Source organism: Mesocricetus auratus, unplaced genomic scaffold, assembly GCF_017639785.1.
Source record: "Mesocricetus auratus isolate SY011 unplaced genomic scaffold, BCM_Maur_2.0 Super-Scaffold_4256, whole genome shotgun sequence".
Lineage (NCBI taxonomy): Eukaryota > Metazoa > Chordata > Mammalia > Rodentia > Cricetidae > Mesocricetus > Mesocricetus auratus.
Window position 1 is genome coordinate 67,828,649 of NW_024429182.1, and position 62,441 is coordinate 67,891,089.

Consider the following 62,441-nt stretch of genomic DNA (forward strand, 5'->3'; position numbering starts at 1 on the left):
CTCTCTCTCAAAAAAAGATTAATAACCATAAAGAGAATTCAAACAAACAGATAAAAGTAGTAAAAATATCAATTCAGGCCAAATGTAGTATCACACACTCACAATATCAGTTCTTTGGAGGCTAAGACAAGAAAGTGTGTAAGTGTGTGTTATGGGGGGACAATATGAGTGGGAGAGGAGAAAGGAAAAGGAATTCAAATTGTGGACCAGTAAGCCAATAACATGGATGAAAAATTGACCAAGGAAGTGGAGATTCTGAAGAAAAAAAATCACACAAATAATACAAATAATTTTAATCAGTCAAACACAAAACACAGTAGAAAGCATCGCCAGTAGACTATCAAAGGGGAGCAAGAATAACAGAAGCTGAAGACAAGGTCAAGAAATACAGAAGAAAACAAAAACTGTCAGGACCATAACTTTCAAGAACACTGGGATGGGGGCAGGAGAGATGACTCAGAGGTTAGAGCACTAATTACTCTTCCAGAAGACCTATAATTCCCAGCACCCACATGGTGATTCACAACAGCCTTACACAGGCAAAACACCAATGCACATAAAAATAAATAATGAATAAATATTTTTAAAAAGAACCCTGGGACATGGCCAAGAGACATAATTAAGAATTTTCTGGGTTACTGATGGCTGGGAATCCAGCATGGGACTGATCAAGACACCCTGAATGTGGGTGTCAGTGAGGAGGCCTAGGCAATCTATGGGGCCTTGGGTAGTAGATCAGTATTTATCCCTGGCATACAAATGGACTTTGGGTGCCCATCCCACAATGAGAGATGCACTCTCACCTTGGACTCTTGGGGGAGAATCTAGGTCCTGCCCTGGATGAAATGACAGACTCTGGATACCCCCATGGAGGGCCTCACCCTTCCTGGGGAAAGGAGGGGGTATAGGAGGAGTTCGTGGGAGGGTGTGGAAGGAGGGAAGGGAAAGGGAGAGGGACCTGGGATTGACATGTGGAGCAACCTTGTTTCTAATTTAAATTTATATTTAAAAATTAAAATAAAGAAAAAAGAATTTGCTGGGTAGAAACTGAGATACAAACTGATGCCACAGAAAAACCTGTCCAATGATGTGGAAGAAATTCCCCATCTCAAAGGAAAGTACAAGGAGGCATGTAAGTCCTAAACATACATGGCCCTCAAAGAACTTAACCATGACCATTACAGTTAAAATGATGAAATTATAGAACAAAGAATACATATTGAAAACCACAAGAGAAAAACTCTAACTTACTTTCAAAGGCAAACTCATATCAGAAACCCTAAAAATTCAGAAAAGCCTGGAATTGGTCTATTTCAAGTCCTGAAAGTAAATGACTGCTAACCAAGCTTGTTATAGCCAGCAACATTATCCTTAAAATTGATGGAGAAACAAAGACCTTCCAAGATTAGTGCACCAAAGCAATTTCTGACTGCTAAGCTGACACGGAAGAGGAAGGCTGTCACAGACACGAGCTCTCAGGGAAGAAGATATTTCATGAGCAGAGCAGGTAAACAGATGAGGTCAGAGAAGCAACTGAATGTCAGTAAAACCGCAAACTCCCAAAACACGCATGGGGAAAAGGACAGTGCTCTAAACAACCAGGAAAAATCCTTTCTGGGAATCAGCAAATGTATGTTGATAGTAACCCTAAATGTAAATTATTTTAACTCTCCAGCCATAAGACCCAGGCTGCAGTATCAAACTAATAACAATTTGACTTCCATGTGTTTGGTGGGGCACCTTCCATCCGCTAGTTGGCAGTATCTATGTTTCTTTGCCATTGAGGTGTGGTTCTAGCGGATGGAAGGTGCCCCACCAAACACATGGAAGTCAAAGCAAAACAGTGGTGGCTACACCCATATCTGACAAAGAAGACTTCAAGCCCAAATTAGAAGATATAAAGTCCCTGCATGTTAATAAAGGGGACAATCCATCAAGAAGTGTAACAATTGTAAAGAAATGTACAATAAATATCGGTAGATCCAGTGTATAGAACAAACTACTGGACATGAAGAGATAAATGAGTCCAAATGCAATAAGAGTGGGTGACATAAATATCTTGCTTTTATCAACAGCAAGGCTATTCTCAACAACAACAAAAGGAAATAAACCAAGAAATTTCAGAGGCCAGCCTGGGATGTGTGAGAACCTGTCTCCAAAAATTAAGTAAGTAGTAATAACAATCAAACGAACTTTAAACAGTCTTTAAATAAATAACTTTTCGCCCCAAGACATGGTTTCTCTGGGTAGCCCTGGGTGTCCTGGAACTCAATCTGTAGACCAGGCTAGCCTTGAACTGAAATCCACCTGCCTCTGCCTCCCAAGTGCTGGGATTAAAGTTAAGCGCCACCACCACCTGGCCTAAATAAATAACTTAATGATGTATTTCAAAGTCTTGGGCAAAAACAAACAAAATTCAAAAATTAACACGTGGAAATAATTTTAAAAATCATCAGGCACAGCCAGGCGTTGGTGGCGCATGCCTTTAATCCCAGCACTGGGGAGGCAGAGGCAGGCGGATCTCTGTAAGTTCGAGACCAGCCTGGACTACCAAGCGAGTTCCAGGACAGCCTCCAAAGCAGAGAAACCCTGTCTCGAAAAACCAAAAAAAAAAATCATCAGGCAAGCCGGGCAGTGGTGGCGAATGCCTTTAATCCCAGCACTCAGGAGGCAGAGGCAGGTGGATGTCTGTGAGTTCAAGGCTAGCCTGTCCAGGACAGCCTACAAAACAATACAGAGAAACCCTGTCTTGAAAAAAAAATAATCAGGCAAGAAATTAATTAAATGGACATGAAATGAACAAAATAAAAACAATCAATGAAACAAAGAGCTGATTTCAAAAGACAAACAAAATTGACAAAAGGTTGACTAAAGTAATCAACAGAAATTAAAAAAGAAGAAAGTAAGGAATTAAAGAAGACCTGAATCAATAAACTAAATATGAAAACAATATTAAACAATTATCAATAAAACATAGATCATTTGAAATTTTGTATCATGAGTAATCAAGAAGAAATAGTTAAATTTATAAATGTATATGATCTCCCAAAACTGAACCAAAACTAGAACTGTCCAAGTCAGACTAGAAGTCAAAATTAATGGGGCACAAGACAGCTAATTTAGAACATATTACAACAATGAAGAATATGGAACATTGCGTAGGCATACCCCAACCCAGACCTGAGAGTTCAGAGCTGTCCAGCAGTACCCTGATACTTGGGGATGACAAGAGTTAGGAGGTTAGAAGACAGATGGTAGAATTGGAGGTACATTTGGGACAGACAAAAAATGTGGGCAAAGGTCAGAGAGAGGAGAGTTGTTATCTTCGAGGAGCAGCAGGAAGCTAGATGTGATTGGAGTATAGAATACTAACCAAGACCTTCACTGAATGGCAGAGATGAGTTGGAGATCTTGGCATACCTCTAGAAACCTTGTCCATGCAGTCTTTGATCCACGTCTCCAAAGGCAGGGTCACAATGAATATGTGGCATCTCCATCTTGTCTCAGGATTACAAGGGAGGCTTATCTGATACCTCACTTTGCAACAGCTGATGACATTCAAGTCTCTGTGATTGCAACCTTCTGGAGTTTAAGGGTTGTTATTTATCTGTTCATTGCTATATAGACACCTAGTATGGAACCCTGTGCTTGGCACACAGTTGGCTCAATAACTGCAAAATTAATAAAAGCAACAAGCATGCAGGATAACATTGGACTTCCTATGTATTCCACCTTCGTGGTCACCCAGGATCTTCTTAGACCAAGACCATAGGACTCCTAAAAGCTCTTAGATTACACTTGAAACCATCCCTTGGAGAAGCAATATCAGAACTTTGGGAGACTCCTTCATCCTGTTGACAGCATGATTTCATTGGCCTGTCTTCACTCACAATAAAGCCACAGAGAAGGCAGATAATGGGGAGGGGAACCCCAGATCTGATTCCAACTATGCTCCCACATTTATTTTCCTACCTCAAAGATGCATTACATACGGGCATGAAACCGGTCGGGATCTTTCCACCTTCCATTTCAATGAGGCTGTAGTTTAATTAAAAGTAGAATAACATTTACATACATAATCATTCCACCTCCACAAGAGGCAGCTAAGAGCTTCTTATGAATGCACACCCTTGCCTCAGCCTTGGCTCAGGTTTCACAGAGTGCTCTTGAAGATTTTTGCCTTCCTTTGGAGGCAATGTTGACAGACTGTATCAACAAGAAATTTTGTTGAATAAAATCTTGGAGGCTTAAATGAAATACCTTTCAAGTCAGCTTCGCATATCTGGAACAAAATAGACAGATGCTCCACATGGAGAGTGTTTGATACAAACAAATGTTTGGGGACTCTTTCAAACAGCACTGTCTTGCTTGATCCTTGCGTAGCTCTGCTAGGTGTGTTAGAGGAAGCACCCATCAATTTTCATTTGTCAGTAAGAATGGTGGAGGCCCTGGGGAGAGGACATGACCTGCCCAAAGTTAATCAGGAGACCGGGTCTCTCTGCTCTTGGTCTTTTCCACTAGTTCACACCTGTGGTTTTCTGGAATTGGTGTTTTGCCAAAAGTTACTGTCACTAAGGTCAGAGTGACGTTTTCAGTGAAGAAACTATAGAGATGGGTCTAAGAGTAAGGAGGTCTAGAAGGCCAGGGGTTCAGAGGAAAAGCCCTTGAAGGAGGCTACCTAGGTTCAATATAAGTTCTGCCAGTAATTATCTTCATGAACCATGCACAGGCAGATTCTTGTGACTCACTGGCCAGCTGGAGTCCCCCACACTGAGAAGCCCTGTCTCACATATACAAGGCAGGTCTCTCCTAAAGAGCCGTACCTGAAGCTTTCCTCTGGCTTCCACTGCACATTCACACATGTGCACGAGTCGCCCACTTACAAATGCACATGCACTCACACAAAGCTGTATAGACATGTACTCCCCACCACCATCTGAAGCTTCTCTGGACTCCCATTTGAGGTCCTCATGTATCCAGGAACTATGACTGTAACATCAGTTACATCCAGGGTCAGGACCAGCAATCTAAACTAAGTCCATGGGCCTATTAGTCCATTCAGCTATAACCACACAACCAAAAATAGTCCAGTCAGAAAGAACACCAGGACTCTCAAAGTGGATGCTAAGATGAAAATATCTTACAGTTGTGATCTCCTGGGAGCTACTGGCAGCCATCTTGGGAACAGGAAGGAAACCTATCTGAGGAGGAAGTGGACACCCAAGAAGGCCCAACATAAAGGAAACTGAGACCATTACTACAGTAGTGAGTCTCTGACTTGAAAATTCCATTAACAACATTTCATTCAGTTACTTGAAATAGTAAATTAACACTGATGCCATTTTGAATCAGGTTTCCTGTTAACTACCCCAAAACACTATGATTCAGTGTCCCCTCAACTGCAAAATAATAATAATAATAATAATAATAATAATAATAATAATAATAATAATAATACCAACCTTCATTTGTGTGCTGGGAGACTCAGATACATACAAGTATAAAAGATCCACAGCAGGCAATTAAGAAGTCTTCCAATCACACCAGGTGGTGGTGATGAACACCTTTAATTCCAGCACTTGGAAGTCAGAGGCAGGCAGATCTCTGTGAGTTTGAGGCTAGACTGGTCTACAGAGTGAGTTCCAGGACAGCCAAGACTACATAGAGAAACCCTGTCCCAAAAAGAAAGAAAGAAAGAAAGAGAGAGAGAAAGAGAAAGAAAGTAAAAGAAAAACAAACAAACAAAAAAAGCCTTCCATTCCACTTGTGGGTAGTTGGAGTCTTTGCATTGTCCATATTCTTCTTGCAGTATCTAATTCCCTGTGACCAAAAAAAAAAAAAAAAAAAAAAAGCAAAGCACTTTAAAGATAAATATCACATTTAACCTGAGGGCCTAAGACGAACCTCACTGCTCCACACACTTATGCACGGGCTCGTTTGGGGCGTTAGTCTTAAATTGTGTCTTGTTAGAAACAGCTGTTGCAGGAGAGCATCACTATTCTGTCATAATCGTACCGGGCATCATTTTTCAGGTGATTTTACTATCATTTTCCCAGTATCCTCTGGGTTAGTGTCTTTAACCTATTATGTAATGATATTTCAGAGCCTGGAAGATGAATTGCTCCCTGTATAAAATATGGCAGCAGATCTATACCCCTAAGCTCTGATAATTAGTTTTTAATGTAACTACAATTTTTCTGAGGAGATGTTTTTGAGCTCTAAAATCTTCTTAAAAGCATCCCTTAGGCTGAAATTAAGTTGGAAGGAGTGTCATGGAGGTCTGTGATGAGGAGCGAGACGGGCTCAGATTACCAACACTCCTGACATGATTCATGCTCCTCTGGCAGTTCAAGGCTGGACCTCCCTCTCACCTCTGTGGCCAGGCCTGTCCCTGCATACAGCCACCAAGGCAAAGGGCTTCATCAATAGACCTGACACCGAGTAACGATTACAAATGGGTTACAAGCTGGGGGAGGTTGAAAAGAGTGGGGCTCAAAATGGAACTTGGAGGGAACTGGGCAGGGGCGCCTACCAGGGCCTCCCCTATGGCTCCATCAGAGGCCCTTTCTCTATTCAAACCATTCAAGAGGTAGGCATTTTCTACTGCATCAACAAATACTTGTTTTACAAACTAGAGCTGACCCATTACTCACGAAGACGTATCTGATACCTCCTGGGATTTTGCGAGCCACAGGCCCCAGCTGTGGGTTCCCAGAATTACTCACTTCTCTGTGCAAAAAGCATCCTCTCCCTTCATTTGGGTATTCTCCTCAGAGAAAGGGTTGTTTGTTCTCTGAAAAACCAAACAAGACAACTTGTTCATCGGTGAGACACCATATGGACTGAAGGGCACTGTGGCCTGGCAGTGTTGTTATAAGTATCTAGGCCAGTGGTTCTCCACCTTCCCAATGCTTCAAGCCTGTAATACAGTTCCTCATGTTGTGGTGACCCCCAACCATAAAATTATTTTTGTTCCTACTTCATAACTGTAATTTTGCTACTATTATGAATTGTAATGTAAATATCTGATGGTCTTAGGCAATCCTTGTGAAAGGGCCACTTGGCTCAAAACCCACAGGTTGAGAACCACCAATCTAGGCAGTTAGCCCAGGATAAGCTTAACTAGCTGCCCGGAGCAAGGGGGACAATTAACATGAAGAACCATAGAAGACAAGGTGCCTCAGAATGCTAGGTTCCCTGTGAATTCCAAACCCTAAGTGTCCGGATATGTAAAAACATTCCCCTTCCCTTTGCCTGAAGCTACCCACATAAAACCTTGGAAGTGTTCTGAAGCCAACACACACTAAAGAACTTCATTTTGATCATCAGGCACGCTTAGAGGCCCCTCCCAACAACCCTGCTGGCCTGGGCTCCATCAAGTGAATGTGCCTAATCGGTGCTTAGTCTCTCCTAGTGATGTGAGGTCCTGTGGTCATGGACCATTTATAGAGGAACTGCAGGGACAAAGGAAAAAGATCTGGTGGAAAGAATGCTACCAAAATTTGATCTTCCTGCTTCCATGGGTTGGCGAAATGAGTAATGGACCTTCAACCTTCTACAGAAAAGAAATTTATAAGAGTATATGTGTGATTTGGGGATGTCACTTTCTGATGATCCAAACTGATACAGAAAGTACCATGTGGGAGTCACAGTGTGTCCTTTACTGTGGATACTTCCTTTTGGGGGGAGGTTGGGAAAGCCTTTGGTGTGCTGATGTGTTCTGTTGGTAGCAGAAGACAAATCTCTAAGGTCTGAATCCCAAGGAACTAAGCATGGTGAGAAGGACTCCCTGATCAATATTCTGCCCAGCCCAGGCTGTCAAAGCCATCTATCTTTGCAATGATGGCAGATACAGAGAGCAGCAAGACCTGGAGAGGAGGCTATGTGGACATAATGACTACCTGTCTCAGTCCACTGGGGCTGCCACAACACAGGAACTATACACCAGGCAGCTATAAATAACCCATGTTTATTTCTCATAGCTCTGAAGGATGCAAAGTCCAAGATAAAGATGCTGGCACATTCCTTGCCAAGCAGAGCTCCATTCTTTGAAGGTGATGTCTTCTGCCACATAAGGTGAAATCATATGAACATATGCCCTTGACATCAGTCCTGTTCATGACATAATACCTCCCAAAGGCCTTTTTCTCACTGCTATGGTAGAACACCTGACAGAAGCAACTCTCTCTTCATGGCAGGGAAGGCATGGCCATAGGCATGTGAGGTGGCTGATCTCATTACATCCACAGCCAGGAAGCAGAGACCCATAAATGCTGGTACTCTCCTCAGTTTCTCCTTTTTATTCCATCCAGGACCCCAGTCAATGGGAAATGAGATGTTACCAGCCATATTTAGGTTGGGCCTTCCTATCTCAATTGCCCAGAACTTTCTTTTCTAAGTGACTCGAGATCCTGTCAAGACATTCACTGATATTAACCAACAGAGGTCCTATGTCTTGATCAAAATGGGCATTGGGAATCAACATGAATTTTAGGGAGACTCAGATATTCAGACCAAAACATTTTACAGAAGAAAGTTTGTCCTAATTTTCATGTGATTTTGGAGGACAGAACAGGATTGATAGTTTATAGATATAAGCAATAGACACCAACCCACAAAGGAAGCACATTTGAAGACTGTGGGTCACCAGAGTGAGGAATGAACTCGGAGTCCCACACACTAAGAGGGGGATGGTAATGAGGTGAAAATGAGTGTGGCTTGCATCCCCCCCAAAATCTTTGCCATTTGTTTGGCAAGTATCAACTGAGACGCTGGTGACCTGGGGTGGCTGAGAGAGGGAAGGAACCTGGAGATCCTGGGAGGAAAGGCCAATGTAAGTGCAACTGAGAGAGGAGGGACAGTCTCACCCGGCTAAGGGACCAGAGAGAGCAGAACAACACACAGAACAAGATGGAAGGCCAGACCGGCACCTGAGCAATGGGTGAAGACTTTGGGATGGTTGACTGGGACAAGGCTGAGAAAAAGCATTGAACATCAGGGTAAGACTTTAGAGTTTATTGGTGAATAAAAGAAAATCACTAGATAGTTTAAGGCCAGAGTGTGATACAACAGAAGCACTAGTTTAGAAAGATTAGCCTGGCAGCAGAGAGAGGGTAGGTGTCACAAACACAATAAAGGCAGGCTGTGTGGGAAGTGATGGTGCCAGTATTCACAAGGCTTGGTGGTCCAGGCAGGATGTGGGAGGAGTCAGTGCCAAGCAACTCTTCATCTACCTCTGAGTAGGATTGACCTTCTTGGTCCAGGTCACAGCTGCAGATTGGAAATGATCTCTATGCTCCATGAGTTTAGTTAGCTTTGTTGTATTTCTTTCAAATATATCTTCTGCAAGCAGCTAGCTCAATAAACAAAAGAGACCTGGTTGTTTTCTGGAGTACACCATCTTAGTTTATCCTGGTCCTCTCTGTGTCATGCTGGTCCCCAGAGAACCACACCTGGCATCCACACCTTCAGACAACTCCCTGATCTGGAATCTGGAATAAGCCTGCAACCTCTTCTAACTGCAACAGAAACAACATTATATCGGAGCCCAGGCTTCTGGAAGCTTCCGCTTTAACCTCTTAAAAATCCACTTCTGGCATGTGAAAAGTACAGGCACCACACTGAAGACTCTAGAGAGACACTGTAAAAAGAGATGCCCTGAAACAAAGACAGACAGAGAGAGAGAGAGAGAGAGAGAGAGAGAGAGAGAGAGAGAGAGAGAGAGAGAGAGAGAGAGAGAGAGAGAGAGTTGGACTACTATACCCTAAGCATGTGAAGATACCTTACCTGTTCCAGTCTCAGGGGATGTCATGTAGGAAAAGCATGACGGCAGGCAGCTCCATGACAGTGACCATGCCCTATTCAAATCCTTACCTCACAGAATTATGGGAAACAACAAAATTTGTTGTCATTGTAAGCTACTATGTCTTTAAGTAGCTTCTAGAACAATAATAGATCATGGAAAAATGTTTCTCCCAATTCAATAAAACTCATTTCCATGAGAACTGTTTCTCTCAAATCAGGAGAGGGAGGGTCCCAACAGCCATGTTGGAGTGGAGGTTAGAATTGAAGCTCGTCTTCCCTGAGATCATCTAGATAGAGTCATACAGATTTTCCCAATAATTTGAGAGCCATCTTCAGTCATGACATATATATAGTAGGAAGAGTAAATAGAGCAGTCTCACTTCAGTACACACCCCTGCCCAATCCCTGCTTCCTCTCAATCTTGAGTATTTGCAGTGATTTAAGTCATCATGAATTATTTATAATTTCCATTTGTAATTAGAGTGACCTCCTCTTATAAGCAAGTGAAAAACAGTACACGAGCATGCACACACACACACATACACACACACACACACACACACACGACTAACAAGTTCTCCACTTGTGACAGTTTGCATGTAAAATGTCCTCATAGGCTCATGTGTTTGAGCACCTGGTACCCCTGAGGTGGTGTCCCCCTGGAGACCTTGGAGGGTTGCCTTCCTGTCAAGGCTTTGCTTTCTGCTCCATTGGAGCCACTGGCTGTCATAACTTCCCAACCATAATGGACTGTATCTCCTCAAACTGTGAGACAAAACCAATTCTCCCAAGTTACTTTTGTCAGGGATCCTGGTAGAGCAATGAAAAGAGCAATGTCCACTCAATTATGTAACTTACATACTATCTCTCTTATCCGATCCCCACCACCACCATCTCTCTCTCTTCTGATGCCCCCTCCCCTCAAAAAAACAAAACAAAAGTCATATTCTGGGTGAATATGGTGAGACTGTGTTGAGAGAATGAGTACTAACCTAAAAGAAGGATCCATCCGCAGGTCAGGAGTTAAAGATCATCCCACCCAGATCAGTAGTCGGTGTCTGGGAATGGCCGGCACTGGTCCACCCTCCAAAGATGAAGGGACTTTAAGAACACGGACTCTTCTCCTTGACAGTGCAGCAGCTGGAGCAGAAAACTGTCATGATGGATGTGACCGTGGGGCTCCCGCCAAGTGGGACTTTCAAGCAAATTGAACTTACCCCATTCATCACCAAGGATGGGAGGCTAGGACCCATTCTTCTGTGTCAAGGGCCATCGACAGCAGGGGAAGCAAGCCACGACTTTCAGCTTGCAGTTCCGTCCCCTATGTTCTCAGGTAGCTAAGGTGAGGCTGAAGGTCTGGGGACTTGAGTCAACCTGGAAACATGTCCCTGAGAAGCAAGTCCTGAAGTGTAATAAGCCTGGAAGAAAAGGAACCTGATTCAAGGCAATGTTTCCTATCTTCATGATTACTATCTATCCTTTCTGCATGCCTCACCCTCTGAAGAAATGAGGAGAGACGCTTTTAAACCATGGTCTTTACTTTCCCTTCAGCCCATCCTCTTAGGAAAGTACCTTGGTAGCAAAGCAGGTGACATTAACATCACTTTCTCTATCCTATGCCTAGCTAGTCCTAGAAGAGAGGGTGGTCACACGGCTGCTCCTAAGCCTGGGAACATGCATGTGATCAGTCATTAAATGGCACATGTCACATTAAGGCAACCTAGAGTCTTCAACACAACACCTCTTTTCCAACTACCACATGCATAGTGCCCCACAACCTACCATGTGCTATCACAGATAGCTGTTCTGTATGCTGATGGTGGTTATGGTTGTTGTGGTAGCTAAGTGTGTATGTTGCAGAAATCCTCATGAATACTTTACCTCTGCCAGGATACCTCAGACTTTCACCAGCCTTATGAGGTGAGGATGCCATCAACCCCTCATACAGGATACAGATGAGGAAATAAAGACCCAGAGAGGAAGCTGTTAACCTTGAGCTCACACCACCAAGAAACATCAGTAGCCCAAATCCCTGTGGTTTGGCCTGGCTCAAGAGCCACTCTTGGACCTGATCTTTGTTGATAGACAATTGCTGCAGTGAAGGGATGGCAGAAAGGCCCTGCCTTCTCTAATAATGACTCTGGACCTTGGGGGTCTTATCTGCAGCTTCATCCCATAACACCAGCCTTATGTTGGTCTAAAGTGTGACCCGCAGGACTCTAGGTTAGATGCCCAGCATTGCATAAACCTAGGGCACATACCTGTAATCCCAGCCTGGGGAATCTGAGTCAGGAAGTTCTTGAGTTCAAGGTCAGCCTGGACTACATAGTAAGTTCAACACCAGCCTAGGCTATATAAGTTCTTGTCTCAAGAAAACTGAAATAAATTAATTAATTAATTAATAAATAAATAGACAATGCCCTTGTTTCAGGGGATACACACAAATACAACCATACTAATATGACTTAGTTGTAGAGAGAGTAAAGGGTAGGGCAAATATGTTCTAACAACATCAGTTGGCAGCGCTGAGAGACGGGTAGCATAGGCGCTTCCCCCACTCCATAAATTTAAAATGATTTCAAAATGAAGTTTTAAGGTTCACAAGTACACGTCTGTACACTAAGGGTTTTAGGATACACTTCCAGCTGTAGAACTGGAGCTGACAGAATAAGGATGGAAATAGATGGAAGGAGGGACAGAAGGAAGGAGGGAGGGAAGGAAGGAGGAAGGGAGGACAATGGAAGGAGGGAGGAAGGGATGAGGGGAGAAGGGGCCTCCCTTAGATTCCCTGAAGTTTCCCAGGGTAGCCACTGCTCTTTGCCGGCCCCAGAATGCTAATCCTGTGTTCTGCCAGCCTGTGGGGAAAGAGGCCCCTCCTCTTTGCAGCTGAGTTCACCAGACCCAAGTGAAATGGAGGAGGAGGACCAGGCAAGTGCAGGAGGCCTTGAAACACCTGAGACAATAAGATAACCAGCCCCTGCCTGAACTGAGGCAATTTGGTCAAAATGGTCTGGGAGCTGCTCTCTCTCACCTCCTCTCACAATGACACGAGAGCCCTATTTGGCTAAAGTCAACTCGTGGCTTTAGCTCATTATTTTTCCTGTTGATCTCTTGGACCACAGTGAAGATCATTTGCAAATAGAACCTGGGGTTTCAAAAGGGTTTAGGAGACAATCGACCAGGCAGGGATATAGTCTCCCCTGTCAAATCATTCTGACCAGCCATTAGGATTCTTTTTCTTTCCTTTTCTTTTTTTTAATATCACTCATTTTTTCTCTCTGTTAAAGTTGTTTCTATTCATCTCACTTTACCATTGCCCAGACCAATCTTCCTAAATTAGCAGAGGCCTGCAGGTCCCTGTGTGGAGGAGAAGAGGCGGTGGGGGGAGGGGAGACAGACAGACTGTCTGCAGCAAAACTATTTAATTTGAGCTGGTTACCCCTTCTGAAAAATGATGTCCACATCTGATAAGGAGACGAGCAGCTTAAATTGTTCCATCAGAAGCGAGCAGCCTGTTTCTGAAGCTCATTCCAGACAATTGGAAACTGTTCTTGTCTCTTTTTTTTTTTATAAGGCAATTGCCCAACTTGAAGGCTGTTTGTGATTGAAGTAGAGGCCACAATAATTTATACGGTAAAAGCCTCTATCTAGATCAAATTGTATATTTTCTAGGTAACTATGCTGGGTAAATAATCCCTCTGTTTCATCTTTAATGCGGCGTCTTTATGCAGTCTGTCCCGAGAACTCTCCTCTGAGAACGTATTTCCATGCTGGTGCATACGTAACTTGCTACTTAATACAGTTAATATGGTTTTGTTTTTTTTTTGGTCTTTGCAGATGAGAATATTAAGTGTTCTGCCTTCCTTTTTTGAGAACCAGTTTGCCCTAGGAATGTGCATTTGTTGCCCTAATGGGCCTTTTCCTGTTCTAATTAATATGACACCATGGTATTGTCATCAGCCAGTATTTATGGAGCAGCCCTCCAAGGCTTGGGGCCTGTGTGGGGGCTTTAATTAAAAGGTCCTATCTTATTCTAGGGATCTCTGCACAGAGACATTCACACAGCTGTGCAAGGGTAGCTAGATAAGTTCTGGCCATAGCCTCTGTGCTCTGGGAAACAATGGGTTGGGTAAATAGATTATCAGAGCGCCCAGATCGCTGAATAGTAACTGAAATATAAAGATACCCATGATACATTGCAAAGGCAAAAAATGGACAGAAAAAAAAAAAACAAACCATAAAACATTCAAACAGTACAGGTTAAATGGTCTCATTTTCAGAGGGAGAAAAAAGTCTTCTCAGTATATGGTTTATGTTTGTATCTTTAAAGCAGCTTTTGCATTTTATTCACTTAACCTGTGTGGGCATGCACATGTGGAAGCCCAGAGGGCAACTTGCAGGAGTCAGTTCTCTCCTTCCTCAATGTGGGTCCTGGGAATTGAACTCAGGTCACCAGGCTTAGCCTAAAGTGCCTTCACAAACTGAGTCCCATTAGCAGCCCACATGCATTTCTGTTTTAAATAAATGTGCACGAAGCTTATGTCTGGATTTGTAAAACCTGGAATAACATGCAACAAATTGTTAATAAAATTACCCAGAGGATTAGACAAAAGCAGAAGGAAAGGAACCATTTAAAGTTTATTTCAGACATTTGCATATTATTTGAAGTTGTGAGGCTTTTGTGTGTGTGCGCACACGTGTGAGTGTGCAGGTGTGTATGGATGTTTGCACACACATATGGAAGTCAGACAGAGGACAGCCACCAGTGTTGCTGCTCCTTTTTGAAGCAGGACCTCTCACTGGCTTGGATCTTGCCTAGTAGGCTAGCCTGGCCAGAGGCCGGTGAGGCTCAAGGTCTAGCTATTTCTTCTTCCCCAAAACAGTGAGTCCAAGGGTGCACCAGAGTCCGTTGGTATGACTTCTGAGGATCAAACTCAAGTCCTTGTGCAGGAACAATGCATATCTTAGTTGTCTGCTGTGATACAATACTCTAACAAAAATGACTTGGGATTTATTTCAGCTTACCATTCACGGCAAAGTTCATCATGGCAAGAAAGCCAAGGTGACACTGCTTGAAGCAGGACACAGGGAAGGGTAAAAGTACGCTACTCAGCCACCTTTCTCCATGTCCAGGTTAAGACCCCAGCCAAAGAATGGTGCCACCCACAATGTGCAGGTCTCCCTGCCTCAAGATAACATCCCACAGGTGTGCCCAGAGCCTCACGTATCACAAAAGTCTATATTCTGTCACATTAACAATTTAACACTACTGTAGTTCACTTGGGGAGTTAGAATGTAATGTTCTGTTGTTACTATCTGAAAACTGTCTCACTAATATATAAAACAAAAATTCCCAAGATTTCTAGAAATCAGCCACAGTGAAAAGGAGTCGAAGAGAGGAAGGCGAAGTGCCCGTGCCAAACCTGCACCTGTGCTGGGATTTTATCCAATTATGCGGTGGACATAGTAAGTCTGCTATATTGGAAACACAAGAGGTCCCCAGAAGCACCTCCCAACATCTTCCCAACCTACCCTTCTCAGATGTCACTTTCCTCCCAGGCCACTGCAAAACCATGTCTCTCAAATGTTACTCGTGACCGTCAGTCGTAACATGCTCTAAACCATCTTGTGGTATCAACCAACACACATGGTGCCTTAAAAGTATATCCTGTCTTTAGGATTACTCATGACAAGATCTGCTAGAGCCATTGATCCCCTGCTCCGTGGGTGGATAGGTGCTGTCATTAACCTGTGGTTAACTGTTCTTTGGCTACCTAGAGGAGACAACAGCATCAAAAGATTAGTTTCTCCGATGCTAACATCACTTTGGTGAAAGACAGGGACAAGGGAAGCCATTACAGAATCAAAAAACCTGGACCCAAATACAAGGGTACTGTACAAAGGTACTGTGCAAAGTCCAAGGTCCAACAGCTTAAGGTAGAAAAAGCTCTAAAATCCAGTTCTCCCAGACCCCACTTCTTATCCAGTGCTACCCAATGCTAAGAGAGCCACAGACATACAAATCCCTAGCTTTAAAGTGTCGTCTTTGTCTGTAAGCTGTGTATATGCTCATGTACTATAAGGGATCTACAAATTGCTTACATAAAATCCTGGACAATGTAAATAGTTGTCATAATACTATTTAGAAGATAATGACAAGAAAAAGTCTGTATGTGTCCAGTGCAGAAACAATTATACATATATATAATTGCTTATATATTTGAAACTATGTATTTATATAATTTGAAATATATATATATATGTATATATATAGGCAACAATGACTTTGAACTCTTGATTCTCCATCTCTATCTTCCAAGTGCTGGGACTGCCAGCATGTAGCACTATGGCCAGTTTATACAGTGCTGAGAATCAAAGCCAGGGCTTCAAGCATGCTAACCAAGTATTCTGTCAACTGAGCCATATCTCCGGCCCTAAACCCAGGAATTTTTAAAATTAGTTTCAGTCCATAATTGGTTGAACCGAAGACTGTAGAATTCCCCCAGTACTGGATTTGCCTAACAAAACTGCACCCAGGTGTGTATACCTTGGGCAGAAAGCTGTTCAAAAGCATAAGTCAGGCTTCCCTCTGACCATCAAATAATACAAAGGGAGCACCAAGTGCCAGTGGAGATGTCCCACTCTGAAGGCAGTTTCTATCTGCTGATCAGAAATCAGGGTACTCTCCAACACCCTCGGTGGATCTTACCAGGGGAATAGCATCTCTGTCCACCTGATGGACACACGTTCATTGCTGACCCTGTTGTAACCATTGCAGTTGCGCTTGCTCCTGGGACCACATACCAAGAACACAGCGTGGACGTGCAGCCACAGAGGAACCGGGCGCCGCTGGCTTCCGCTCCCCCCCCAACACCCCACCCCCACACACACTAGCTGCTCGCTTTCGATTCTTAGTCTGGGCACTTGAGTTTCAGATAAAGTGCTCCTCTCCCACGGCCATGAAGAGAGCAAATTAAGAATGGTGCTCTCTTGAGCAACTACAAAAAGTTCTCATTTGCTCATCAAGTCAAGTTGCCTAATGGCCGGCATATGAGCCCAATTTCTAACCAGTCCTCAATTGGGCCATTTCCCTCTCAGTGGCGCAGGCTCCCTGTAGGGCAGATTGCCACGGGCTCTGCAGGTACCTGGAGGAACCACGGGAGTCATCATCTCTGATGTTTTAATTCTGTTCCAAGTCCTGCTCCTTCTGAGAGGAACGAGAGGTCCCAGCAGACCTTAGACCCTTTGAATCAGCCACAGCACCCGGTATTTATTTGAAAAGAATCAGTACTTACTTTCCAGGCCAGCCCAGAGAAGGCCAGGGGATAAAACTGGAGGTGATCAGGCAATGTATCATCACCGGAAAAATATTTTAAAAAATCACTGTCCATGGGGTTCTATAGCCTCTATATTGGTAGCTTTTAAGAGAATTCAGAGGGCTGAGAGATGTAGCATTTGATAAAGTGCTTGCCTAGCATGCACAAAACTCTGGGTTCGATCCCCAGTAGTACATAAATTAGGTACTACATAAAATAGTGCTCATTCATGAGGTTCTAGACTTCCCACGTGGCCCTATGCCTGCCCTACCCGGCTGGACCTTTTTCCAGGCTAAGCCAGAGGCATGAAGTGCACACCCAAGCCAAGAGCATCCCTTCTCCATGCACCAGCTCAGCTCAGATGTAACCAAGAAGTACCTGGAGTAAGAAAGACTCTAAAGCAAGGCTTTGTTAGAGCACTTGTCTAGCATGTGCAAGGCCCCAACACTAGCAAAAAATAAAAAAAAGGTAGAGAAGCCTTAGTGTAACTTTAATTCAAGGCAGTGGAAAGCTGCAGTGACTCTCTTTCCTGGCTTCTAAGTTGGAGCCTGATGACTCTCTGGAAGAAGCCAATGCTGTCAACATTGTCAGGCTTCTCCTGACCCCTGCTCAATCCACCACGTCTGGTGGGGAATGCTTTCAGCTTTAGGGTTGATGTTTGCTCCCCTTCTTCATTCATTTTGTCCACACTGGGGGCCACTGTTCAGTCAGTGGAAAAGGCCGCCCGTGCCTTACCTCAGCCATTCACATCTGGAGTGGCTTCACTAAGGGGACAGGTACTTGGTGCTCAAGTCAGGGTGGATGACTCTTGTTGCTGCTCTTCCAGCTGCTCTACCTCAGATACCCAAAGGGGGTGAGCATTCCGCAGTCCCCACCCTTCCTCCTGAGGCATTGAGACAGACATCCACACACACCCAAGCCCTTTCTGACCCCCATGCCTGAGCTCATATTGTGCAGGAAATACCCTCCCTCCATACCTCCAGCCTCAATCTTTTCCCTTCAGTGTTCAACTGCTACAGGGCTTGGAGGGCTCCCCCTGCAGGAAACCTTCAGATTTCAGCGGCTCTCCCTGGCGCCAGACTGCTTCTCCTTCCATATTCTAGCAACCGTACTTCTCCCTCTGTCCTAGAACAATCCACTCTGGGTCTCTCTCTCCCAGGAGAATCAAAAGCACAGGGACTATGACTTTCCACACCTGTGTGTCCAGCAGGATCTTCAGCTGACATGGGCTGAGCCCAACCTGCTCCAGATTCCCAGTCTCACTACCTGACCAGGTTGTTACCTCAAAAAAGGCTGCAGGCATAGGCCCCACAGAGGCCCTGCATTCTGCCCCATGCTGCAGACAAAGAGGACACTCACAAAAGACTCGGTGCAGTCACCCCTCCTGGCGCCCAGAACAAAGGGATGGCACGTGGGCATGGCCCTCAGCAGTGACAGCCACTCTGCTCCCAGTCTCACGTGCCTGGCTTGTTGCCATGGCACGTTTTAATTAAGTGTAAGGATTTTGTGTCTTGATAACGGAAAATGCAGCTCCCTTTTGTGTGTCTCGGGTCCTTTTAGGAGCAGCCAAGGGATGTGGAGCTCAGAGCTAGCTCTTGGCAGGGGAGGTGAGGAAGGACAGTCCCCAAGGGGAGGGACTTCTGGGAGAGGTCGGGACTGACCTGAAATGCCCCTGTGCCCTGCCCATCACCTCTGCCAGCCTCCACTGTGAGGTCCTTCCATGAAGCTGACACCTGGGCTGGGTTAGGGGACAGGACAGTCGGAGCCAGGCAAGATGCTCTGCCTTCATTCACCGGTGGGCTCAGGAACTAATCCAGAGGCCTCTGCCATCAGCCGGAAAGAGGAAGTATGCAGCCTGGTCCGCATGTGTCCACAGAAGTAAATCTGCCACCACTCTGCCACATTTCAGACACTTCCTACCCCTAGCCCAGGTGCTTTCAGCCCAAGGCCACCATGCACTGTACTGGAAGCCAGATCTATGAAGCCCCCCATGAGTAGGTCTCAGAATGAAGAAAGGGATGAGTAGAGACTAGCAGACCATCCCACAGATGGTGCAAGAGCTGGTTGAGGCAGCGTTTGAATCCAGGTTTGTCTGACACCAGAGTATGATGTTGCCTCTGTCTTTGGCTGCCTGCTCTATAATCTTTAGAAATCTGCTGTGTTCTGAACCCTCACTGAGCCTTCTGAGAGCCCTAAAGAGATTTTAATGAGAAGGCCATTCTGGACTCATGGTCTAGCACTGCCTGAAAGAAACACAGGCTGGCAATGTGGCTCAGTGGTGCAGTGCTTGCCTAACACTCATAAGGCCTTGTGTTCCATTTTCAATACCAAATAAATAAATAATGAATGAATGGGAATGCTTATATACATACATGTACACACACACACACATACACACACACACATTCTCCAAGTCATATTAATAAAGGAAAATAAATGATTGAAATAAATTTTAATTTTAAAAATCTCTTTGAGGGCTAGGGAGATGACTCAACAGATAAGAGCACTTCCTGCACAAGTATGAGGACCTGCATTTAAGTCCCTAAAAGCTACATTAAAAAGCCAGGTATGGTTTAGTAACCCCAGCACTGTGGGAGACTGAAGGATCACTTGGGCCTGATGGATGCCAGCCCAGCTCCAGGATCAGTGTAGACCTTGCCTCAAGGGAATAAAGTGGAAAGTCTTAAGTAGGACACCTGATGTCTTCCTTTGGTCTCTATGGGCTTGCACATAGTCACACACATACCACATACATATTCACATACCACATATACACACACATACATAAAGCACACAAATTACTTTTAACACACTACCCAAATTCCAACTCATTGTCACAATGAATAGTTTCCAGTCTCTTTTTCATATTATCTTGGGAATCTGGTGTGTATTTGCACTTATAGTATCTCTCAGTTCAGGCATCTCATCCCTTGGGCCTTATTCTATCATAGTAATTAGGGTTCTTCAAAAAGACAAAACCAACAGAGTATATAGACAGAAGAGAGTTGGCTTCTTGTTGTCATTATTGTTTTAGTAGACACTGTTGCATAGGCTGACTTTGAACTCAAATGATCCTCAGCTTCCCTGCTGGGACTATATAAGTGTGTGTCATCATGCCTGACATATGATTGATTATGGGGACTGGATAAGGTGGTTATGGAAGCCGAGAAGCCGTGATATGAGATCTGCAAACTGGAAAATCCAGGTAACCAGTGGGATAAGCCATTCTGAGTTTTAGAGCCTAACAACCAAGGATAGGAAGTCTACTAATGTAAGCCTGAGCCCAAAGGTTGGAGAACCTAGAGCTTTGATATCCATGCCCTCCAAGGACTGGGGACAATGCCTACTTGCTCTGATAATATCAGAGTATCTTTGCTGTGTCTGCTGGTTGAGGTATTTAACCTCTTCCAGAAACATGCTTGGGCACACACGTACGTACGTACACACACTCACTCACACCCAGAAATGTCTTTACCAACACCTAGTCATCCTTAGCCCAGTTAAGTCGACACATGAAGCTAACTGTACATCAGTCTTACCCCTGATCACTGAACCAGCAAAGGCCCTCCCACTGTTACTGTTATGGTTTACAAAGGCTCAGCTGTTCAGTGTTTGGTGCCCAGCAGGTGACACTATCTGGGAAGACTCTGGAAACTTCAGGAAATGACCAGGGATGGGAGGTGGGGGGGTCTTGAAGGTTCTACCAGGCTCCCCATCTCTTTCTGATGTTGGGCCCCCGCCACACTGGGTCTCTGTGAGTTGCTTGTCAGCCTACAAGTGCAACTTGTTTTCCAGTCCAAGTGCTTCCTGTTTTCTAGCCCTGGCTTATTGCCCTAGTCTTGACTCTCTGACATCAACATTCAGCAGGAGGAAAACATGCTGTCTTCTACCTGGGGTTTTTCCACTGTACCGGTAAACCTGTATATAAAGCTCCTCCCTCCTACAAGAGAAAGACCTCTTAGCACTTGCAATAAAGATACACAGACACACACATTCTCCTGGCAATAAAGGCAACACATGCATTCTCTTAGTACAAACAGCTGGACGTCTTGTCTTTCTTTTCCTGATACCTTGGAGTTGATTGTGGTGCAGGCGCCGCATTCTGACTCCCTGTCCATGGCAAGGTGGAGAAGGTCCTCTACCACGTGCTTTCACCGCCATGATGTCCTGCCTCACACACCTAAGTCAGCAGAACTGAAGACTGTGAAATGAAACCAAGACAGTGACCTGGAATAAACCATTGTTCCATTTAAATTGTTTTCTCAGATTTGTTGGCCACAGCTATGCAGAAATCTCTTTTATACCACTCAGCCCACACAGGATCTTTTATTCTCTTCATGTTGGACACCCTCAATTGTTCCCTGGCCCACGGAGGCAACTGAAAAATGACACCATTGACACATAAGAAAAATTAGTTCTGAGCGAAAACATGTCCAAGGTCTCACTAGAAAAATGTTCATCCATTGAAAATATTGTGCAAAAAAAATTGTATTTTCTCCTCAGACTACTGAAACCTAAACCTGAGGAGGAAACCAGTATGGTGACTTGAGCCTACACAGTCCCACGTCCTTCTGACGTGACTTCCAAGATCCACAAGCAAGACCACAGGGCACACTATCAACCTGGATTATCTACACATTTATCTGTCTGCTCCATGCATCTGACACAGGTGCAGAGAAGGTAAGAAAGGACCTCTGGACTGGCCTCCTGGAAGATGCTACAGCTCTTGCTCTCTCCTCAGAGTACTGGAAGACACCAATCTAAATCAAACCCCTTGGCATAAGGCATGGTTTCATTCAACTCCTCCAGAGCTTGATGGAGGCAAACATTCTGATGCAGACTAGGGTGCGGAACCAGATTCATTTTTTCCCTGTCAATTAAAGAAGTAAAAGGCAGGAAAGAAGTGTTACTGGGATTTTGGGGAGCCCTGAAGAGCCGTCACATGACACCCAGGAAGTTAAGAAAGAACAAATGGAAACTCAGGGACAATGTCCAGAGTCTCCACAGGCACTCTGTAAATCTTTTAACTATCTCTAAAAGAAAGGACAAAAATGGGGAAGAAAGGAACAAAACCCAGCCCACAGTGGTTTGGTGGCGCACGCCTTTAATCCCAGGACTCAAAGACAGAAGCAGGTGGATCTCTGTGAGTTTGGGGCCAGCCTGGTCTACAGAGATGAGTAGTAAGTTCCAGGACACCCAGGGCTATGTAGAGAGGCCCCCATTTCAAACAAACAAGGAAATAAAACCTATCTTCTTGAGGTACGGGGGAGTGGAGGTCAGCTACTTAGAGGCAAGCAGTCACCACAGAGAGGTGAGTTTTAGAACAAGGAAAATTAAGGAGTTAAAAGTCATACTTGGACTCTGGCGAGTGTGGGGGTGGGCGCAACATGGTTACACCTTTCGGAGCCAGACTTCAGAAAGGTGGGCAGACCCAGCTGAGCCACAAGTCCACTCAGGGGATGTGGCAGGGGACAGGAAATCTGGGAAGGAAAAATGCATTGTCTTAAGGGGACCTCGATTCCTAGGGGTAGCCCCTTTACCGGATCCCTCACCTGAGCCACTGGATTAACCCTTAAGGGAGGTGACAAGAGCCCATCTCTGCCTACATGCAGTTTCTATTTTTTGAACTCATCCCCATTTCACAGATGAAAAGCTAAGGTTGAAAGTGGTTAACTACCTCAGACCCTGTCTCCGAGGTTCAAGCGGAGTGCAGAACCAGCTACATAACTTGCAGACCTGGTGTGAAATGAGAACATGTTCCGTTCAAATCTGTTAAAATTTCAATATGGTGGCAGCCGAGCACTGAAACCAAACGTGGGCCGTTCTAAGTGGGGAAGCGAGCCAAGACTTCGGTGGAGCAACAGAGCACATTCTAGTTCCCCGCAGCTGCTCCTTCGGCCTCCTGGCCTGAAGCTCCCACGTGGGGGGGGGGAATCCTCTCCAGCAAGCCTGCAGACTAAGGAGCCTGGACCCAGAAGACCACGGGCTCCATAGGAGCCCCCGTGCCACGGACTGCATTAGCAGAATTCAATTGTGATGCCCTCTAACTGCAATCCTTTTCTAGGAACAAGAGACCAAACTGAATTAGAGGGAGCGCCATCCATACTTTCATTCACAGGCAGAAAAAAAAATGGAATAAAAGCAAAATTCAATTTTATTTTGTCCTGGACTTAGGAGGCAGAGGTCCTAGAGTTGAGTTTGCATCTGACAATTCAGCTTGCCCGAGAGCCAAGACTTGTCTTTTGCCCTTCATTTCTTTATCTGAGAAATAGGGCTAAAATAACTGCTTGGTGACTTTTAAAAAGATGAAATTAGATGCTGTTTAATTTTAGAGAGTTCCATGAGTCCCTGAAGCATAAATTCAGAATCCCCAGAAATCTCTGAAATAAGATGCTGGGGTTGTGTCTCAGTTGGTAGGCTGCTTACCTGCTTTTCTAGCATGGGTTTGAGCCCTAGAACTTAGGAGGTGGAGTAAGAGGATCACAAGTTCAAGGTTATCCTCTTGCAAATACTGTTTTGTCTCAAGCCACTGTGCTTATCAGTACTTTGAAGTAGAAAGTCTTGGCTGAACTAGTCACACCTTTCTTAACAATCAAGCCCCAGGACCTGTGCATTACTTTATTTCACTCCAGCATGAATATTTCATAAATTACATGCAATTATTAACAACATCAACACTAGCAAATTAATTACTGTCGATTCATATTAATAAAATTGCATTTTGTAATAAATAAAGTGAGTTCACCCGGCCCCATCAGTCTCTAGGGTATTCACGTTTGTCAATTGTCCTCTACTTCAGGCTAAAACAAAAGTAATCAAATAACTAATTATTGTACAAAATGTATCACCGCTTACACATCAATGAAAACTCAGTTATTTATAACCTCAAGGACTGAATATTCAAATCAGTGTTTATTCCTATGCTAAGGGGAATTTTCCAACCTTCTTTTTACCTACTGCCTGGGTCTCCACCCTCCACGACCTGACCCTAGGCTAAGTGTCCAGCAAGGACAGTCTTTGGGGCTTGCCACCAGGCACAGAGACTGACTCCGGTAGGAAACCAGCAAGGTGGGGTGTCTCAGGAGTCCGCCCAGCTTTGAGACCCAGTGACTCCATTTTCCTTTTCTTTTTCTATTTTTCATGTGTATGTGTATATGAATGTTTTTACATGTGTATAGGAGCACATTTGTGGGGGAGTCTCTGAATCTGATTGTGCATGCATGTGGAAGACTGAGGCTGTGTTGGGAATTATTCTCAACCACTCTTCCACATTTTTCATTGAGGTAGGGTCTCTCAATCAAACCCAGAGCTCACCAATATGACTAATTTTGCTGGCCACTTTGCTCAGGGATCCTATCTCCCTTTTCCAAGGTAGGAATTACAAGTGATCCGCTGTGTCTACAGCCTTCAGGCTTGCGGAGCATGTGACCACATGCCGAGAATGGACCTTCAAGCCTTCAGGGAAAATAAATGCAGGGCTTTTATGGCCAGGCTATCACCAAAAGTGCATGAGATGACCAGCACAGGCAAGTGGGATTAGCATACTATGGGCACACTGAAAATATTTTGTTATGGTTTGAATGAGGATGGCTCCCATAGGCTCATAGATTTGAACGTTTGGTCCCCAGTTGGTGGACCTGTTTGAGAAGGATTAGGAGGTGTGGCCTTGTTGGAGGAGCTGTGTCATTGGGGGCAGGCTTTGAGGTTTCAAGCCCGCCATTCCCAGTTAGTTCTCTCTGCCTTGTGCCTGTAGATCAGATGTGAGCTCTCAGCTACTGCTCCAGTAGCACCCCTGCCCTGCCTATTGCCATGCTCCCTGCCATGATGGTCATAGACTCTGAAACTTAAGCAAGACCCCCCCCCAGTTAAGTGCTTTCTTTTATAGGTTGATTTGGTCATGGTGTTTCTTCATAGCGATAGAAAAGTGTACTTGATGATTGAATGGAGATCTGAACGAACTGATGGCTGGGGATAACTAATGGAAGGAATAAGATGTCAGACAGGAGGCTATGCAAATACTATTTGCAGGCAATAGGTGGTGAGGCAGAGCTCACATTACTGAGCAATTAAGGCACAAACCCTGGTTGCAAATATGCCTCATTTTTATCAAATAATAATGTATCATTGTGATACTCATTTACAGGTGAGGAAATGGACTCAGAGAAAAGAAGCGGTTTGCACAGGTTCCCAGATTTAAGACTGCAGATGCAGAACTTGGAAGCTGATTCATGGACTCTGGGTTCCGCAATAGTCAATTTGTCAGCTTGACTAGATTGTGCTCACTTGAGTTTGGGGCCTGTCCATGAGTGTCCAGAGCAGATTAACTTAGAGGAAGACATCCTCCACATCTGGGTGGCACCTCCTCATGGAGGAGGTTTCTGAATAAAAAAAAAAAATCAAAAAGGCGAAATCCAATGATGGGCCAGAATTCATGATTCTCTGCTTCATGACTGGGGACATTTGTGACAGATGCTTCATGCTTCTGCCTTCCCCTCTGTAATGGACTTTACCATCTCCGACCACACGCAAAATAAGTCCTCCCTCCTTTACACTGCGTCTCACAATGGTCCCAAAGACAAGCAGAGTAACTAACCCAGTCCCACATTGTGAACATCAGGAAGTTCTTACGGGGAACATGACAGATGGGGGCTGGGTCTGGACCTCTGTGTCAGGAGGGAGGGTCTCCAGGAAGGACACATGAGCTACCTCGGTGACTCCAATGGGTCAAAGGAGGTGACCAGTGTAACTACACCAAACAAAATGACTGCAAACAGAACTCTAGATGGGTGACTTCTTATTGTAGGCTTTTTACACAGGTAAGAAAGATTCATCAAGTTTGAGAAATATTCCTTTCCCAGACTTGGAGAAATCAGTCCACATCCAACATTCTTTGTCCTTTCCCAGTACACAGTTGGATTCAGACATACAAAACACACACACACACACACACACACACACACACACACACACACACACAAAATAGCATTTTTAAAAGCCTTCAATCTTCTTCAAAAGGAGCAAAGTATTAAGCCATCTTTCAGAAGCTCCAGGGACATACTCCCCGTGCAGGAACACAGTGCTGAACTGCAAGATCTTGGATTCAAGCATCATACCCTGCACCATCTCTCCACTGTCCAGGCTGTGCAGTTTAGTAGGGATGGAGACAGATACTTGGACCTGGCAACAGAATCATCAGAAGAGATGGTGGTGGCAGGTGGGAATATGACAACACAGTCACACACACACACACACACACACACACACACACACACACTTAAAATCTAGGCCACTTAGGAATGATCCCAACACATGATACTTTTCCTACTGGATTTGACTTGGAGATGGTCTGCAGGGACCACCACTTAAGGAAGGAAAGAGGTAAACCATTCAGCTGGTAAGAGTGATGGAGCCCACCTTCACTGAGCCCCTGTCTCCCAAGCCAGGGCCTCCAGTCTCCTTTCTGTCTCCAGTTTCTGTCACAGAAAGGTTCCCCCTGCAGAAAAAAAAACAAGCAAAAAGAAGTATACATGCACATATACATTATTCTCAAAACCTGCAAAAGCAGTTGCATCCAGAAGGCCAAAGTTAATGTGACATTGTCCTTAATGATTCTCTTTCTGTTTTTTTCCCTTCAAACTCGCTTTCCAACAAGAGTTAAGTAGAGTGACCGTATTAACTCAGAATTTCTTGCTTTTAGTGTTGCCTCCGTGTGATTCAAATTTAGCTGTTTTGCATATAGTGAAAGCATTTTATACATACACACACACACACACACACACACACACACACACACACGTAATTTGACATCCAAAGGAGGAGTGAAAGGAGACCAGAGAAAAGAAGAGACGTATTACTTAACTTTATGATGATAATTACCTGGGCACAAAGGCACTTATAAGAACATTCTATGTTGGATATTATCCAGAGAAATTAAACCTATGTTGCTGCCTCAATACATCTGAAAAAAGTCTAGTCTGTGAATAATGGCCTCTACAATCCCGGAAGCCAGCAGTACATGAGGTTTTTGTATTGGAGCAAGCTCACTTTAAAGAAAAAAAAAAAAAAGGAAAGAAAAAGTCTCCAGCCTTTTCCAAAATGGTGCTAATGCGCCACAGAAACTTAATTTTATAATTTACTGGCAGTCAAGATGGCAGGAAATAAAATAATTTGCTATATTCTGCACAACAAACCCTGCTTTTCCTGGGAAGGGGTAATTATCCCCATGGGAAAAAAAAGAAGAAGAAAAAAATACGCCATCTCATATTAAGCTAAAGTCTCATCAAGAAGAGAAAAAGTGCCTCATTACGTGTAATTACCAGAGAATTAGAAACATCATTTAACTAAATGAGCGAATAATGCTCAGGATATTGAAGAAACTTGCCTGCACTTCTGCAAAGCACTCTAAGTCCCATTACAAAAATTGCCCCTCTTTAATGGAATAATTTTAGGCCTTGTCTGCCTTGCTTTAAAAATAAAGAGCCTCCGAGAGGCAGAAAGAGGCCGGGACTGCCATAAACAACTAACCGTTGGAAGGAACTGGAGAAGGCGCTGTCTCTCCTGGAGACCAAGATTCACAACGGCTCATCATCTACTATAATCAGGAAAATTAAACCTGAGGGCTGGGAAAGAGGAGTACCCCCCCCCCATTTAATTGTGGTTCCTCAAGGCGACGGCGTCCTTGGAGTGTGTATTAGGGATAGCAGATGAAAGCTTTTCAGATTTGGGGAGCGCTTCCCTGCTCCAATACAAAAGCAGTTACAGCCATTCTATGTTCTCTTTAAAAAGGGAAATTATAACATACCTGCAGATTGCCATTTATTGTGGCTTAATGCAATGGGGTTTTTTCCCCAGCCATTTAAAAGCTTCCAAGCCTAGGTTGGGCTATCCCCTCCCCCTTTCCTCTTTGCTTTTAAATTCTGTCAAGAGTTAGCATGAAAACATCGGATTTACATACTTGTTCGCTTGTGCATGTGTGCACATCCTCAACAGAGGCCGTGTCACTTGCTGTAGACGGTTTTCTCCTTCCAACATGTGTGCTGGGATCAAACTCAGATCATCAGGTGCCCTTAGCCACCACACTGGGCCTAAAAACAGCAGGTCTCATATCATTGCCCAGTCCCCAGCAACACTAACCTTAATCTTTATTCACCAGGGAACCAGGGCAAGAAAGACATTGATAATGATCACTCTGTCTTCTATTTGTTTGGTGTTTGTTTGTTTGTTTAGCTAGTTAGTTAGTTAGTTAGGTGTATGAATGTTTTGCCTACATGTATGTCTGGGCACCCTGTGCATGCCTGGTACCTGCAGAGGTCAGAAGAGAGCATCAGAGGTTGAAGATACAGATTTCTGCCCTGCCAGGTCCCTCTGTCCTTCAGCTCCAAATAAGTACACAGACACATATTAATTGTAAAACTGTTGGCCAACGGCTAGGGCTTCTTACTGGCTCGCTCTCTCTTAATTATTAACTCATAACTATTAATCTATACATTTCTACATGACCTTATGTTACCAGAGAATGCCTGGTACATCCTATCTTCCCAGTCTCAGTATGGCATCTGTCCCTGGCATCCTTACTCTGTCTCCTCCCCACAGAATTCTCCTGGTCTGGTAGCCCCGCCTATGCTTTCTGCCTAGCTATTTGCCAATCAGTGTTTTATTCATCAAACAAAAAGAGAAACATATATATATAGAAGGACATCCCCCACCAAGTGGTTACAAGCAGTTATGAGTTACCATGTTGGTGCTGGGAATTGAACCCCGGGCCTCTGCAGGACCAACAAGTGTTCTTACCTGAGAAAGGGTCCAGATCTCTTACTCCTCTGACGTCCTACATGGTGACTGACTGTGCTTCCGTTTCCCAGAATCCTCCACCTCTCCTAGTCCCACCTATCTTGCTTCCCTATTAGCCAACAGTGCTTTATTTATCAACCAATAAGACAAACATATACACAGAAGGACTTTCCCCCATCAGGGACTGACTACAGCATCACTCTGAGTATCCAGTCCTGAGACCCAACAAGGAGCCACTCACCCCCAGACAACAAAATTTAAAAATAAAATGTTTTTATTACATATTTAATTTTTTAGTTTTGGCCACCAAAGATCATGTTTGAAATGTTCTAAGAGCTAAAGGAATCAATCTGTGACGTGATGTAGCAAAAGTTAGTAAATATAAAACAAGAGACAGATTAAAAAAAAAAGTTGAGGGCTGGTGATGTGTCTCAGCAAGTAGAGATGCCTGCCACCAAAGCTGACATCTGCAGTCAATCCCTAGGAGATGCCCATAGTATAAGAATAGAACTGATTCCCACAAGTCGTCCTTGACTCTCCACACACATACACCCCAACCCTCACACATGCATGCACACATGTCTTGCATGTGTCAAGAAAGTGTCCTAAGGGAGAGAGTCTTTGTTCTGACTTACAGTTCAAGAGGTTGCAACTCATTGTAGCAGATTGGCCAGGGTGGGGGCGGGTGGGGGTGGAGATGGGGAAAGGTGATCTCAGTCACTGTCTGATTGCTGTGAAGAGGCAGGCTCCGTGACCAAGGTGACTCTTACAAAAGGGAGTGTTTAACTGGGGACTTGCTTACAGTTCCAGAGGGTTAGTCCATTATCACCCTGACAGGGTGGTGACCCGCAGGAAAGAATGGCCCTGAAGAAGTTGCTGAGAGCTACATCTTGATCCACAGGCAGAAGGCAGGGATGCATAGAGATGGGGCCTGGTTTGAGTTTTGAAACCTCAAACTTCAAAGCTCACCCATAGTGACACACCTCCTCCAGCAAGGTCACACCTCACAATCCTTTCAAAACTGTTCCATAAGCATTCAAACATGTGAACCTCTGGAGGTCATTCTCACTCAAACTACAGGGGCAGGGGAGTAACAAGTGGCAGCTGGAGTGTGTGGCTGGGAGTCCAGGTCTCACCTCATCACATCCCAGTGGCTCAGCTGCAGAGACCAGACAGAAGAAAGGTTGGGCTAGAGAACATCAAGGTTTACTCAGAGAAACCCCCTTCTGCTAGCAAGGTTCCACCTCCTAGAGCAGTGGCTCTCAACCTCCCTAATACTGTGACCCTTTAACACAGATCCTCATGTTGTGGTGACCCCCAGCCATAAAATTATTTTCGGTGCTACTTCATAACTGTAATTGTTCTACCATTATGAACAATAATGTAATTATCTGCTATGCAGGATATAAGACCCACGGGTTGAGAACCACTGTCTTAAAGGTTCTGTAACACCCCAGCAAGCACTGCCAGTGGAGGACCAAACATACTTCAGATTCATACTTTAATTGTGAGGGATAAAGGTTTAATGATAATTGTAAGGCTATGTATGCTTCTAAACAAGAAGTATAAGATGGGAAAGAAAAGAGAAATAGGAGAATTATCAATCAAGCATAAAGACAAGAATTATAACCTTAATACTCAAATAAGACAGAATTAAAGAAATACTCTCATATACACATCACTATTTACTAAAATATATAAAAGGATCAAAGCCTAAGGGAGATGGGCAGGAAATCCCCCCTGAGCTGAGGAGCTACTGACAACAGGTGGCTTCTGGGAGGGCAGCCAGTTTTCTTAAAGGCTGTGGCCCCCAGGAGGTCAGCCAAGCTTCAGCTAATGGTCACACATCCAGTAGCACATGGGCAACACAAGCTAGCCCTGATGGGAAGGAGGATATTGGGCAAGTAGGGAAGAGGATAGATCTGGGAGGAGCTGGATGGGTGAATAAAATCACAACACACTGTATGAAATTCTCAAAGGTCTAGTAAAAATTATTAGATTGTACTTGTTTTTTTTCATTTTTTGTTTGTTTGTTTGTTTTGTTTTGAGATAATGTATTACTGTCTGGCCTGGGACTCTTTGGGTAGGTAAACTAGGCTGACCTTAAACTCAGACATCGCTTACCTCTGCCTAGCTGTACTTGTTTTGTTTTCACACAGGGTCTCTTCTATGTAGCCCTGGCTTTCCTGGAACTCACTAACTCACCATGTAGACCAAGCTGGCCTTGAACTCACAGAGCTCTGCCTGCCTCTGCCACCTGAGTGCTGGAATTAAAGGCCTGTGCCACCACACCCAGCTCTGTACTTGCATGTTTTAAAATATAATTTAAAATAGGTATGCCTAAAACTCACAAGGCTGAAAAATAGAATATAAGCATATCCTATACAAATGCTAATAAAAATAAACCATACAGAATATGACACTGAATAAGATCACATCTAAAGCAAAAGGTATTAGTAAAGATGAAGGCCATATTTTGTAACCGTTTTTTAATTTATTTATTTTTATATGCATTGTTGTTTTGCCTTCATGTATATCTGGGTGAGTGTGTCAGGTCCCTGGAACTGGAGTTACAGACAGCTGTGACCTGCCATGTGGGTGCTGGGAATTAAATCTGGGTCCTCTGGGAGGGTAGTCAGTGCTCCTAACTGTTGAGTCATCTCTCCAGCCCCCATACTTTGTAATAATTAAGGTGGGAAATTCTTCTACAAGATCTGCCCAACATGGTGGCACATGCCTTTAATCCAGCTCTCAAGAGGCAGAGGCAAGCAGATCTCTGAGTTTGAGGCCAGCCTGGTCTACAAAGTGAGTTCCAGGACAGCCAGGGCTACACAGAGAAACCTTATCAAGAAAAAGAAACAAAAACCAGAAAGTCAATGATATAGTTCAAAATTTAGTATGAATATACTTAATAAAACTAACAAACTAATAAATGTAAGGTACTAAGAGAAAATTCTTTTGTTGAGATACGTTAAAAACAACCAGCTTTGGGGACAAGAGTGGGACAAGATCCTCATTTGTAAAGTTTGCCAGTTTTCCTTGTAAAGCTTGTGCTGGGGCAAGTTTCAAGTTGCCAATGCAGTTTCTAAGTGGGAAGTGCACCCTGTCATAGTTATGCCTAACTGATAAATCTCTACAGCTTTGAGACAGTGGGAAATAAAAAAAATGCAGTAAAATAATTAGTAGATTAATCTTTTTCTTTTTTGGGGGGGGAGGGTAGCAAGGTCTTATGTAGCTCAGGCTGGCCTCAAACTCCCTATGTAGCTGAGGATGGCTTTGAACTCGTGATTCTTCTGCCTCTGCCTCTCAAATGGGATTACAGGCACATGCCGTCATGTGCAGTTTACACCCTGCTGAGGACCTAACCCAGATCTTTGTGCAAGCCAGGCAAACATCACACCAAACCAGCTACATCTCCAGCCCCTGTAACTTGCTTTTAGCACAGCGCATTGAACTTGCTGTAGCTTCACTGCTTTGCATCCCTGGGGTTGAGATTACAGGTGTGCAGCCCCACGCCTGTCTTAAAATAATGTTTAGACACACAATTTCATGTGGAAAAATGACCATGTGTGGCAGTGGGCTATCCAAATTCCTGAGAAGATGTCTTAAAAATGGGCCCTTGTGAGTTAGTCTCTGCCTACTGTATTGACTGACAAATATTGCAAAGGGGGTTTCTGTTATTAGTAAAGGGAGGCTGAATGGTAAATAAGCAAAAGAGATGTCCCTCATAAATAAGAGTAAGATTTCAATGAATGTAAGAAATTGGCTATATTGTAGATTAAAGACATTCAAAATAAAATTTTGATTCTTGCCAGAAATTGTTTCCAGAGAAAATGTGTAAGAATTAGAGAGACACAAAGACCTTGTATATGCTTACCTCTTAAGGTGTCAAGAGGTAACAGCTCTTAGGCATTTCAGACCTGAAGTGCTGGTGAATACACAATGGCTTAGAGACCACACCTGTGACCCTGAACAGTGGCCTTCAAACATACTGTTCATATTATAACCTCTGAGTGGAGACCAGGCTGTGCCTGCTAAGTCATTCCTTGGTGTGCAAAGGGTAGCTTTCAGCCTGCTTTTCCCTGAGTGGCTGATCTTTATAAGCAGCATTGACTCCATTTTAAATACAAATGCTGAGAAAGAATGACTCTGCCCCTTGTTTATGTAAAGAAACAAGCACCATGTGGCACAGTGATGCCTAAATTACTCACTGAAGTAAAATACTCTCACCTATGAACCTGTGAAAGTCAGGAGCACAGGAAAGCCATGGCACATCAAGCCTGTGTTAGAGAGGACCTTGCCCAGTAATGATGTGGGAGGTCCTTCTGTATGCTATGCCATGAATATATGTTTCTCTTATTGGTTGATGAATAAAGATGTTTTGGCCAATGAACAGGCAGTATGTAGTCAGGCAGGAAGTATAGGCTACCTGACTAGGAGACTGTTGGGAAGAGGAACGCAGAGAGTAAGTCACCATGGAAATACCATGTAGCTATAGAGGAAGAAATGCCTGGGCATCACCGCAAAGCCAAGACCACATGGAGATACACAGATTAATAGATTAATAGTAATGGGTTAATAATTATGAGAGAGCTAGCCAATAAAAACCTGAGCCATCGGCCACACAGTTTATAATTAATATAAACACCTGTGTGTTTATTTGGGACTAAAAAGCTGTGGACCAGGAGGGACAGAAACTTCTGTCCACACAGTAAGACACTCTTCATGGGAAAGTCAGTTTATTCTTCTCTTTCCTTTCATTTGAACATAATGACGGCCAATGCAGTGTTCCAGACACCTACAAATATATATATTTGGTTTCTCAAGCACCAGGAAGTGGGTCCCTCCACTTCCATCACTAATTCTTTATTGCTTCCATCAAGGAAAGCTGAAAATAGTATGCAAGGAAGAATCCAGTTTGTCTATGCCCAACTCTCAAGGAGCACAACGGAATGTCGAGGACTAGACTGAGGACTCCATAGTTAAGAGCCGTGGAGCTGACTCGAGGCGGACCTGGGTTTGGTTCCCAGCACTCACATGGTGGCTCACAGTCATCTGTGATCCCAGTCCCAGAGGATCTGACACTCTCTTCTGGCCCCCAAGAGCACCAGATATGAACTCGGTGCACAAACATACATGCAGGCTAGCCCTCATACACTTAAAATGAAATAAAATAAATTTTAAAGAGAATCAGAGAGCTCTTCTGATTATCCCCTTAAGATCCTGAAAAAGAGAATCGGATTCCTGAAGGAGTTGGGGGCCGGGGAAGTGGATTAGGGTAAGCTCAGAGAACAGCATGTGAACTGAAAGCCCATCACAGATGTTGAAGAGGAACAGAATTTTCTTGCTCAACTTAAGAATAACATGTCCTGTTAAATCTGATATTCTAGGGTGTGAATTCTGGCACATGTATTCATTTAATAATCTTACTAAACAGACCTTTGTTTTTAAAATAAGGCTAAAAGTTGGTGATTCCAAAGCAACTAGCTATGGTGTAGGAATGTAGCTCAGTTGGGAGAGAACTTGCCTAGCAAGCACAAAGCTCAATCCCCAGCCCTGAATGAAACAGGCATGGTGGTGCATACAGCAATGCCAGCACTCAGGCTAGAGGCAGAGGGAACAGGAGTTCAAGGCTGTCCTCAGCTACCTTGTGAGCATGATACAAGCCTGGGCTACATGTGACCTGTCTTAAAACAGCAACAATAAAAAAAACTAAACAAAGCAAATAAAAAAACCTAAACAAAGCACAATTACTTTTGAAATTGTAGAATTTATAAAATTATGGTCATGTAATTCAATATTTAATGTAACATGATATGTCATCTATCTATGTTGTTATTGCTAAAATCAAATCTTTGCAAGATATTCTGGCTACTTATCTGCCTCCTTGAGATGAGCTTACATCTTTGTACTGATGCCAATTTTTATGAATATGATTATTGGAATGATGCTATGTTATTCTGTCTGCTTTAAAAAGCAGTTAGACATTAGAAGAATCAGTATTAATTAAATTGAATCTCTGTCATTTCTCAGAAAGAAAAAAAGAGAAAATTCTTTGCTGACACATGATCCTGATGGAGGCCAAAGGCACTGAGTATGCTAAGTTTCTGTGACAGAAATATCCCCACCACTGCGCCCAGACCCCTGAGGGTCTCTGCATTGGTGAAATGGAAGCAAACTTATGGTGAGCAGTGGCTCTGCTTAGGGGTTCACACATCTGACTCTTCAGAAATGGTGGTGGATCTGAAAGGTCATGTTCTTAGGGAAAGATATCTCATTAAGTCGTTGAGATGGCAGAACCTAGAGAGGTTTTAGCACCTCCGATCACCTCCAGGCACTTGCCCTTCCTTCAAAACTTTAAAAGCAAAGGCTTTGAACGAATGGACATCGTCCTGCGAAGGACATCATACTTACTCCTGTGTCAGAGTGCTCACTGGGGAGACCATATATTTGTGCTGTGGGGCTTAGTGGGGGTGGGGAACACAGACCAAAGGTCCAAAGGGATGGTGGAAGAAAGGGTGAAGTCATCAAGCAGTCAATCCTCTGGTCCAGCCACTCAGAAGACTACAAAGTGGCTCTGGGCAGAGGTCCTAGGGAGGTGTTTAACTAACATCCTATAGGTCTGAAGCACAGTGTATAGCAATAGACCTCTGGCATCAGAGTCGAGTAAGAACTGAAGGAGCCCAAAAGGTACCCACAACCATCCTTCAGTGCACCCATCTGTGAAGAAACCCTTAATAAAGCTCCATGCTATGTTCCCCATCCAGGTAACTCTAACCTGGAACCATACAGGATGCCGAACCAGGTTGACCCAGCAGTCCACCTGACTCCTTTAGTTAAATATAGAATACTTAGAAGTGATTATTCACATCTTAGGGGAGACTGCACATTTTAATCATAATTACATGATAAATATTTCATGGTATATATCTTTGTCATATAATTAGGTATAAAAAATGTAATCTCAAAAAGATGCTAAATAATTCATGCTGCTGAGGATGTAAAGCCATGGCTGAAATACGGTTAGAAGGTTACTCAGGATCTTCACACAGGGTCTCCCACACCACAATCCTCCTGACAAGCCCAAGCTGTTCCCACAGCTAAACCACTGTCTTACGAAGCTTGTCGGGGTAAATTTTGCTTCAAGAACAAACTGACAGCATTATTTCAACATCTTCCTCCCTTCGAAATTACCATACATGTATATATTATCAAAAGCAAAAAAAAAAAAAAGCGTGGGAGGGGGGATAGGAGGGGTCAGATTACTGACTGTTCTTCCAGAGGACACAGGTTCAATTCCCAGCACCCACATGACACCTTATAACTGTCTATAACTCAATAGGATCTGATACCCTCACACAGACATGTATGCAGGCGAAACACCACCAGGGTCCTCAAACACACACTGTCCTGAAATGCTACATCCAACTTTGAGTGTTTTGTCTGCATGTATGTCTACACCACGTGTGCACCTGGTACCCACAGAGGCCAGAAGAAAGTGTCAGCCACCCCTGAACTGGACAGTTTTAGCAGTCACATGGGCAATAGGATTCAAACCCAGATCCTCTGCAAAAACAAGAGCTCCTAACTTCTGAGACATCCCTCTAGCCCTATCCTGGAAGTTTTTTAATGAGCTCTGTCGTCATGCTTTCAAGAGACCCAGTTACTTCATGGCATACACATGGCAGACCAAAGCCAGCCCAGACTTTGTGGGCACACAAATCGGCTTTTTTAGCCATCGACACCCACCACCATCTGAAATAAACAGCCCAATAGTGTCTCAAGCCTCCATTTCAAAAACTACCAGCCAAGTTTTGCAGCAGACAATAAAAGTAATAAAGATATTGGAACACAGAGGGAAAGAAGAGCCTATGCCCAAATCACCTGGATCAGTAGCCAAGAGAAGACCATTAACAGCTCAACCACCATCACAGTTGTGCAGCTGGGGAGTTATTAGACTCCTGTGGAAGACCCCTGATATTCTTTACCAGCAAGTAATTGCCAATGGTGAACGACTATATAATTGTATTAGAAGAATGGTGACGGCTTCTTCTTCTTCTTCTTCTTCTTCTTCTTCTTCTTCTTCTTCTTCTTCTTCTTCTTCTTCTTCTTCTTCTTCTTCTTCTTCTTCTTCTCTTCCTCCTCCTCCTCTTCCTCTTCCTCTTCCTCCTGTTTGTTTTGTTGAGACAGGGTCTCTCTACATAGCCCTGTCTGTATGTCCTGGAACTCACTATGTAGACCAGGGTGGACTCAAACGCACAGAGTTCGCCTGCTTTTGCCTCCTGAGTGCTGGTGGCATACACCTGTAATTCTAACACTCAAAAGGCTAAGGCAGTAGAGTCACCTTGAATTCAACAGCAGCCTGAGATACGTAGTAATACCCTGATTCACACAAGTGCACACACACAGATATTAAGTGTTCAACTTTGTTTTTCCAGGCAGTGATTGTACTGATCAAATACTGCTACTACTAGTGTACATTACTATCTATAAATAATTCACTACTTGGGAATTAAATATATCCCTCTTATGTCCACTTGCTTTTACTCTGGTCAATTTATCACGTATTCTGGGGTCTTTTAAATTTATTATGGGGGGAGGTAACGTATGTGGATGTGCACGTGCCATAGCCCACATGTGGAGGTCAGGGGACAACTTTGTGAGGTCAGTTCTCTCCACCTTTGCCTGAGCAAACTCAGGTCATCAAGGCTTTGCAGCAAGCAGGTAAGTAGGCAAGTGCTTTTAACTGTTGAGCTATCTCACTGGCCCAACTCTGTTTCACTCGAGTTCAAACAAATGACATTTCTCTCATCATTTGACAGTTTCAAATGACTGCTTCAAAAGTAAGTCCTGGATAATGACTGGCAGCATAGGCATGTTATTGCAAAGATAGGTAAAGCAAAAGCCAAGTCCAACGGAGACTGGCACACATTCTCTTAGAATAGTTAAAATAAGCAGATTGATTAGGAGCCATAATGACCAGGTGGCACAATATCCCTAAAGGTGCAGCACACACACCTTGGTGGTAACCAATAACTCTCTAATTTGAACTTGCCTGCTCAACAAGAGGGGAAGCATGCCTGGCAATAGAAACCTAGTGTTGGGGAAGTCTTATGTCAATAAAGCACTGTCTGGCCTATAGGGAATCTAGATGGGAGGGACTAGGAGTCCAGGAGAACTCTGGGAAGGAGAAACACAGGGAGTTCGAGATGTAATGCCATGGGGTAGGAGCCCGGAACTATTTCTCCGGTAAGAGAAATACTTAGATTAATAATTATGGGGTAATTACTTAAGTCAGAGCTAGCCAGTAAGAAACAAGCAAGGCCAACAGCTTCATAATTAATATAGCCTCCTGTGTGTTTATTTGGGACTCATGTGGCTGTAGAACCAGGCTGGCAGGAAGGCTCCTCTCAAGGAAAGCTTCTCTTTACAACCTAGTCAATGACTTGGGGCTAGTGAAGCCATGGATCTTGGAGAACCTAAAACCATCATTTTACTAAACCAGCATGATCCATAACTACATTTTAAACACACCCCACATCAAGGAAACTCTCATTACAAAGGATGGAGGCCATTACAGAAAATCACAACTGGTCAAAATGCAGGGTTGTGGAGCCCAGTCCCAAATGATGTATCTACCACACAACTCCTACTCTTAAGGCTCAGGGATCACTGCGGAGAGGTGGGGTGTTTGGGGAGGGGAGTGGAGGAAGGGCAGCAGAAAGGTTATAAGAACCAGAGGACAGAGTTTTATGTGAGATTGTGTATCCTAGAAATGTTGGAAAAGCTATGCAGTCTCGCCAACATGGCTGCCTAAAGAGATCTGAACAATGCTAATGTGGAAAGGGAACCGCTCAAGGGGCCTCAGCCCTACACAAAGAACTACAGGCAACTAAGGAATGCGGAGAGCAGAAGACATAGTCTTCCCCGGGGAAGAGCACACCCATTGGTTACCCATTACCAAATGGTCAGCCCTGAAAGCATACATCCAAGTAACACATGGGCTGAGCAGGTTGTACTCATATATTTAGGACTACACATACACACATACACAACAATTGAAAAAGAAGCCATGAATATGAAAGAGATCAGGGGATGGAATGCAGATAGGCAGTTGTAGAAAGGAAAGGGGAGAAATGGTGAAATTATATTATAATCTCAAATAAATAATGAACAGGCTGCCAAGACACCAGGTACAAGCTCTGGAAGGGCAATGCTCATATAAACTTCTGTAGTGACTGGAAAGGACAAAGTTCAACCAGTGAACAGCAGCAAAGGACAAGCTATTAGTTGGTATGCCTGTCCTCGATTTCCAGAATTACCTTTATGTTGGGGTCATGTGGAAAGCTCAGCTCCCTGATACTACCTGCATGCTCAGTGAACTACAGTAACTTGAAGCTGTGCATTGCTGCTGTTCCAAACTAGGGTATTCCTCCAAGTGGAAAACACCAGTACCTGTGTGCCACAGTAAGATCTGAAGGTTTCTATCCGGCAACTCTGGGAATGCTGTGTCTCAGCAGAGAAGATACTGTAATATTACACTGAAGATAAATTGGGCTCTTTAAGAATACATGGCTGGTGCTAAGAAAATCTCCAAGAGCCAAGTATTTTGAGAATTATAAAGTGATGTTATAACAAGGTCAAGAGTCTAAGGTACAAGGGTTTTAAATTACTGCAATAGCCTGTAACAGAGTCCTATAAAGGGGACAAAGGTACTTCATTCCACTGGCCCAGTAAACCGGTGGGTATGATTTGTACCGCCTCTTCAGTTTTGTGTTAACCACACAGAACTGGTCAGAGGTGAACAAATATTTCTTGAGAAATTAGTTAATGAAATAAAGCACAGGATGAACCTTTGGTTACTTAAGTCTGACAAATAGTACACTGAAGGTCACCGAAGCATTTCCTTTTCCCTTTGCAAGGCAGGTAATTTGGGAACTCATACTGTTAGCCAGGGATGTATTCAAGGAAAACAAAGCAACAAAATGCAATCAATTGCTTTTCATTTAAAGTAAGTTCTGAAGACCAGTTGCCACATCATGAGTTATATTCAATGAACAAACTCATATCATGATTTCCCAGATACAGACCTCTATAAATTAGTCCATTTTTCACCTTCAGATTTTTTTCTTTCCCACCTCAGCACACAAAACTAAAAAGCCAGTACCCTATAGCAACCCCAGGCCAAGTTCTGTGGGCATCCTTTGAAAATGAAAGCCCTGTTTCAGCACGCCACTGATCAAGGGGAAAGTGCCTTTGTACTCAGTGCCCCAATTGGTATTTGTGGCCATCGGGAGCAGCCGCTTTCATTTCTCTTAGCGCTTGTTCCAAAGCAATGCAGCCAGGTGCCATTCTGAAAGGAAACGTCTCTAACTACCCCTAATAGCTTAGGTCAGTACCTCCCCAAGTGAAAGATGGGGTGCCCTGGGACATTTCAGAGGCTAAGGTGGGGAAGTCAAAGGACACATTCAAACCTGAGGTGTGTCTACTTCTCCGATGACAACACAGGCATCATTTTAATAGATACCACACCACCCCGGTTAACTGGGTACGGCAACCTGTACATTCTTCCTGGGGGAACAAGAACCTTCGTTAGGATATGAGGTTTTCACCCTTGAAACTGCCATGCCTTCATTACTGCAGTGGACTGAGTTCCTGAGAAATCAGTGGCTCAGCCACTCCGTCACACAACCTTGCTGCTGCTACTGGGTCGAGCTGTTTATACCCTCCACTACATCATAGTAACAAAACCTGATGTTGGGTGGGGACAAGTTCATTCTGGAAGAAACTATAGCATATATGCAAACTGAAAAGTCAAAGTATGTACTGTGTATGAATCTGTGAGCCTATGTGTAAGAGGGTGCAGTACCAAAAGATACAATGAGGCTTCATATGTGCAGTCACTTCAAAAGCAGAATACTGAACACTTTCAAAGCCAGAGGATGGTTTATGGATGGGATCTGGGACTTTTGCTACTTCGGTTCATGTTTTTAAAATATGCAGGTATCCTTAATAACTAGGGAGCCAATAATTACTTAAGAACCACCCTTGTTTTATATTATACAAAAGAATTAAGTCAGTTGACCAATTAACTATTTTTTTCTTTTATGCTGGAGACCAAACCCAAAGTCTCATGCACAGTAGGTAATTGCTCCACCACTGAGCTACACTCTCAGCCTGGAGTCAATGTTTACCCAGAAGGAGGGGATTTGCACCAGGACTGTGGCTGGCACACTCTAATAAAGTGTACATACTTGTTTTATTTTTTATTTATTTATTTTTTGGGTTTTTCAAGACAGGGTTTCTCTGTGGCTTTGGAGGCTGTCCTGGAACTCGCTTGGTAGTCCAGGCTGGTCATGAATTTACAGAGATCCACCTGCCTCTGCCTCCCGAGTGCTGGGATTAAAGGCGTACGCCACCAACGCCCGCCTAAGTGTACATACTTGTTCATAACGCTGTAAACTCAGGGTTTCCGCCACAATACATATGGAGAGATGAAGACTGAGAAAGGACTTTGGCTACTGATGCAGGGAATTAGACGCTACAGCCAGAGCGCAAAGCTCAACTCCAAGACCCACACTCTCTGCCCCAGGAAATAGATTTGATTCTAGAGCAGTGAAGTCCATACTGCCCAGGCTTGAAGATCAGCTCTACAATACTGAATGAACTAACAAAGCACCTTTGTGTCAACATCCCACAACTGCATTTGAAGTGTACTGAAGGGACACTGTCTACATCATTCAGCAGTGCTAAAGGCAAGGGCACAGCGAATGAGTGGCTCGCTGGTGATAAAGGCAGCTGGACCAAGCCTGAGTTTAATCCCCAGAATTCGCATGGTAGAAGAACTGACTTCCATGAGCTGTCCCATAGCTTCTCCTGTGCCATGGAACCCACACACAGATGATAAGTAAATGTGTGGTGTACACTTTTAATCCCAGCAGTAGGGAGGCAAGGACAGGTGGATCTCTGCAAGTCCAAGGCCAGCCTGGTCTAGAGTAAGTTCTGGGACAGGCTCCAAAGCTACAGAGAGAAACCCTGTCTTAAAAAAAAAAACAAAAAAGGGAATGTGGGCTCTAAAATAATCCTCAAAAACTCAAAACACCAAAAGTAGAGGCACCTCCTACATATTTCGAAAATGGACCTTTAGTTTTGAGCTGCAACAAGGATTATGGGCTTCATGGAAGAGGGCATCTTCAGTCAGACCTTGTATTAAGACCTGAAACAATCCATAAAGAACTGAATGAGAGTTGGAGATTACAGTGAAACAAAGCCCAGCTCTGGGTGTACCAGGTTCCAGCGCTTCTTGCCAATAGCAAAAGGTAAATGATTCAGCCACAGGCATAAACAAAGTCAAGTGCATACGAAAGTCAAAGGAATTTGGGGGTACCAAACTGAAAAATATATAAGCAGGCACCCCCCCATTAAATCTTTGTATATATATATGCATATTTTATGACACTTCCATAGCAGTAGGTTCCATGGCTTTTTCAAGCCTTTAAGTCAGGCATGGTAGCATATAACCTTAGTCCCAGCACTCAAAGGCAGCCCAATCTCAGTTCTTAAGTCAAAGCCTCATGCTGGGGGGGGGGGGGGGGGCAGAGGATGAGCAGCAAACACCTTCCCATTTCTGTAGTGGGACTCAGTACCACAGGCTGCCGCAGCAATTCATCTCATCTACTTAATAGGAGTCCAAGGGATGGGCAGCCCCACACCATTCTGCTGAGAATACTTTAGTCAACCCCATCCCTGCTGACAGCCAAAGACTCTAAAAGTATACCTTCCATGATATTATGAGAATGGGAAACATGAAACCCCAAGACAGCACATTACAAATATTACTATTCTTATTTTTTTATTTTTGCAAGACACTGAGCAGTTTCTAAAAATTGCAAGTGACAATGTATTTATTGTAAAATGTCATGACATCATAACTAGCACTAAATTTAGGGATACACATATGCACCCACCCACCAGACACCCCACATACAAAAAGAGCAAATTTGACCAAACTTTAGTCTGTCATACCCTTATGCTGACTGGTACTCTGCTAAAACAGACACATCATTATAGGAGACAAAGGATTTAGGAAAAGGACTAGATGTGTAACATTCACCCAAAAGACCCTGAGAATAGTGGTCGGCAGAAAGACAGAGTGAAAAGAACATTTACAGTATCAGTAAGAAAACCCTTTGAAAATGCCAGTGTTGGATTAGAGAGACAGCTCAAGGGTTATGAGCACTGACAGCTCTTCCAAAGGACCCAGAGTTCAGTTCCCAGCACCTACATGGTGCTGTCTCTAGCTCCAGTTCTAGGGGATCTGACACCCTCTTCTGGCTTCAGAGCACACTGCACATTGTTGGTGCACAGACAAAACACCCAAACACAAATAAAGATAAAGAAAATCTCAAAAAGAAAAGGCCACAGTAAACTATACCTGGGAAACTGAAGGTAAAAGTAGCTGTAATAACAAACAGGAAAACTGAAACGGTGAGCTGGGCAGGGGAGGCAGGGAAACACATTTTGTTTTAAGGGACATAGAGGGACATCTAAACAAAACCATCAGAAGAAACTCTCATCAAACAAGTCCAATACATGGCTTTAATTTGGTCACCTTTAATACAATGTTTGGAATTTTTGCTGTGCTCTCAATCAAGCGGTTACTACTTTAAAAAGCATATAATCCCACCATAGGACCAATGCCACCAATCAGCTCCTGGCTGTTACAACATTTACCATCCCGAGAACTTCCCTTTGATGCAGTAGTTGATGGCTAAGCCATTTGGATCTTTGTCTGCAGAGGATGTCACTGTCAGCCCAGGGATGGATGCATGCATGTTCTCTACAGCACTGGCATTGCTATAGCACTATGCCAAAGATGCCCTGAGGCTGCTAGTCTATGCCCATCCTGAGGAGAGCTGTAGAGATGGTTCACGGGTGTCAATGATTCGCCAAGAGAACATGAGCGAAATGGCTGAGTGAACCCAAGTACATTACTTTATTTACCCAGGGCTGGGGAAATGTACAAGAGAGAACATAAATAAATGAGGCAGAGTACATTTAAAGGTCAAATGCCACTCACAATATGCCCTTGATGAAGAACACTTTGCCTAAGCGAAGTCTTATTACACAGTAAATGACACTAATTACTAAAATCTTTAAAAACACCCAACTTTTAAAAGTCCCAAATCTGGTTTATTAGACAGCAGAAAAATATTAACAGTTTTAAACTGTGTTATAAAGAGTTGGAATATAAACAGCAACAGGGCTTACTTAGGGACAGAAGAATTCGACTACTGTACAAGGGCACAAAGCCTCCCCACCCCAAACAATTACAGAGTAGAGAAGAGACATTTCTGTTATGACAGGAAACAGAGATCCACACACTAGACAGTGTCCAGTGACTGCAGGCGCCCTTGGGGGAAGCAAGTGTTTGTAGGAAGCAGAGCTTTCCACAGAGAAACAACTTTCCCCAGACGGTTACGTGGACCTGCAATGAAGAACACACAGTTCAAAGCATCCACTTAGATATTACACTGGAGATCTTACCAAATAAAAGCAAGACCTTTCTCTGAAGAGTTTTGTAAAAGTACACTCTGGGTAAAATAAACTTTAGTAAAGGTCTACGTCTTATGCGGAGATGCACATTTACAAATAATGCACATCAGAATAAGAAGCCTGACCACAGAAACACTGGGAACTACTTAAGACAGGCCAAGCTAAGTTCGTGTTCTGCTACAAGACATTACATCAAAATGAATCTCATTCTCACTATAATTTTTTCTTTTTAACCTTTAATCACCAGCGGCTGGGCAACTGAAATGGACATGAGAACTATATAAATGTCAGAGAAATATGTAAACCTCATTAATGTTTCCAAAAATTCATTTAGAGATAGAAACAGGTCCAGATAGATGCCTGTCTAAATGTACTGCAATTACGTTACAGTGACTTTCCCAAATGCACAGATATGCTCTGTCTTCTCTCAGCTCATTACTGACTCAAACAATTTGCCCTTCTGGGATCAATTGTTTGCTAATAAATAATTGTTTACAGTCACAAAATGATGTTAGGAGGTTTTCTTATTAGTTTTCCTCCTGCACCCTAATAAGATTGAAAACTAGCTGAGTCCCAAGAGTCTAACCTTAACCTCGCTTTGTTTAACAGCCCAGGAAATGATGAACCATCTGCTTCAGAAAATAATGGACGGCCAAGAGGAAATATTGTTTAATTGTAGATTAACCTCCTCATGAGGCAGTCTGAAGCAGCTTTCGAATTACCAACTATCACCAGCAAAGAAATCAATGGCTCAAGAGCTTTTTCCTTTACCATTCAAGGTCCAGAAAGAACACAAAGGGATTTTTATTACTTCTATTTACAAACATGTATTTCCACACCAGAAAAAAAAAATCAAGGTCAAGACTGTTTCTCAAAACTGCAGTCATTGCCCTCCAATCCCATTTGCCAAAATACCTTTAATGTGGCAAACTATCAAACCATTAAAAGAGAAAAAATAAGAAAAACCTCTTTTCCTTTATTTTCAGGTTCTTAAAAAATTAAAATTATTATTCCCTGGTTTCCCTGTTAAGTTATAAATCCATCACTGGGGAGGACCAATTAATTTATTATCATCAACATGGCATTTAAGTAAATGAAATCTTGTCAAGAACATGGTGACCTACAAGTTCAAAAGAAAAAAAAAAAAAGAACAGCAGAAGATCAAAATGGCAGGCCAGGACAAGAAATATAAGTGACAGATTAAATGCAAACACAGCTCTTTATCCAATAGACTCCACATTCTAAAGCCAACCTGGAAAAGCACATACATTACTCCTTGTGAAATGCTCCTACAAATTTAGCAAGGACATTTCAGAAAGTCATAGAAGTCCAACACATGTTTCCTTGTCACAAATATTCCTTTGAGGACCTGAGAACAGGGACAAGGAGAGACACACGGGGCAGGCACATGGCGTACTGTGTGCCGCCTGAGCTTCTATGTTCTCAGAGCCTAAAAAAGAGCACTAAGTCAAAGACTTTGTTCTGCTGCCGCCAAAACCCCTAGAGTTTTCAGTCAACAGTTAGGACCTACAGCTAGCAACATCTATGAAAATTTCTAAGGAAATCTGTTTTGCTAGGCAAGGCCATATTACTCTGGGTCTCCAATAAGACCCGAAGGTCATTCACCTCTGTAAATATTACAGAAACAATCTCTGGAGATGGAAGATTTTTGGGGGGGGTCAGTTCAAATTCTTAAATATCTTAAATAGAATTTACTGAAATAAATATTCTTGAATTCCTCAACTTTAAAGCAATGAGCTAGTAGTAACTTCAGAGATTCAAATAATAGAGCCTATTCAAGAAGAATGAGAGTTTGACATTCTTCTCTACAAAACAACTAGGCACAATTTTATCCATCAGACGTCTATCAACCTACGGATATTGAAAGCTTGGGAGAACAAGATAAAATCAACTTCAACCCTACAGTCAGCTGTAATATCAAGCAGGCATCAACAATGCTATTCATGAATTTAGAAAAATTAATAAGTCCTGGGTTGAATGCAAGAAAAGGCTTCAATCCAGGTGAAGCATACTCACTTGGGCTTTGTTTCTGCATCTGTCACTTGGCGAATGAAGATACCATCTTCAGGATGCTCCGTGTCATCCATTTCATACATATATGACGATGCTATTGCAAGCGTAGTTCCGTCATTACTGAAGGCAAGAGACGCAATGCTAGTGGGGTATCGATGGAACTGGCACAGTCGCTTTTTGTTAAATGGGTCCCAAATATTCACAAATCCATCAGAACCACCTGCAAGTAATGTAATTTGTTAAAATGGCTCTTTGTACCAAAGCAAACAAACTCTTAAGATTCTGCCTGAGCATAAAACAGTAAAAACTCAGCTCAGGCCTGTGTGTCATACTTCACCTGTGGCAAATGTATTGTGGATATTGTGAAAGGAAATGGCGTTGACTGGGTAAATCTGCTCAATGTTGTTTTCCTTCAGCCTGTGACACTTGAAGGCGTACTTCTTCTTCTGAACCTCGGGGCTCGGGTCCAAGTATTCAACCGCCACTCGGCCCTCAATGGAGCTCAACACATAACCCTGCCGAGAGAGCAGAGGTCGAAAAATGGCAAGACCTGCCTTCCAGAGAGCACATGAGGTCTCCAATTCAATCCATAAAGAGAACTAGTTCAGAAACGAAAGCCCAGCCAGCTTTAATAAAGGACTGGAGCTGTACTGACAGTCGTGACCCCTCTATAAACAGCTAAGAACATCAACACCTCTGCTTTATAAACGCTGCCACCCTTACTCGCGTTCTCCACACCATCAGCACCTAGCACACTGCAACCAAAAGTGACTTGTTTTGTCAAATCTACACAAACATTTTTAAGTTTTAGTATCCTTTGTCTCCTGCCCTGAACTCCAATCTGTTGCCTCAGTTAAAACCTCGTCTCCATCTTAAGCACTGTGTCCCCTCAACAGTTTCAGCTCAGCTGGCCCGCCTCTGCATTTACTACAGTGAGTCAGGTTTGCACAAACCAGACTGTGAGCAACCATCAAATGTTCCGTCTCAAACTGTTTTTCATCTTCCCTTGAAACAACATATTTAAAAAAAATGCAATGATTATGAAATTTATGCTTTTTATATCTTTACATTTTGGGCAAGATATTTTTTTAAAGTTATTCCCAAAAACTGCTCACAGAGAATTTATTATTTACTTTATGTGCATGCACGTTGTGTGTGTGCAGATACTTGTGAGTGGAAGTCAGAGAGCCACTCTGCAGCAGTTGGGTCTCTCCTTCCGTCACGTGGGTCCCAGGGCTACAACACAGGACATCAGTCTCGGCAGCAAGCTCCTTTGCCCACTGAACCATCTTCATTTTTTTAAAAAAATAAATCCTACTTTAAGCACTCACCATAAAAGCAAAGATAATCCTACAGAAAAATTTAAATATAGACACAAAAATATTTTTGAAATGCAAGCATGTTTCAATCACATTGAAACCTCTGTAAGTTTCATTCACTGCAGCTGTCTATAGTACTTTAAAAGATCTGTGATCACCACTTGAGGCTCAAGGAGACAAAGCCAAAAGAACCTCCTGCCCCATATTCCATAACAGCTAAAGGACAGCCCTGATTCCAAATGCATCTACTTGCTTTGAGTCAAGTTTTCTCTTAGAAAACAAAACAACAACAACAAAGACCAAAGTCCTACAGCAGTTCATCTCACAACCAACTGTCCTTCTATTTCTTGGGACAGTGTCTCACTTTATAGCCCAGGATGGCCTTGAACTCACACTCTTCCTGCTTCAGGCTTCTAAGTGCTAAGATTATAAAAACACACCTCCAAGGCTAACCTCCCAGTATAGCTTAAAGGACTGCTAATAAGAGGGAGGTCACTGATTCTTTTTAGAAATGATGGAAGGAGACCCACTCAGTACATCATGAGAACATCATATGAGACTCTACCTGATCTCAGCGGCATTCTTAGAAAAAGAAAAGAAAATAGCAAAGCTCTCTTGTCAAGTGACAGAAACAACTCTGCTAATATTAGCATTAAACAACACAAAGGCAAGCATCCATGTCTGCAACCCCAGTCCTGGAGAAGCTGAGACTAAAGGAATGTAAAAATGACACCAACCAGGACTACATTAAAAAAAAAAAGCAACTTCTATAAACATAAATTTCCAAATTTAAGCTTTGATTGGTTTATAAATTGAAGTATCTTAAACTCTTCGATACTGCATACTTATTAAGCATTCCATTCTAAAACCAGCAATAAGACATCTATTCAAAGCACTTGACCATCAGCATCTTCCCTAAACATGGGTTAAGTTATTCTCCTTTACCATGCAGTTGTCTTTACAGGATTATGGAGACTAGACCCAAGGCAAACTTTAAGTTTACCACTACTTAGAAACTGCAGAAAAGGAGGTTGTGGGTACCAGTACCTGCTTGTTTGGGAAGGCACGAATGCAGCGAGTCTGGTACTTCAGGCTGGATTCCCTGCGCTGCTGCACATAGCCCATATTCCTCAAGTCCCACACCAGCACTCGGCGGCCTGCGGTGCCCACAATCAGCCTGTCCCCGGACACTGACAGGGTGTACACCTTTTAGGAAACATTAAAACTTGATAATTATCATCTACTTCCTGAAAAATAACATTTTGTTCCCAAAGTTTGTTTGATCCTAAAACCATAAACAAGCTAGCTGAATAGGTTCCCTCCCAAGGCAGGTTTCCACTTTAGACATGAGGGAGGTGACTTAGATAAACTTGGCACACCCAGTACATCACTGAGTATTAAGTACACTCCAACTAAACTTGTAGATACTTTAAAAAAAAACCGTATTATGACATTTCCCCCCAAATTTCTTGCCTCATTTAACATAAAAAAAAATAGGACAATAAAGTCAAAATGTCTTTCAGAGAGCTTCTGGCTTTTTGTAAAAGAATCATTATCATTGTTTTCTATGACCAGACCAGCTTTTCAAAGATTTCATTTGGCAACTCTGAAACTCTTGGCATCTCCCAGCTGTTTCCCTGAGGGAAAAGGGCTTTCTAGGAAGACTGAAGAAAGTATCACTAACAGGCTGTCTCGTGGCTTTGCAGTACAAACTCAAAATGAAAAGATAAGGAGAGCTGCCCTTGCAAAGCCCCTTAGGCTCTGGTGTCATCAATTTCCATGTTTAAAAAGCAAGCTCAGCTTAAGGGGATTAAAAACAAAAAAACAAAACAAAACAAAAAAACTTAAAGCCTTTTATCCCCTCCAAGTATCTATTTTTCTCCCTCGTAAGCTTCCACAAAAATACCTTTATAAGAAATCATAAATTTCCTGCAAGCAGAACATTTAGGGGCTTACTTATACATATAAGATGTTACATGGACGCCAAAAGGAGAAAATTCATGAAAGAGCAGCAAAAACCGTCCTCCTAACCAGAGTTATTTCCTTTAAAATCTAGATCTGAGGTCTATAACAGAGGTTATTGCTGACTTTCGACCACTGCAGAATTGCTATTAAAAAATGTAGGGGAGCCATGATATGGTAAGACTTCCTTTTAACCCTCAATAACAAAGCCATATAGTTAATAATCACCGTATGTCAATTTAACAACAGACCACCAGGCAAAAAAACAACTAAAGCAAATGAAGGAAAAATAAGAATTTAAAATAAGTGAAATATAATTAATGATTGCATATTTAAATAAGAATACTGTAATGTTTATTCAGAAAAAAAGAAAGAAAATTAATCTACAATATATGAAGTGCTAAACTTAAAAAACAACCAGAAAGATCAATGTATAGTGGTACAATTGTATCAGGAACTTACCTTAAATCTTTACTATACAGGTGACACACAAGCTTCTAAAACTGCCTTCTATCCCCACTGATCATAAATCAAGGAAAACCACTGTCATGCTACTGACTAGGTATATACATTTATCAAAGAAAGTATTTTAAAAAGTGACATAATGAACCTTGCTGAACCAATAAGCAGCTTGATTCAGTGTGGCTGTCCATTATATGAAATTCTGTCAGCAATTTATCACCGTTCTTAACATGTTACATACAACCATAAATCAAAACTAGAAACAATGCAATTATTTTATTCTGAACAAAGGTCTTGCCAGGAGTAGATTCGACTGAGACGTGACAAAAATAATGGCTCTTTGGATGCACTGCTGTATATAATGACAGCTAACAGGGCTGAACAATATATTTACACTAGGGAAATAGACACAAGTGAAGAATACCTTTAAACTGCTAAAACAATCCATCTTTTAAATTCACTACCACCTGATAAAAGTCTGATGAGAATACAGCTTAAGTAAGTTTATCAAACAGATCAAGAAGTCAGAAGACACAAAGTTGGTTTTAAAAAGCTCCATTCACAAGGAGAATCAGTTCTCCAGGGACAGGACCAAACCTAAGTGGTCAGTCATAAACACATATATAAGTGCATTCATACACATGAATTCAGTAGCTTGTGTGTGTGTTCATGTGTTCACATGTGTGCAGGTGTATAAAACAGTAATAATTATAGACGAAGCCATGAACCTCAGAGTGAGTGGGGGAGAGTTGGAGAGGGAAAATGAGGCAGTGGGAAAGCTGTAAATACAGTGTACTCAAGTATGGCATTCTCAAAAACAAAACAATGAAAGGAATCATAGCTATAAATGGTTTTATAATCCAAAGGTAGGATTGCTAAACTGGACTGAAAATATAAAACACAATTAAAAAACAAAAAAACAAAAAACAACCCAAGACCCAACTATGGTACTGTCTACAGGAAATACAATTTAGATTCAAAGTATTTAAAAGCTCCTTTTACTACAAGCCTTTAAATTACATCTGCCAGCATTTAAATACACACACAAAGCAATACAAGTCAGAGAATGCATCTCTCTCACTTAAGTTGAAATGATAACCCTTTTTATTCTCAACTGTCAATTCAAATGGGACCTTAAGTCACAAATGAAAATGAGTGAAACTTCATCCCATTTTCTGGTGTGGGGTCTCAAGCTGAGTTTAAGACGACCGACCGTCTCTGTAAACGGCTTCTCTGAAAAGGTAGCGAGTCACTCACTCACTTCTCAGACCTCAGATCTACAGCTTAACAATCCATGGAGTGAGAATGTAGGTTGTGCTCTCTAGCCCAAGTTTAACAACTGACAGAAAAAGATGACCAAAACTGCAAAGTTAATTCCCGTTAAAGCATGTCCATGCAGTTAGGTTTCTACAACAGGCCACCAGTTCTTAAGTCTATTCAACAGCATATTCATCAGACATGCACCAAAACAAATTACCCCGATGAGCAGCACAGCACCCCAGATGAACATAAAAACCCTACCTTTTCCGGCTGAGAGAATGTCCCAGCATTACAAGGAGTTCTGGGATCCCACAGTTTAACTGTCTGATCCCAACTTCCAGTAACCATCACATTCACTTCCGGACAGTACTCCACACATCTGATAGGGGCATCGTGAGTCCCAACAAGATTTTCTATTGCAAAGAAAAACAAAATAAAAACAACACATCTAGCTTTACTATGTCAACCAACTAGGATACCTCACGTAAACTAATGGGACTTTCAACGGAAAGGAATTTGTCTCAAATCAACTCCACAGAAATGTCTGCATTCGGAACAATCTCTCCATGACTACAAAGTTACCCATTCCTGTCTAATTTACTTCACAATACACAGGTTAATTCCATAGCAAGCATACAGCACAGCTGCCTTGCATCTCCAACTGTATTAAGATGGTGGGTACTTATTAACTAACTTGATCCTAGATTTTATAAGAAAACTGGTTTAACTCTGTGCCTGTTTGTAACTAGTACAAGATCTGGTACATTGTAGGTGCTCAAGAAATACTTGTTGAATGAACAAATAAGTGAAGGTCTCTGGTTTGCTGTGCCCTGACAACATTTTCTTCATATTAAGCCAATGCTAGTAAGAAATGGTTATAGGATTTGAAAGCTGAGGGGAGTCTTTCAGTTCATTTACTTTGTTCTCATGGTAAGGTCAAATTTCTACTACGTAATTTCTTCCCAGTCAATTTCAACCTTCACAGTATGTCATTTGTTCACTCAGTCAACATCTATTAAGTATCTACTTTGTGCCAAACCTCACGTAACATAAAGACACAAGGACAGGAATAACAGGCCTGGGGTGTAGCTCAGGCAGAGTGATTGATTGCCTAGCATGTACATAATACACACAAAAAGTCACTTTCATACAAAGGTCTCTTCCAATGAAACACTGTTCTAGGCTAGCCTCAAACCGGCTATGTAGCTGAGGCTAGCCTTCAATTTCTGATCCTCCTGCCTCGGCCTTCCCAGTGCTGGGACTACAAAAAATACCACAACCCCCAGCTCGGAGATGCTTCTCTAACCATCCTCCCAATGTTCATCAAGGCCCCTAGGTAGTTACATCAGGACGCCCTGCCACCTCCGTCACGCATACCTACATCCAGTATAGGGCAAGCAAACAAGGCTCAGGGAGCTCTGTACAGCTCCGTTCATTTCAGTTTCTGCCTCAGTGAAATCATAAAAACTCTAAGAAACATTTTTACACATGCAATTGAAATATATTCTCCAGCTATGAATACAAAAGCTTTCCTAAGGTATGTGACTGGTAACTGTGCTGCCTTTTTTAAAACACACTTGTCTTCAGTTTGTGAGACCACCCTAAAACACCAAACAGTCCTAGGAGATCCTGACAAATCACAGACCATGGATCCAGTCCACTCTTAAAGACTTCTAAAGGTAATGGTCCATTGCTTCAGTGACAATTCTGGTAAACATGGAAGACAGTGCTCAAATTGGGCCTCAGGAAAAACACACCCTCCGTTTATGCAACTTAACTCCAATTCAAAAAGCCTATTATCAAAGGCACTTTCCACCTTCACCTAAGCACCGAAACCAACTACTCGTCCTGAGTAATCATCTCTGCACTGACACACTAGCTAAGAACTGGCAAAACGTGGCCACATTACCTTGATCAGTGTTCAAATCGTGCATTTTCAGTTGATGATCTAATCCTCCACTCCAGGCATGCGTTGGATCCTACAAAATAAAGTTTTGGTTTTTTGAGACAGGGTCTCACTGGTAGCCTTGGGGGTCCTGGAACTCACAATGTAGAACAGGCTGGCCTCAAAACTCGGAGATTGGCTTGCCTCTGCCTCTGGGATTAAAGGCTTGGCCACCACGCCCAGCCTCTTAAATTTTGAGCCATTTCAAAGTTGACAAAGCTTTAGTAAGCATTTCAAAATTGCTATTTCTACAGTCAACTGTTTGGGTTATGTCCAGTGTGACCAACACTAGGCAGTAAAAATGCAAGCGATCGTCAAAAACCAGTAAGGAGCAGTTTCATCTCCACTGACACCAGCAGCTAACTAGACGACATTCACTTTCAATCATTCCTTTCAATAAGGTAGCTAAATTACTACTGCTGAGAATTTCAAATGCAATTATCCTATGTCCAGAAAGTTTACCCAAATCTGAACTTGAAAAGGGATATTGAAACTGCTATGAAAGGAGAAACAAAAACAAACCATGGTAGTAGGCTCAAAACCAGACTAAAGGGAAGCATTCCAGAACACTATCAACTGTCCAAATACTCCAAATCGTGTCTGAGATGCTACTGGCACTGCCTACACTAGCTCAGGAAGGGGACAGGGACAGGGACAGGGACAGGAGAAGAAACTGGGTCCACCTACGTAAAAGGCGCAGTCCAAGACAGCACCAGTGTGCTGGTACTTGAGTCGCATGGAGTTGGCGGGCACATCGTAGAGGCGCACAGACGTATCCCAGGAGGAGACCAGGAGGAACTGGGAGGTGTTGGGGCTGAACTTGACCGAGGAAATGCCATCCTCGGGTGGCTGGTTGAGCTTGAACTCGTTTGAACCCGTCATCTGCAGAAAAATGCTAAGTCTGAGTCCCTCACCGGAGGCAACAGAGGCCTGGCTGGGTCTGCGCCTGCGCAGAGCCGGGGTCGGCCGTACTCTACACGGGCCGCCATCCCGCTCCCGCCGAGCTCTACCCTGCCCGGCCTCCTTCCCTGCCCGCGGTTTCCCAAGTAATACACAATGGACGCCAACCGGATCCCCCTTGTGCATTGACCCGCCGGCTGCAGGCCGCGAACCCGCTCCACCCACCCTCGCCCGGACCTCTACCTCGTGTTAGTCTAAGCAACGTTTCCGCACCGGCCACTAACGCCCCGTTTCTCTCCAAGCACTCTCAGGCCAGCGGAGGAGGCGGAGAAGAAGCTCCGGAGCAGGCCTATCATTGGCTAATTTCGAACGCCAACGGCTCGATCTCGGCCACTAATTGGTCCTATCTGCTGCTCGCGTCATTACCGTAGTCATCCTGTTCCGGCTCAAAGGGAAAGCGCATTTTTTCCGTTCACCGGATCTCAGTACCACCACGCAGGGGCTACGTCGCTTGAAGCTGCGCAGGAAAACTACAACTCCCAAGTCTGCTCAGATCAAGGAGGCACTCGTGCCCGCCCACATTTATATGCTGCATGCTGGGAGATGTAGTCTTTCTGTGGCTGCCTGCCTGTCCATCCACAGACTTGGAGGCAGGAAAGATGTTGTATATAGAGCACTGGTTGTGACACCCTTCTCCTCTGTCTCTCAGACGCAGAATTCCGTTTTGGTAGACACTACTACAGAGTTAAATTAATATTTTCTTCCTGGGAGTGCCCTGGAATTAACCCAAACTGGACATACTGAAGGAAATAAACCCTAGTTAATTAAATGCATTTTTTGCCTTCATTTTGCTAGGGTTTCCCTCTGTAAACTAGAGTCTCATTTCCCTTGAGTTCTAGTGATCTCCATAGGAACTAGCCCTATTTCTACTGTTTTCTTTTTTAAAATCTCTCCATAGTTATCAAACAGTGGAGATGAATTCCAGGCCTGGCAAGAGGCTCTGGGGATATGAATTCAATCAAACTACTCCTTGTTTTAGAAGACTACCACATCCAAAAAGGTAAACAGAGTAAGACACACTTGCAATATTTTAAAGCTCTAACAGAATCTTTTAGGGACGTACATCATAGGTCCTAACAGTGTGGCTGTCCTCTCCCCTTCTACCCTGCCATACCATGGGAGCTGCAGGTTCACTTTGCTGCATTTTCTGTTTCTAAAACCCTCCAGAAACATGAGAATCAAAGGGGTTGCCTCGGTGACAAGGAATTGTTTTGATTCTGTGAAAGAAAAGTAGTACTTGACAAACAGAATAGGGTGGCTGGCATACTAACATGCAAAATATTACTGAGAGTTTCTATTTAATCCTTGCCACAACTTTTTTTTTCACTGCGCCCTCTTTTTTTGAAGCAGTCTTTTTTAATTTGTAATTTTTATGAAGTAGAAAGTTGTTGCTAGACGTGGAGTGGTGGTGGTACACGCCCTTAATTCCAGCACTGGGAGGCAGAGGCAAGGCGATCTCTGTGAGTTCGAGACCAGCCTGGTCTATAAGAGCTAGTTCCAGGACAGCCTCCAAAGCTACACAGAGAAACTCTGTCTGGGAAAACAAACAAACAAGTTGTTGCTAGGATTAAGCTATTTAAGTTTCAAGGTACACTAATAAAGACAAATTGATCTCTAGGTATGCACACATTCTTAACAAAATGCACTTAAGATTCCTGACAACACACACACACACACACACACACACACACACACACACACACACACACAGCCTTTCTTCTATTGCCCTGATGATGATTATTATGGCTAAATTATTCTGAACCTCTTCCCTCTTCAGATAGTTTTAGTATTTGGTTCTCTCTCTCTCTCTCTCTCTCTCTCTCTCTCTCTCTCTCTCTCTCTCTCTCTCTCTCTGTCTTCTCTTTCAACAAATCAATGGTCAAGTTCAAATTTCTTTAATGCAGTGAGTTGTTTTGCATTCTAACTTTAGCAAAATAATTTTCCCTCTTGACTTATTTGCTTCTCTTTCCCAGTTGTTTATTTAATTCCATTAGTGTTTCCAGATTCTGAGCATAAATTACCTGCTAATAAAATCTGAGCGTATTTCATTATCCAGTGTGTGTATGATTCAGGTCCCTCTGGCCATGCGGTTGCAGCCCCACTCTATTTGAGTCTGGAGAAACGTCAATCTTTTAAATCAAGTTTAGAACCTGAAAGAAGATGGACTATTTTGCTGATTTTTCAAATGAATTGATAGACTTGTGATAGGAAATCTGGCAACAGCAGAGTCTTCAACATTCACAACACAAATGTAAAGCGTGTAATATTCAATCACCTGTTGGAAACACCCCTGGAGATAGTCAAATATGCACTGTATGACAACTGGGAAAATGGTCATTCCCTAACATATTAAAGTCAAACTCAAACTAGTATGTGCTGACAGTGACTGGATGAAGTCACTACCTATGGGAAAGCCAGGCTAAAGAGAATATGGTGATCCATACTGTTGAGTCTGTCAGCAAATTGTAATCTATGGAAATGCAAACCAAAATGATCTGAATGGAATATTCCTTTAGAAGATGTTCCTCTTAAGTAATTTGTTTGTTTTTGTGTGGAATGCTCAAAGAATGCAAATATATGATCTAGCATGACAACGTTAATGAGATAAAATACACACATTCAATAAACAAAAAGAGAACTAATGTTCTCTCTCTGACCACCCCAAATTTAGTGTAGATTCTCAGCATGTGTTAAGGCCTCAACAAATATTTGTGGACACGAACACAGCTAAAATGAAATAAATGGAAGCGAACCAACCTAGTACTAGCAGGTGCATTCTTGAATAGCATCCATCTTATGTCACCTTGGAGAAGTTGCGGGTTTTATGAGATATAACGTGATAAGAAGAAAATGGGCAATATTAGAGAAAATATCTTCTACCCGACATTTTACACGGAATGGTATGGGTCATGCAAACATTTGCATTCTGTGTATTTCTACAAAATGCAAGTCATTTCGATGCCTCTTGGTGCAGAGACAGGTCACTCAGGCAATGGTTTTCTTCTGGAGAAAGAAATATGGCCTTGCCGCTGACTCCTAGCTCCTTGCACCTGGTCAACCACTGAGGGATGGCAGGTGGACCTGGAAACTCCACCTGAGGCCACCTCCAAGCTCCTGAATCCATTTCTGACATTTAACAAGGAACAGGTGGCTACTATCAAAACGAAGAAAAAGCATGCGATTTATATGATTCTGGTGCCGTTGTTCTCTGGGTGCGCCTCCCCAGCTCCTGCGTGGAAGCAGGTTATCTAGGCACCGCAGTCCTTAGGTGCCTCCACTGCCCCTCAGGGTTCAAGCCCGAAACAGCCGCTGCGCGCTGGCCGATGATCCGACAATTTAGCCACTCACAGTGCAAACTTAACAACTAAAAGGAAAATAAAGTAGTACCACTTGATCCACGAATCCCTCCATCGAAATATGGCCTTTAGGCATCACCTTCCCCTTCCGCTCCGCTTCGCGCAGAACAAGCAACTTTGTTGTTACCAGCCGGAGAACTGTGCGTGGCTGCGCTTTGGACCCCGAGCGGATGCTCTCTCGCATACTACGTGTTACTCTGCTAAGGAAGACGCCAAGCGCGCCACTCGGCTTCGGCCATTCATGGTGTGCCCAGCTTCAGTCTAGCTCAAAAAAAAAAAAAGATCCCAGCACCAGGGAGATGTTCGCCTTCTTGCCTGATTTACTCCCAGATGCAAGCCCGTCAGCAGCCAGGCCTGCCTCTCCGCCTTTGTCTTTCTCGGTGCCGGCTTGGGATCTCGATTCCATCCCGGAGTGCACCCCAACCATCACACCTGGATCGTGGGAACTGTGCTGTCCCAGTAAGCAGCTCCAGTCACGTGCTGCCTGGGCAGCCCCAATATCCCGACCTTTAACCTCTGAGCCCAACCCCACCAGGACCTTAGAGGCCAGGGAGGAGGAGGGCGGCTGTAGAGACCCTTGCAATCTCTGGCACTAAAAATCCAGAAACCACTCTGTGTGTAGTATCGCGGGACAATTAATCCTCCCAAAGTTAGCAACCATGTTTAAAACGTTTTATTCTTTTTCTCTTTAAAAATATTTACAGATCTGTACTCTCCTCATTTCACCCCTCAAGATGAAGGGAATGAAGAGATGAGATTAGTTCAGTGACCAAGGCCCCAGGGGGCTCGGCTTGGCTGAGCGTGTGTCCTTATACAAACACACATATACATAAATACATAACAGGTGTATATATGGGAGAAAGAGTACCGGGTTTTGTTGGTGTTCCGATTTCTTTTTTCTTGCTATCAGATGAAACCAACCTAGCTAAAACGCCCTTTCCCACCACCACCCGAGAATCTCCCCTTTTAAAAGTTTTCAAACGCGTATGGTTTGGTTTTTGTGTAGAAAGCAGGTTTTCTGGCGTGAGGAATGCAGATAAATACCCGAAAGAAACAAACAAAAAAAAGTAGGGAAGAGGCCATAAATAAGACATAACAAATACACATGGTGTATTTCTTAATATTTCTGGACACGCTCTGCTCTGCTCCGGAGCCCTGGGAAGAATGCCGCCCGAGCTCGCGTCCCGGTATGTAGGCGATTGCAGGCGGCCAGGGACACCCCGGGAGCCGGCGGGCGGCTCAGTAGTCAAGCTTGTTGTACAGGTTGTAGAGCGGTAAGGCCGAGAGGTTGCTGCTGGGGTAGTAGAGCGGAGCCGGGAAGGCGAGCGAGCGCGGCACCGGCACTCTCAGCAGTGAGCTGTCCCGAAACACCAGCGGCATGCCCACGAGAGTCTGCGCCGACGCGTGTGCCATGTTGGCCGCCTCCAGCTCGGCCGAGAGCTGCCGCTTCCACTTGTTGCGGCGGTTCTGGAACCAAGTCTTAACCTGGGTCTCAGTGAGCTGCAGGCTGGAGGCGAGGCAGGCGCGCTCCGAGCTGCTCAGGTAGCGTTTCATGTCGAAGGTGGACTCTAGCTGGTACACCTGGCTGCGGGAGAAGACAGTGCGCGTCTTCTTCTTGGCCGTTCCGGCCTGCCGCTCAGCACCGCCGTCCCGCGGCCGTTCCGGGCCCGGAGAGGGCGAGCCCGCCGGTAAGAGCCTCTCTTTCTCTTCCTTAAAGTCCGAGTGAGAAGGAGAAAGGAAAGGCGTGCGCTCCGAGCCCGTAGGCCCTGCACTTCCGCTGCCCTTTGGGGTACCTAGAGAGTAAGCACAGACAGAATGACCATGGAGTTGATGCTCCTAGAAGACTCAGCTCTTTCCAAGACCAGGAGGTTGGTCGACACCTGCATCCTTGCTGCCCTTATTACCATACCAACCCTTCTTTTTCTGCGTGTCTTATGAGAACCCAAAGTCAGAGTCTCGGCCTTTCCAAGCAATAGAAGAGGGTCCTATATAATCCGAGTTTGAGGGTCTCCGTTCACACTCTTATAAAAAGTACAGGTGGTAACAGGTCTGGAGTGAGGAGGTTAACTCCATTTTTAAAAGGCGATTTTTGCTTGTAAGACCTGAACTTTATAAGGTGGCATTATTTTACAGGCCGTTTCTTAGGAAGTCAAGCTAAAGACTAACTCCCGGGCTCTCCTCTGTCAGTTGTTGTCAAGAGGAACCCTCTCTGAAACCCATCACTGTCAATCATTTTAGAGTACTGGTCACTTGGAGAAAAGACCTAGAGGAGGGGAAAAAAAGATACTGAAGGACAGACTGAACACCTAGACCAGATCTACAGAACCTGTCAGGAAAGAAAGTACCCCTTGTGCGAAAGGATTCTGGCCAGCACCGAAAGTATCGCCCGCCCGCAGAGTTCCTGGCCCACTCCAGTTCACCCTCCTTCCAACACAGTCTTCCCTTAAACGCTTCCAATATTTCTCTACTTCTCCTCAGCGCCCGCCCTTGTCAGGAGGCACCTCTGGTGCGTACTCCCCCTCCCCTTGTCCTGGACCCCCAACGGCCCGGCTGTGGCCAGAGGATGTCCTGTTCCCGAGTCTCCGACACGCGCACACCGCGTAGGCTCACGCACTCCGGGCCAGACTCCCGACGTGCGATCCTTACCCAGGCATGGGAAAGGGATCGGGGGATGGTGCTTAGGGCTTGGCTCCTTGGGCCCGTGCGGATCTGGGCAGAAGCAAGCCGGCGCTTTCCAGCCTTCGTCCAGCTCCTCCTCTTCCGAGGACACAGACAGGCTGCGTTTCCTGGCTGGCCACCCGGCGGGCTCCCGCGGTGCCTCGGAAGGGCCCCCGCCCAGGATGGACTGGATGGTGAAGCTGGAGACGCCACCAGCCGCCGGACATCCCTTCCCCACATCTTCCTTGCTGCCCATCCTGGGTTCATAAGAAATCGGAGGAAACCAAGAACTCCCTTTAGAGCGGGTCTGGGTGGAAGGTGGTGCGGGCAGGCAGGCTGGGGGGAGGGGCGGAAGGGAAGGCAAGGGGAGGGGGCAACGAGGCTGGCGAGGCGTCCCTTGTGCGCCAGGACGCGCAGGCACCGGACCGCTGCGCGCGGGTCCCTGCCGGCCCGGCTCTGGGTGAGCCCGCCCAGCTCCGGTGCCAATGTCCCTTCCTCGCCTGCCAACTCCACCGGTCTCGGGCGACGCGGAGGCTGCGCGGCCTCATTTGCATAGAGGTTATCCGACCGCGGCCAATCGCAGCGCCGCCGAGCGGCCCCGGAATTTTTTAAAAAGCTGGGGCCGAGCATGCAGCACCGGGGAGCTCCTGGAGCTTGCCTAGTACTGGACCCGTTTTGGCTCTGCCCACCCCGGGGCGTCTGGGGCGGAAGGCAGCTTAGACTGCAGCCTGGATTTCTGATCTCACCCTGACTCGGTCCCCTGTTTCTCCAGAGGCAGGGACAACGCGGGACTTTTCGAGCCGGTGGGGCTCTCTGGCCTCCAAGATGCTTCCCATAGACTGCAGCCAACCTCCCGAGCCCTCAACCCCTTTCGGCCTAAAGGAAACAGGCAGAAAGCTAAGAGTCTCCTGCCGCGTTGGGGTAACGAAGATTGACAGTATGGGACACAGAGAGATGCCCTTCTCTGGGTAGTGGCTGGGAGACACCAGAGAAGACAACTACGGTTTTCCATCTGCAGACGCCACTGGCTAAAGGGACCACAGGACTTTGGAAATAGAGTAGCCCTAGATCTCCTGAGGTCCCGGTTCACATCCCAGCCACCATTTATATTGTGCTAACTTGAACAAGTCTGGTCCCAAGAGAAGCATCTCTGCCCCCTGGCAAACTCCTTGGTGTCGCTTGCCCCCTTTCTCCTTGTGGAGATGTGTCAGCTAGAGGTGGAAAAGAGCCTCTAGAAACCTAAAGCTCCCGGGAGTGCAGGATCGTTAGTTCCTAAACCTTGACCAAACACCACAAGGCTTGCCTTCCCACCCCGCAACTAAACTTTTTTTTTTTGTAAATTTTGATGGTTTCACAATTGCTACGTTGCTTCTGAGAAGAAAAGCAGATAACTATGGGGCTGTTTTAGAATTGGGCAGAATCTTGTCAAACATGGGTAGGATGTCTTTGGGTAAGATATGTAGAATTTCCAAGACTGGTTTTCCCCATTCCTAAAATCGTTGGGTGTGATACTTTCCTTTCAGAGGTCAAAGTGGAACTCAATAAAACCTGGTTCTCTCCTTCCTTCTCGTGGCCTCCCTCTGAGCCCAGGCTCTTGCTTGTTTAATTCCTAGAGCACCTGTTACCCTTTCTAGAGTCATCCCAGCACAAGCTGAAGGATTTGTTTTGGGGCGATAGTTATCTACACAAGCTTTATGGGAAAGAACGAGGCCCAAGGCTCCCAGCCAAACCCACCCTCTGTGACTGCCACCTTGACGTCCGGGGGGAACCCTGTTCCTTAGACACACCAGTGAAGAGAGACTATAGAATCGGTCCCCACAAATGTCCAGACTGCACCGTGACGATGCAGTTCCTCGCCTGCACCGCTCCCGGGTTATTGAGTAAAGCGCTTATAATATCATTAGCCGCGGTGTGTTACCGACTGCCGCCCTGCCCGTGGCAGAACTCTCCCTACTTAACTCCTCAAAGGGCTCGTTAATGGGCTAATTGATTAGGGGTCGGTGGCGCAGCCGGGACAGGG

At 44.0% G+C, this 62,441-nt stretch overlaps 2 protein-coding genes across 2 annotated transcripts; both read right to left on the reverse strand.

The window, feature by feature from the left end:
* Window positions 1–42,745: 42,745 nt before the first annotated feature.
* Bub3 (BUB3 mitotic checkpoint protein) lies at window positions 42,746–54,735 on the reverse strand. Its single transcript, XM_005088010.4, has 8 exons — window positions 54,591–54,735; window positions 54,135–54,329; window positions 53,412–53,481; window positions 51,764–51,915; window positions 48,866–49,024; window positions 46,837–47,014; window positions 46,503–46,719; window positions 42,746–44,397 (listed from the first exon to the last, which is right to left on the reverse strand). The coding sequence occupies exons 2-8, from the start codon at window positions 54,327–54,329 to the stop codon at window positions 44,388–44,390; spliced, it is 981 nt and encodes a 326-aa protein (XP_005088067.1). The 5' UTR covers window positions 54,591–54,735; the 3' UTR covers window positions 42,746–44,387.
* Window positions 54,736–58,413: 3,678 nt separating this feature from the next.
* On the reverse strand, window positions 58,414–60,717 carry Hmx2 (H6 family homeobox 2). The gene is made up of 2 exons (XM_021228361.2): window positions 60,410–60,717; window positions 58,414–59,556 (listed from the first exon to the last, which is right to left on the reverse strand). The coding sequence occupies exons 1-2, from the start codon at window positions 60,675–60,677 to the stop codon at window positions 59,003–59,005; spliced, it is 822 nt and encodes a 273-aa protein (XP_021084020.1). The 5' UTR covers window positions 60,678–60,717; the 3' UTR covers window positions 58,414–59,002.
* Between the last annotated feature and the right edge of the window lie 1,724 nt (window positions 60,718–62,441).

Coding starts and splice junctions, on each gene's coding strand:
- Hmx2 (XM_021228361.2), bottom strand. CDS start 60,677: ATGGGCAGCAAGGAAGATGTGGGGAAGGGATGTCCGGCGGCTGGTGGC. Junction 59,557..60,409: donor GATCCCTTTCCCATGCCTGG/GTAAGGATCGCA, acceptor CTTACTCTCTAG/GTACCCCAAAGGGCAGCGGA.
- Bub3 (XM_005088010.4), bottom strand. CDS start 54,329: ATGACGGGTTCAAACGAGTTCAAGCTCAACCAGCCACCCGAGGATGGC. Junction 53,482..54,134: donor TCTTGGACTGCGCCTTTTAC/GTAGGTGGACCC, acceptor TTTATTTTGTAG/GATCCAACGCATGCCTGGAG. Junction 47,015..48,865: donor GTGCCTTCCCAAACAAGCAG/GTACTGGTACCC, acceptor CTCTCTCGGCAG/GGTTATGTGTTGAGCTCCAT.